The sequence below is a fragment of the Loxodonta africana genome, unplaced genomic scaffold (assembly GCF_030014295.1).
Source record: "Loxodonta africana isolate mLoxAfr1 unplaced genomic scaffold, mLoxAfr1.hap2 scaffold_29, whole genome shotgun sequence".
In the NCBI taxonomy this organism is placed as follows: Eukaryota; Metazoa; Chordata; class Mammalia; order Proboscidea; family Elephantidae; genus Loxodonta; species Loxodonta africana.
This window is the reverse complement of record NW_026975011.1, coordinates 2,162,418-2,234,506: the sequence shown is the minus strand read 5'-3', so window position 1 is coordinate 2,234,506 and position 72,089 is coordinate 2,162,418. Positions and strand designations below refer to the sequence as shown.

Genomic DNA, 72,089 nt, shown 5'->3' with positions numbered 1-72,089 from the left:
GGCAGGATGCTGACAGGCTTTCCCCATGTGTCAGTGAGTTAGGTGTGTCTCTATTCCTATAGCACCTTGGTGGGAGAGCACTGCAGTTATACCTTAGACCCCCAATGCAAGTACCTCTACTGATTGGTAGGTGTCACCCTCCTTAGACCCCTAAGGCAAGAGGTTAGGTGGTCTGGGGGGAGCTTCAACCCTCAGTTTCCTGTTGTGGGTCAGTTAGGGCTCTGTTGAGTAAGCAGAGATATCAGATCTGGGAAAATTGTTTTTCCCGAAATCTGCTAAAAAAAAAATGCAGTCAGATCCCTATCAGAAGTTCCTTTGGATTATAACCGCCACCTTGTTCCCTGTAAGGATGCAAGCCCGAGATTTGGATCATATATGCTTGGCTGTAGCTGATTCTGTGATTTTAGTCCAATTAGGGATGGATTTTTGGTCCCTGGGTTTTTTGTGGTTCCTTCTCTCAGGCCAGAAGAATGGGTTAGCAAAAGACCAAAAAAAAAAGGGGGGGAGGGAAGCAAAGCCACCGCGGAGCTGGAGCCGTTCTCCCTCTGGCTCAGGAAATTCCAATGTTAATGAAGCTGCCTGGGAAGGGTGGGGGAGGGTTCAGAGAAATAGGAGATTAGCACCTCGGAGTGTAGCCAAAGTTGCTTGTCTTGCTTGGAATGACTATTTTATCTGAGATTCCTGAGGAGCGTGTCGCCTATGTGTGCTGGTTGTGTGGAGATTGCCCCTGGGGGTCTGTCCCGCTGAAGCCCCAGTCAGATCCTCTGCTGCCAGTCCAAAGCCCAGCATCAAGGTTCCCCTGCTGGGACGCTGCACTCCCAGCTCCAAAATCAATCGCTGCCTCCCAGGAACTTCTCGTCCCGCCAGCTGCGTTGCCGCGCCGCCTCCAGGGACCAGCTGGGCCCCCTCTCGGGGTTAGTTTAGGGGAGTAGGGCTGGGCCCCGTGCTTATGCCATGATAGCCCATTCAAAAGCCCGGCTCCAAGTTTCCCCAGCTGGGACACTGCACTCCCAGCTCCAAAACCAGTCACTGCCTCCCAGGGACTTCTTCCACCGGCCGCGTCGCCACGCCACCCCCGCAGACCGGCTGGGCCCCCTCACGGGGTCAGTTCAGGGGGGTAGGGCTGCTCCCCTTGTATGTGCCGTCCCAAGATTTTTGAGTTCAGCTCCCCTGGGCCCAGACCTAAGCCCGGTGCCAAGGTTACCTGACTGGGACACTGGCTCCAGGCTCCGAAAACAGTCACTGCTTCCCCGTATTTGTTCACTCTCTGTCTCTAAATCTGTGTTTGTTGTTCAGGGTTAATAGATTGTTATGTATGTAATCGAGTCACTTGTTTTTCCGAGTCTTTGTTGCAAGAGGGATCCGAGGTAGCATCTACCTAGTCCACCATCTTGGCCCCCTCCCCTCCCCATGACATTTTTAAATGAGCTGGAGAAACAAATCACCAACTTCATATGGAAGGGAAAGAGGCCCCAAATAAGTAAAGCATTACTGAAAAAGAAGAACAAAGTGGGAGGCCACACACTACCTGATTTTATACCTATTATACCGCCACAGTAATCAAAATAGCTTGGTATTGGTACAAAAACAGACACATAGACCAAGGAACAGAACTGAGAATTCTGATATAAATTCATCCACATATGAGCAGCTAATACTTGACAAAGCCCCACGGTTCATTAAATGGGGAAAAGACAGTCTCTTTAACAAATGATACTGGCATAACTGGTTATCCATCTGAACAAAAATGAAACAAGACCCATACCTCATACCATGCTCAAAACTAACTGAAAATGGATCAAAGACCTAAATATAAAATCTAAAATGATAAAGATCATGGAAGAAAAACTAGTGGCAAAACTAGAAGCCCTAATAAATGGCATAAACAGTATATAAAAGATTACTAACAATGAAGACACCAGAATAGAAAATAGATAGCTGGAAGCTCCTAAAAATCAAACACTTTTGCTCATCCAAAGACTTCACAAAAAGAGTAAAAAAAATTATGTATAGACTGGGAAAAAATTTTGGCCATGAAAAACCTGATCAGTGTCTGATCTCTAAAATCTACATGATACTGTAAAAACTCAGGAACACAAAGACAAATAACCCAATTAAAAGATGGGCAAAGGATATGAACAGACACTTCACCAAAGGAGACTTTCGGGTGGCTAACAGATACATGAGGAAATGTTCACGATCATGAGCCATTAAAAAAAAAAAAAACAGCTAATCAAAACTACAATGTGATACCACCTCACCCCAATAAGGCCATCATTAATCCAAAAAACACAAAATAATAAATGTTGGCGTGGTTGTAGAGAGACTAGAACACTTATGTACTGCTGGCCGGAATGTAAAGTGGTATAATCACTTTGGAAATCAATTTGGTGCTTACATAAAAAGCTAAAAATAGAGGTACCATAGCAATCCTACTCCTTGGAATATATCCTAGAGGAATAAGAACCTTCACATGAACAGATATATGCACACCCATGTTTATTGCAGCTCTGTTTACAATAGCAAAGAGATGGAAGCAACCAAGGTACCCATCAACAGATGAATGGATAAATAAATTATGGTATATTCACATAATGGAATAATATACAAGGATAAAGAACAATGATGAATCCATGAAACATCTCATAACATGAAGGAATCCGGGAGGCATTATGCTGAGTGAAATTAGTCTGTTACAAAACAACAAATATTGTATGTGGCCACTAGGATAAGAACTCAAGAAAAAGTTTAAACACAGAAGAAAATATTCTTTGATGCGAAAGAGGGTGGGGAGGGATGGAGATGGGTATTCACTAATTAGATAAGTAAATGAGAGCTATTTTAGGTGAAGTGAAAGACAACACACAATACAGGGCAAGTAAGCACAACTGGACTAAACCAAAGCAAAGAAGTTTCCTGAATACAAACAAACTCTTCAAAGGCCAGAGTAGCAGGGACAGGGGTCTGGGAACCATAGTTTCAGGCAACATCTAGGTCAAATGGCATAACAAAATGTATTAAGAAGACGTTCTGCATCCCACTTTGTTGACTGGTCTTAAACCTAGCAAGCGGCCATCTAAGATGCATCGATTGGTCTCAACCTACCCGGAACAAGGAAGAATGAAGAACACCAAAGACACTAGGTAAATACGAGACCAAGAGATGGAAAGGGCCACTTAAACCAGAGACTATATCACAGCCTGTGACCAGAAGAACTAGATGGTGCCTGGCTACCACCAACGAGTACCCTGACAGTGAACAAAACAGAGACTTCCAGAGGGAGCAGGAGTACAGTGGAATGCAGATCTCAAATTCTTGTAAAAAAAAAAAAAAAAGCTTAGAATTGTCTGAATGAGACTAGAGGGACCCCAAAGGTCATGGGCCCTGACCCTCTGTTAGCACAAGACTGGAACCATTCTGGAAGGCAACCTTTCAGGCAGGGATTGGGCAGGAGTATAAGACACAAAATGATACTATTTAGGAGTGAGCTTCCTGGCTCAAGTAGACGCACGAGACTACGTGGGCAGCTGCTGTATGGAGGCAAGATGAGAAGGCAGAAGGAGACAGGAGTTGGTTGAATGGGCATGAGGAATACAGGGTGAGAGGAGGTGTACGCTGTCTCATTAGGAGGAGGGAGCTGCTAGGATTACATAGCAAGGTGCGTGTAAGTTCTTGTATGAGAGACTGACTTGATTTGTAAACTTTCACATAAAGCACAATAAATATAAATTAATAAATAAGGTTAATATACAAAAACTCTTCAACAGACCAGTACGGAGATCAGGCATAATGCAGAACAAGTCAAGCAGCACATAGTCAAAGCATTAGAGGATCTTAAGAAGATTAGACAAGAGCATAATGACAAGTTTAATAGGCTGCAAGAATCTATACAGAGACAGAAAACAGAAATCCAGTATATTAAAAATAAAATTTCAGAATTAGATGACTCAATAGACAGAGGAGAGGAACTGAGTCAATGAAAGTCAGAATTAGTGAGACTGAATATAAAGCACTTGACACCAACATATTAGAGAAAAAATCAGATAACAGAATTAAAAAAAAAAATGAATCCCTAAAAATCATGTGGGACTCTATCAAGAGGAATAACTGAGCAGGGCCAAGATGGCGGAGTAGTCAGATGCTTCCAGTGATCCCTCTTACAACAAAGACCTGAAAAAACAAGTGAAACAATAATATTTATGACAAGCTAAGAGCCCTGAACATCAAAGGCAAAGTTAGAAAACAGACTGAGTGGCAGGCAGACGACAGTTCAGAAGTGGAGAGGAGTTGCTGGACCTGAAACCCCAGGATCCCTCAGGCACCACTCCTGGGAGCGGCTGCGTTTGGCTGGATGGTAGCCTTCAGCCACAGTTTCCTCAGGGAGAAACAGCCAGCTACACAGTTTACTCACACCTCCAGAACCAGAGGTGTGAGTGCTCTCAGCAAAAGCTATGTATTTGCAAATATTTTATCCTGCTCGCAGTCCCCAAGCCAGCTTCAGTGGCTGCTGATATCCCTGGGCCTGAGATAGGCTCTGCTGAGTGTTATGAGCCATTCTCCCAGCCTTGGAGAAGGAATAAATTCACAACTGAGGGAAAAGATAATCTGCCAGTTCCACTAACCTGGGAAGCTTAGGACAGAAGTGGCTCCTGTCTAGATATAAATAGTCTGTGTACTTTGAATACCTTTCCCCCATGCATGGACCTGTGTGGGTCTATTTCAGGAGAACAGACCCTTGTTGGCAGACTGCAACTGTTTCAGCTGTGCGGTAAAGAGATGGGTGTTTGATGTTTGACACTGCTTTGCATATTAAACAGGGTCCTCAACTACCCACATCAGGGGCCTAAGGACTCATGGCTCCACTCAGGTCACCCAGGCACCGGTGACAGGGGTCCAAGGATAACTGGTACCTCCCAGTCCTTACAACCAAAAGCATTCGGTGCTCATGGTCTGTCTGCAGAACCTGCCCACCTGTACACTCTAGGGAGCAGAGATGCACTTTCTTCATAGACACTCGGGGACAGTTGTCAGCCCCCTGACTTGTTCAGAGTGTGACCCCCTGCTGCAACCAGGTACCGGTACCTACACCAGTAGCCCCTGCCCCCTGAGACTGTAGGACAGAGCCCATACCACACATTTTATGACCAACTACCTGGACACCTGAACTGAATCCATACAAGAAAAGTGAATGGACTCCTAGGCTGATATACCTGATAACAGCTCTAGCCACCTGGTGACAGGACGTTAAAGCTTCAAAGGCAAAAATAATCCATCTAGCTTACTCAAGCAATCTATCTGGGCATATCAAAACAAAAAGCTAGAAGCTAAGATACAGTAAGCAAACATAAAATAATCTAATGCAATAACATAAATGTCTCAGAGACAACAGTCGATATCAAATCACATAAAGAAGCAGACCATGATCACTTCAACAAGCTCTCAAAACAGTGAATCAGGGGATCTTCTGGTTGAAGGTGGCTTCCTGGAATTGCCAGATGTGGAATACAAAATATTAATATACAGAACTCTTCAAGACATCAGGAAAAGATTAGGAAGGAGATCAGGCAATACACAAAACAAGCCAAGGAACACACAGATAAAGCAGTTGAAGAAATTAAAAAAGTTATTCAAGAACATAATGAAAAATTCAATAAGCTGCAGGACTCCATAGGGAGACAGCAATCAGAAATTCTGAAGGTTAACAATAAAATTACAGAAGTAGACAATAGAAAGCCAGAGGAGCAAAATTGAGCCAGTGGGAGGCAGAACTGGTGAGACTGAAGATAAAGCACTTGGCACCAATATATTTGAAGAAAAATCAGATAAAAGAATTTTTAAAAATGAAGAAACCCCAAGAATCATGTGGGACTCTATCAAGAGAAATAACCTACAAGTGATTGGAGTACCAGAACAGGAAGGGATAAAAGATAATAACAGAGAGAATTGTTGAAGATTTGTTGGCAGAAAACTTCCTTGATATTGTGAAAGATGAGAAGATATCTACCCAAGATGTTCATCAAACCTCACACAAGGTAGATACCAAAAGAAAATCACCAAGGCAAATTACAATCAAACTTGCCAAAACCAAAGATAAAAAGAGAATTTTAAGAACAGCTATGGATAAATAAAAAGTCACCTACAAAGGAGAGTCAATAAGACTAACTACTCTGCAGAAACCATGCAGGCAAGAAGACAATGGGATGACATATTGAAAGCCTCAAAGGAAAAAAAAAATGCCAGCCAAGAATTATATATCCAACAATAGTGTCTCTCAAATATGAAGGTGAAATTAGGACATTTCCAGATAAACAGAATTTTAGGGAATTTGCAGAAACCAAACCAAAATTACAAGAAATACCAAAGGGAGGCCTCCTGGTAGAAAATCAATAACATCAGATAACATCCCAAGGCTAGAACACAGGACAGGGCAACCAGATATCAACCCAGATAGGGAAATCTCAAAAATAAATCAAAGTTAAAACGCTCAAAACAGAGAAACAGAGACACCATAATGTAAAAGATGACAACATTAAAACAAAAATAGGGACTAAAAAATGTATTCAAAGATCTCTCAATATGGAGAAGAAGTGAAGGCAATACAAAGAAATAAAAGATTGGTTTACACTTAGAAAAATAGGGGTAAATATTAAGGTACCATAAGGAAACTAGCAATCCCACACATCAAAATAAATAACAAGAAAAGCATAAAGACTCAGCAAATACAATAGCAACAACAATGAAAAAGAGGAAAAGACAATATATAAAGAAAAACGACTCAGCACAGAAAATTATGTGGAAAAAAGAAACTATCAACAACATACATAAACACACACAAAAGCATCAAAATGACAGCACTATCATTAAAAAAAAAATTACCTGTCAATAATTACACTGAAAGTAGATGGACTAAAGGCACCAAAAAAGAGACAGTGGCAGAATGGATTAAAAAAACATGATCAATCTATATTCTGCCTTAAGAGACACACCTTAGTCTGAAAGACACAAACTAAAACTCAAAGGATGGACAAAAAAAGAAAGAAAACCAAGCAAACAACAATCAAAAAAGAGCATAGGTGGCCATATTAATTTCTAAAAAATAGACTTTGAAGTAAAATTCATGACAAAGGACAAGGAAAGACACTATATAATGATTAAATGGTCAATATACCAGGAGGATGTAACCATAATAAATATTTATGCACCCAACAACAGGGCTCCAAAATACATAAAACAAATTCTAACAGCGTTGAACAAAGAGACAGCTCCACAATAATAGAATACTTAATTGCGCTCATGAGGAACTTGTACATAGATCAAGAGGCAGTCATTCGAACAGAACAAAGGGATACTGAGTGTTTTAAAATCAAGAAAGATGTGTATCAAGGTTGTATCCTTTCACCACACTTATTCAATTTCTATGCTGAGCAAATTACCTGAGAAGGTGGACGATATTAAGAAGAATGGAGCATCAGGATTGGGGGAAGACTCATTAACAACCTGCGACATGCAGATGACACAACCTTGTTTGTTGAATTTGAAGAGGACTTGTAGACCTTACTGATGAAAATCAAAGACCACAGCCTTCAGTATGGACTACTTCTCACCATAAAGGAAACAAAGATCCTCACAACTGGACCAATAAGCAACAAACTCTAATGGCATCGAAAAGAGAAATAGCTCCACCATAGTGGTAGGAGACTTCAACACACCACTTTCGGTGAAGGATAGAAAGTCCAGAAAGAAGATGAATAAAGATACAGAAGATCCAAATGTCACAATTAATCAACCACACAGACATATACAGAACACTCCACCCAACAGCAGCCAAGTATACTTTCTTTTCCAATGCACATGGAACATTCTCCAGAGTGGACCACATGTTAGGTCATAAAGCTAGCCTTAACAGAATGCAAAACATTCTTTGCAATGTTATCCATAATTTGTTATGATCCACACAGTCAAATGCCTTTGCATAGTCAATAAAGCACAGGTACACACGTTTATGATATTCTCTGCTTTCAGCCAGGATCCATCTGACACCAGCCATGATATCACTGGTTCAAAGCCCTCTTCTGAATCTGGCTTGAATTTCTGGCAGTTCCCTGTCAATATACTGCTGCAGCTGCTTTTGAATTATCTTCCGCAAAATATTACATCCATGAGATAATAAGGAAATTGCACAATAATTTTCTCATCCTGCTGGATCACCTTTCTAGCAAATAGGCATAAATATGGATCTCTTCCAGTCATTTGACCAGGTAGCTGTCTTCCATATTTCTTTGCATTGAAGAGTGGTCACTTCCAGCTTTTCATCCATTTGTCCAAACATCTTAATCGGTATTTTATCAATTCCTGAAGTCTTGTTTTTTGCCCATGCCTTCAGTACTTTTTTTTTTTTTCAGTACAGCTTGACCATGTTACTTCTGCACAATGGGTTCCTGACCATATGCTACTTCCTGAAATGGTTGACCATGGACTAATTCTTTCTGGTATGGTGACTTTGTATTCCTTCCATCTTCTTTTGATGCTTCCTGCATTGTTTAATATTTTCCCTGTAGAATCCTTCAATATTGCAACTCGAGGCTTGAATTTTTTCTTCAGTTCTTTCAGCTTGAGACATGCTGAGTGTGTTCCTCCCTTTTGGTTTCTATCACCAGATCTTTGTACATGTCATTTTAATACTTTGTCTTCTTGAGCTGCCCTTTGAAACCTTCTGTTCAGCTCTTTTATTTCATCATTTCTTCTATTGTCTTTAGCTATTCCACTTTCAAAAGCAATTTTCAGAGGCTCTGCTGACATCCATTTTGGTCTTTTCTTTCTTTTTAATGACCTCTTGCTTTCATCATGTGTAATGTCCTTGATGTCATTCCATAACTCGTCTGGTCTTAGGTCATTAGTGTTTAGTGCATCAAATCTTAGGTCTCTAAATTCAGGTGGGATGTACTCAAGGTCTTACTTTGGCTCTCATGGACTTATTCTAATTTTCTTCAATTTCAACTTGAACTTACATAGGAGCAATTGATTATCTGTTCTGTGGTTGGCCCTTGGCCTTGTTCTGACTGGTGATATTAAGCTTTTTCATTGTCTTCTGGTGCCTGAGGGCTCCTTCTACTGCTCTCTATTTCTTTGAATTGTAGGGATAATTCTTTAATTTTGGCCCTTTCTTCTTTTTGGATGTGTGCATTTATTGCTATAAATTGGCCTCTGAGCACTGCTTTTGCTGTGTCTCGAAAGTTCTGATAGGAAGTGTTTTCATTCTCATTTCATTCTATGAATTTCTTTATTCCATTCTTAATTACATTTATAACCCAGTAGTTTTTGAGCAATGTATTGTTGTTTCCATGTGTTTGATTTTTTCCCATGCTTTTTCAGTTATCGATTTCTACTTTTATGGCTTTATGGTCAGAAAATATACTATGCAATGAACATAGGCATGCATATATCTGTTAGTGTAAAAGCTCATATCTGTAGAATATATTTCAAGGAGTGGAATTGCCGGATTTTTTTTTTTTTATGGCAGTTCTATTTCCAGCTTTTTAAGGAAGTGCCAAATCGATTTCCCAAGTGGTTGTACCATTTTACATTCCCACCAACAGTGTATAATGTTCCAGTCTCTTCACAACCTTTCCAACATTTATTATTTTGTGTTTTTTGGATTAATGCCAGCCTTGTTGGAGTGAGATGGAATCTCACTGTAATTACAATTTGCATTTCTCTAATGGCTAACGATCATGAGCATTTCCTTGTGTATCTGTTAGCCACCTGTAAGTATGTATCTGTTAGTAAAGTGTTTATATCCTTTGCCCATCTTTTAATTGGGTTATTTTTCTTCTTGTAGTTGAGTTTTTGCAGTATCACGTAGATTTTAGAGATCAGATGCTGATCGGAAAAGTCATAGCTAAAAACTTTTTCACAGTCTTTAGGTAATCTTTCTACTCTTTTGGTAAAGTCTTTGGATGACCATAGGTGTTTGATTTTTAGGAGCTTCCATTTATCTAGTTTTTCCTCTGCATTGTTAGTAATGCTTTGTATACAGTTTATACCATGTATTAGGCCTCCTAGCATTCTCCCTATTTTTTCTTCCATGATCTTTATCATTTTAGATTTTATGTTTAGGTCTTTGATCGGTTTTGAGATCGTTTTTGTGCATGGTGTGTGGTATGGGTCTTGTTTCATTTTTTTGAAGATGGATATCCAGTTATGCCAGCACCATTTGTTAATGAGACTGCCTTTTCCACCATTTAACCAACTTTGGGCATTTGTCAAATATCAGCTGCTCATATGTGAATGGATTTATGTCTGGATTCTCAATTCTGTTCCACTGGTCTCTGTACCTGTTGTTGTACCAGTACCAGGCTGTTTTGACTATTGTGGCAGTATAATAGGTTCTAAAATTAGATAGAGCGAGGCCTCCCACTTTGTTCTTCTTTTTCTGTAATGCTTTACTTATCCTGGGACTTCTTCCCTTCCGTATGAAGTCGGTGATTTGTTTCTCCATCTCATTAAAGAATGTCATTGGAATTTGGATCAGAATTGCATGAAATCTATAGACCGCTTTTTGCAGAATAGATATTTTTATCATGTGAAGTCTTCCTATCCAAGAGCAACATACATTTTTCCCCTTATGTAGGTCTCTTTTGGTTTCTTGCAGAAGTGTTTTGTAGTTTTCTTTGTATGTCTTTTTACATCTTTGGTAATTTTTATTCCTAAGTATTTTACCTTCTTGGGGGCTACTGTAAATGGTATTGATTTGGTGATTTCCCCTTCCATGTTCTTTTTGTTAGTATAGAGGATTCTAACTGATTTTGTATGTTTATCTTGTATCCTGATACTCTGCTGAACTCTTCTATTAGTTTCAGTAGTTTTCTTAAGGATTCCGTAGGGTTTTCTGTGTATAAGATCATGTCTGCAAATAGAGGTAATTTTACTTCTTCCTTGTCAACCTTATGATGCCCTTTATTTCTTTATTTAGCCTAATTGCTCTGGCTAGGACCTCCAGCACATTGTTGAATAAGAGTGGTGATAAAGGGCATCCTTGTCTGGTTCCCAGTCTCAAGGGGAATGCTCTCAGGCTCTCTCCATTTAGGATGATGTTCTATGTAAATATCCTTTATTATGTTGAGGAATTTTCCTTCTATTCCTATTTTGCTGAGAGTTTTTATCATGAATGGGTGTTGAATTTTGTCAAATGCCTTTTCTGCATCAATTGATAAAATCATGTGATTCTTGTCTTTTGTTTTATTCATATGATGGATTATGTTAATTGTTTTTCTAATGTTGAACCATCCCTGCATACCTGCTATGAATACCACTTGGTCATGGGGAATTAATTTTTTGATATGTTGTTGAATTCTATTGTCTAGAATTTTGTTGAGGATTTTTGCATCTAAGTTCATGAGGGATATAGGCCTGTAATTTTCTTTTTTTGTGGGATCTTTACATGGTTTTGCCATCAAGGATATGCTGGCTTCATAGAATGAGTTTCAGGATATTCTATCCTTTTCCATGCTCTGAAATACGTTTAGTAGTAGTGGTGTTAACTCTTCTCTGAAAGTGTAGTAGAACTCTTCAGTGAAGCCATTGGGCTAGGGCTTTTTTTTCTTGGGAGTTTTTTGATTACCTTTTCAATCTCTTCTTATGGGTCTACTTAGTTGTTCTACCTCTGTTTTGTTAGTTTAGATAGGTAGTGTGTTTCTAGGAATTCATCCATTTCTTCTAGGTTTTAAAATTTGTTAGAGTACAATTTTTCACAGTAATCTGGTATGATTCTTTTAATTTTAGTTGGGTCTGTTGTAATATTGCCCATGTCATTTCATATTTGTGTTATTTCCTTCCTCTTCTGTTTTTCTTTTTTTCAGTTTGGCCAATGGTTTTTCAATTTTGTGGATTTTTTCAAAGAACTAGCTTTTGGTCTGGTTAATTCTTTGAATAGTTTTTTCTGTTTTCAATTTCATTCAGTTCTGCTCTAATTTTTATTTTTTGTTTTCTTCTGGTGCCTGAGGGTTTCTTTTGTTGCTCTTTCTATTTGTTCAAGTTGTAGGGATAATTCTTTGATTTTGGCCCTTTCTTCTTTTCATATGTGTGCATTTATTGATATAAATTGACCTCTGATCACCACATTCTTTGTGCCCCAAAAGTTCTGATAGGAAGTGTTTTTATTCTCATTGGATTCTATGAATTTCTTTATTCCATCCTTAATGTCTTCTATAATCTAGTCTTTTGGAGCAGGGTATTTTTCAGTTTTCGAGTGTTTGATTTCTTTTCCCTGCTTTTTCTGTTATTGATTTTTACTTTTATGGCCTTATGGTCAGAGAAGATACTTTGTAATATTTCGTTGTTTTGGATTCTGCTGAGGCTTGCTTTCTATTCTACAGAATGTTCCATGTGTGTTGGAAAAGAAAGTATACTTGGCTGCTGTTTGATGGAGTGCTCTTTATATGTCTATGAGGTCAGATCGTGCCATTTAGATCTTCCATGTCTTTATTGCGCTTCTTTCTTGACATTCAGTCCTTCACTGAAAGGTGTGTGTTGAAGTCTCCTACTATTGTTATGGAGCTGCCCATCTCACTTTTCAATGCTGTTAGAGTTTGTTATAAATATCTTGCAACCCTGTCATTGGGTGCATAAATATTTAATATGGTTATATCTTCTTGGTGTATTGTCCCTTTAATTATTATATAGTGTCCCTCCTTATCCTGTATGACGGGTTCAATTTTAAAATCTATTTTGACAGAAATTAATATTGCTACCTCTGCTCTTTTTTGATTGTTTTTTGCTTGATATATTTTTTCTATCCTTTGAGGTTTAGTTTGTTTATGTCGCTAAGTCTAAGGTATGTCTCTTGTAGGCAGCGTATAGACGGATCATGTTTTTTAATCCATTCTGCCACTATCTGTCTCTTTATTGGTGCATTTAGTCCTTTTACATTCAGAGAATTATGGATAGGTATGAATTTAGTGCTATCATTTTGATGTCTTTTTTTGTGTGTTGTTGACAGTTTCTTTTTCATACTTAATTTTACATGCTGAGTAGCTTATCTTTATACGTTGTCATTTCTTCATATTTGTTGTTATTGATTTTGTTTCTACTGAGTCTCTATTTTTTCCCTGTATTTTACTTTGATATGTAGGAAAGTTTGTCTCCTTTGTGGTTCCCTTATTATTTACCCCTGTTTTTCTAAATTTAAACCAAGGTTTTTTTTTCTTTGTATCGCCTTGTCTTCATCTACATATGGAGGATCTATAACTACATTTCTTAGTTCCTCTCCTTGGAAACTCTATGGGGCAGTTCTACTCTGTCCTATAGGGTCGCTATGAGTCCGAATCGACTGGAGGGCACTGGGTTGGCTTTATTGTTCTGATATTGTCTTCTTTTACATATTAACATCGCTGTTACCCTGTTCTGAGCATTTTTTTTTTAATCTTGATTTATTTTTTTGATTTCCCTGCCTGGGTTGACTTCTGATTGCTCTGCCCAGTGTTCTAGTCTTGGGTTGATATCTGATGTTATTGATTTTCTAACCAAAGAACTACCTTTAGTATTTCTTGTAGTTTTAGTTTGTTTTTTTACATATTCCCTAAATTTCTGTTAATCTGGAAATGTCCTAATTTCACCTTCATATTTGAGAGACAGTTTTGCCAGATACATGATCTTGGTTGGCAATTTTTTTCCTTCAATTTTTTATATAAGTCATCCCATTGCCTTCTTGCCTGCATGGTTTTGTGCTGAGTAGTCCGAGCTTATTCTTATTGGCTCTCCTTTTTAAGTGACTTTTTGTTTTTTGTTAGCTGCTCTTAAAATTCTTTATCTTTGGTTTTGGCAAGTTTGAATATAATATTTCTTGGTGACTTTCTTTTAAAATCTACCTTACTTGGAGTTCTGTGAATATCTTGGATAGATATCTTCTCATCTTTCACAATTTCAGGGAAGTTTTCTGCGAACACATCTTCAACAATTCTGGCTGTATTTTCTTTTATCCCTCCATATTCTGGTACTCCAATCACTCTTATGTTATTTCTTTTGGTAGAGTCCCACGTGATTCTTAAGGTCTTTGTGTTTTAAAATTTTTTTAACTGTTTTTTCTTCAAATATATTAGTGCCAAGTGCTTTATCTTCAAGTTCAGAAATTCTGGCTTCCACTTGCTCAATTCTGCTCCTCTGACTTTCTATTGCGTTGTCTACTTCTGTAATTTTATTGTTAATCTTCTGAATTTCTGATTGCTCTCTATCTATGGACTTTTCTAGCTTATTAAATTTTTCATTGTGTTCCTGAATAATCTTTTTTATTTCTTCTGTTGTTTTATCTGTGTGTTCCTTGGCTTGTTCTATATTGCCTCATTTCTTTCCTGATGTCTTGAAGGTTCTGTATATTAATCTTTTGTACTCTGCCTCTGGTAATTCCACAAATGCACTTTCATCTAGAAGATCCCTGGAATATTTGTTTTGAGAACTTGTGGAGACGATCATGCTCTGTTTCTTTACTTCATATTGACTGTTGTCTCTGAGCCATCTATAAGTTATTGTATTAGTTTACTGTATGTTTACTTACTTTGTCATAGCTTCTTGATTTGTTTTGTTTTGATATGCCCAAATAGGTTGTTTGAGTGAGCAAGCTTGATTATTTTCACCTTTGGAGCTCTGACATCCTGTCCCCAGATGGCTAGAGCTGTTATTAGGTATATCAGTCTAGGAGTCCATTCAGTTTTCTAGTTTGAATTCAGCTCAGATGTCCAGGTAGCTGATCATCAATTGTGTGGTTCAGGCTCTATTGTACAGTCTTAGAGGGGCAGGGGTGATTGGTGTATGTACCGGTATCTGGTTGCAGCAGAGAGTACCACTCTGAATAAGGCCAGGGCTGAGACTTGTCCCCCACGTGCCTCTGAGGAAAGCAGTTTCCTGTTCCCTAGTGTGTACATGTGAGTGGGTTCTGCAGATGGACCATGGAGACCCAAAGTTTTTGGTTGTAAGGACTGGGAGGTACCAGTTATCCTTGGACCCCTGTTGTGGGTGGCTGGGTGACCTGAGTGGAGCTACCAGGCCTTAGGCCCCTGATGTGGGTAGGTAACGACCCTGTTTAATAGGCAAAGCAATGTCAAACATCAAATACCCATGTCTCCACAGCACAGCTGAAGGGGTTGGAGTCTGCCAATAAGGGCTTATTCTCCTGAATTAGCCCCACACAGGTTCATGCATAGGGGAATGGTACTCAAAGTCCTTGGACGGTTAATGCCTGGACAGGAGCTGCTTCTGTCCTGAGCTCCCCTGGTTAGTGGAGCTGGCAAATTGTCTTCCCCCCAATTGCAAACCTATTCCTTCTTCAAGGCTGGGAGGAAGGCTCTAGGCACACAAAAGGGCCTATTTCAGGCCCAGGGAAATCAGCTACTGAAGCCGACTCGGGAGCAGTGGGGCGCGGTAAAATAAACGCAAGGGCTTAGCTTTTGCTGAGAGCACCATTCTTCTCTGATTCCAGAGGTATGAGTATGCTATGTGGCTGGCTGCTTCTCCCTGAGGAAACTGCAGCCAAACACTAGTACTATCCAGCCTCCGCTGCTCCCAGGAACGGTGCCTGAGGTGTGGCTGCAATTCAGGTCTGGTAACTCCTCTACGCTACTGAACCGTCTCTTCCTCCCCCTGCCCCTCAAGGTCATTTTATAAGCTTGTCTTTGATATCAGGGCTCCTACCTTGTCATAATTATACTCGTTTTACTTGGTTTTTTGGTCTTTGTTGTAAATAGGGCTCGCCAGAATCGTCTGTCTATTCCACCATCTTGGCTCTGCCTCCTGAATTTTTTTTTTTGATATGTTGTTGAATTCTATTGGCTAGAATTTTGTTGAGGATTTTTGCATGTAAGCTCATAAGGGATATAGGTCTGTAATTTTCTTTTTTGTAGAGTTTTTACCCAGTTTTGGTATCAGGCATATGCTGGCTTCATAAAATGAGTTTGGGAGTATTTTGTCCTTTTCTGTGCTCTGAAATATCTTTAGTAGTAGTGGTATTAATTCTTCTCTGAAAGTTTGGCAGAACTCTGAGGTAAAGCCGTCCGGGCCAGGGCTTATTTTTGTTGGGAGTTTTCCATTACCTTTTCAATCTCTTCTTTTGTTACGGGTTTATTTAGTTGTTCTACCTCTGTTCGTGTTAGTTTAGGTAGGTATTGTGTTTCTAGGAATTCACCCATTTCTTCTAGGTTTTCAAATTTGTTAGGGTACAATTTTTCATAGTAATCTGATATGATTCTTTTAATTTCAGTTGGATCTGTCCTAATATTGCCCATCTCATTTCTTATTCTGGTTATTTGCTTCCTCTCCTGTTTTTCTTTTGGCAGTTTGGCCAGTGGTTTATCAATTTTGTTAATTTTTTCAAAGAACCAACTTTTGGTCTTGTTAAGTCTTTGAATTGTTTTTCTGTTTTCTATTTCATTAAATTCTGCTCTAATTTTTATTATTTGCTTTCTTCTGGTGCCTGAGCGTTACTTTTGTTGCTCTATTTGTTTAAGTTGTAGTGGTAATTCTTTGATTTTGACCCTTTCTTCTTTTTGTATGCGTGCATTTATTGGTATAAATTGACTTCTGACCACTGCTTTCGCCGTGTCTCAAAGGTTTTGATAGGAAGTGTTTTCATTCTCATTGGATTCTATGAATTTCTTTTTTCCATCCTTGATGTCTTCTAGAACCCAGTCTTTTTTGAACAGTGTATTGTTCAGTTTCCAGGTGTGTGATTTATTTTCTCTGCTTTTTCTGTTGTTGGTTTCTACTTTTATGGCCTTATGGTCAGAGAAGATGCTTTGTAATGTTTTGCTATTTTGCATTCTGCTAAGGCTTGCTTTATGACCTAATATGTGGTCTATTCTAGAGAATGTTCCATGTGCGCTAGAAAAGAAGGTATACTTGGGTGCTGTTGAGTGGAGTGTTCTGTATATGTCTATAAGGTCGAGTTGGTTGATTTTGGCATTTAGATCTTCCATGTCTTTATCGAGCTTCTTTCTAGATGTCCTGTCCTACACTGAAGGTGGAGTGTTGAGTTCTCCTACTATAATTGTGGAGCTGTCTATCTAACTTTTCAACGCTGTTAGAGTTTTTCATGTATCTTGCAGACCTGTAATTGGGTGCATAAATATTTACTATGGTTATATCCTCTTGGTATATTGTCCCTTTAATCAATATACAGTGTCCTACCTTATTGTTTATGGTGGATTTAACTTTAAAGTTTATTTTGTCTGCAATTAATATTGCCACCACTCCTCTTTTTTGATTATTTGCTTGATATATTTTTTTCCGTCCTTTGAGTCTTAGTTGGTTTGTGTCTCTAAGCCTAAAGTGTGTCTCTTGTAGGCAGCATATAGATGGATCGTGTTTTTTTAATCCATTCTGCCACTCCCTGTCTCTTTATTGGTGCATTTATTCCATTAACATTCAGCGTAATTATGGATAGGTATGAATATAGTGCTATCATTTTGATGTCTTCTTTTGTGTGTTGTTGACGGTTTCTTTTTCCCACTTAATTTTTTGTGCTGAGTAGTTTATATGTTGTCTTTTCCACTTATTTGTTGTTATTGAATTTTTTTTTTTCCTCCTGAGTTTCTATTTTTTTTTCTTGTATTTTACTTTGATAAGTAGGTTAGTCTCCTTTGTGGTTACCTTAATATTTACCCCTATTTTTCTAAATTTAAACCTAACTTTTATTTCTTTACATCGCCTTCCCTTCCTCTCCATATGAGAGATGTATGATTAAATTTCTTAGTCCCTCTTTATTATTTTAATGTGGTCTTTTTTCCATAATGAAATCACTATTTCCCTGTTTTGAGCCTTTTTTTAAATCTTGATTTATTCATGTGATTTTCCTGTCTAGGTTAACATGTTCTAGTCTTGGGTTGATACCTGATACTATTGATTTTCTAACCAAAGAACCCGCTTTAGCATTTCTTGTAGTTTTAGTTTGGTTTTTATGAAATCCCTAAACTTCTGTTTATCTGGAAATGTCCTAATTTCACCTTCATTTTTGAGGGACACTTTTGATGGATATATGTTTCTTGGCTGGCAGTTTTTTTCCTTCAATTGTATGTATAAGTCATCCCATTTCCTTCTTGCCTGCATGGTTTCCGCCGAGTTGTCTGAGCTTATTCTTATTGACTCTCCTTTATCTCCTTTGTAGGTGATTTTCATCTATCCCTAGCTGCTCTTATAATTCTCTCTTTATCTTTGGTTTTGGCAAGTTTGATTATAATATGTTTTGGTGAATTTCTTTTATAATCTACTTTACGTGGAGTTCTGTGAGTATCTTGGATTAACACCTTCTCATCTTTCATGATATCAGGGAAGTTTTCTGCCTACAAATCTTCAACAGTTCTCTCTCTTTTTTCAGTTTTCCCTCTCTGTTCTGGTACTCTGATTACTCACAGGTTATTGATAGAATCACACATGATTCTTAAGGCTTATTCATTTTTAAAAAAATTTGTTATCTTATTTTTCTTGAAATGTATTGGTGCCAAGTGCTTTACCTTCTAGGTCCCCAATTCTGCCTTCCACTTGCTCCATTCTGCTCCTCTGACTTTCTATTGAGTTGTCTAATTCTGTAATTTTTTTGTTAATCTTCTGAGTTTCTGATTGGTGTCTCTCTATGGATTCTTGCTGCTTATTAAATTTTTCATAATGTTCTTGAAGAACCTTTTTAATTTCTTCAACTGTTTTATGTGTGTGCTTCTTGGCTTGTTCTGCGTATTGCCTGATCTCCTTCCTTATGTCTTGAAGAGTTCTGTATACTAATCTTTTTAATTCTGCATCTGGTAATTCCAGGAAGGCACCTTCATCCAGAAGATCCTTTGATTCTTTGTTTTGAGAGTTTGTTCTAGCAATCATGGCCTGATTCTTTATGTGGTTTGATATTGACTGTTGTCTCCGAGCCATCTATAAGTTATTGTATTAGTTTATTTTATGTTTTCTTACTGTATCCTAGTTTCTCACTTTTTTTTTAATATGCCCATGTGGGTTGCTTGAGTGAACTAGGTTGACTATTTTTGCCTTTGGGGCTCTGACGTCCTGTTACCAGATGGCTAGAGCTGTTATCAGGTATATGAGCTCATGAGTTCATTCACTTTTCCTGTGTGGATTCAGCTCAGGTGTCCAGGTAGCTGGTCATCAAGTGTGTGGTACAAGCTCTGCACTACAGTCTTAGAGGGGCAGGGGTGTTTGGTGCAGGTACTGGTATCTGATTGCAGCAGGAGGCCATGCTCTGAATAAGCAGAGGGCTGAAAAACATCCCCCGAGTGTCTCTGAGGAAAACTCACCCTTGTTCCCTAGAGCATGCAGGTGGGTGGGTTCTGCAGACGGACCATGAGCACCCAATGGTTTTGCTAGTAATTACTGGGAGGCCCTTGGACCCCTGTCACGGGTGGCTGGGTGACCTGGGAGGAGCCACCAGTCCTTAGGCCCCTGATATGAGTAGGCAAGGATCCTGTTTAATAGGCAAAGCTATGTCAAACATCAAACACCCACTTCTCCGCCACACGGCAGAAACAATTGTAGTCTGTCAACAAGGGCCTGTTCTCCTGAAGCAGGCCCACATGGGTCCATGCAGAAGTGAAATGTCTGCTTACCTTTTATGCCTGGACAGGAGCCACTTCTGTTCTGAACTCCCTGTGTTAGTGGAGCTGGCAAATTATCTTTTCCCCCTGTTGTGAATTATTCCTTCTCCAAATCCAGGAGCATGGCTCAGGGCACTCAAATGGGCCTATCTTAGGCCCAGAGAAATCTACAGCTACTGAAGCCAGCTTGGGGGCAGGGGCCAGGTAAAACATAGGCAACTACTTAGCTTTTGCCTTGAGCACCGTTCTTCTCTGGCTCCGGAGGTTGTGAGTAGGCTGTGCTGCTGACTGTTTCTTCCTGAGGAAACTGCAGCTCAATGCTACCACCAGCCCATCACATCCGCTTCTGGGAATGGTGCCTAAGGGATCCCAGTGATTCAGGAGTGGCAACTCCTCTCCACTTCTGAAAGTCTCACTCTCCCCCTGCCACTTAGTCAATTTTCTAACTTCACCTTTGATGTTCAGTGCTCCTAGCTTGTCATAAATGTAATCATTTCACTCGATTTTTGGGTCTTTGTTCTGAGAGGGATCTCCAGAAGCATCTGGCTATTCCACCTTGGCCCCACCTCTCTTCTCTTTCATTTTGGATGCATCATCTATTTGTACATTTTCCCTTTTAGTAAACTCTTTTTATCATTATTATTACTGTTTGGCAAATTATTTTTTATTTGTGATATTAAATTTTTTTCTTAACTTGCTCTAAGAATTTCCTTCAGGTTCCTGTTCAGATTTATAATTTGTTGCATTAGATTTTTTGTTATCAAAATTATAAAATGTAAATGATCCACACAAGATGAAATGAGTATTTCAATAGTTTGAGAATTGTTGCTAATGTTCCCATTTTTAAAAACATTTTTCATATATATATATATATATGTAGTTTCTCATTCAAAAATGTATACACAAATTGTTTTGTGGCATTGGTTGCAATCCAGCATTGTGTCAGCACTCCCACCTTTCCCTTTTCACCCCACTTTCTCAGGTTCCATTCTTCTAGTTTTCCTGTCTGTCCCTGGCTTCTCCTCTTTGTTTTGGGGCAGGTGAAGCCCATTTGGTGTCATTTACTTGATTGAACGAAGAAGCGCATTCCTTACATGTGTTACTGTTTGTTTTATAGACCTGTCTAATCTTTGGCTAAAAGGTAAACTTCTGGAGTGGCTTCTTTTCTTAGTTAGAAGTGTGTCCAGGGCCATAGTCTGCAGAGTTCTGTTCTGACTGGGATTGCAACAGAGGGTAGTGATAGAGTGGGAGAAAATGTAGAACTAATGATCAAATTCACAAAAAAAGACCAGACTTCCCTGTGTATTTTATTGAAGAAGGCCTCATTGCACAGTGGTTAAATGCCGGATTGCTAACCCAAAGGTGGGGAGTTGGAACCTATCACGTGCTTCCAGGGAGAAAGATGTGGCAGTCTGCTTCTATAAAGATTAACCCACTGCCATTGAGTAGATTCCAAATCATAGTGTAAATGTAGGACAGAGTAGAACTGCCCCATAGGGTTTTAAGCCTGTAAATCTTTAAGGGAGCAAACTGCCACAACATTCTCCTATGAAGTGCTCTGTAGGTTTGAGCCACCAAACTTTCTGGTAGCACCAAAATGCTTAATGACTGCAAACCAGGGCCCCTTTCATACAGATTACAGCATTGGAAAGCCTCTGAGGCAGTTCTACTCAGTCCTCAGGGGGTCAGTATGAATTGAAATTAACTTGATAGCAATGGGTAGTGTATATACTTCATTGATGATGTATCATCATATAATAATTTATTATATTTTGTAACTTCTATTAACCCACTGCCATGGAGTCAATCACAACTGACAGTGACCCTATAGGACAGGGTAGAACTGCCCAATAGGATTTCCAAGGTTGTGAGTCTTTACAGGAGCAGAATGCTACATCTTTCTCCTGTAGAGCTGTAGGTGAGTTCGAGCCACCTCCGACATTTTGGTTAGCAGCCCAACACTTTAATCTCTACGCTGTCATCAAAGTTCCTTATAACTTCTACAGCTATCATATTCTTAATGTCTTATTTCTCTATGTTGCCCAATTATCACACTCTTTTATTACTTTTATGTCTATAAAATCTTATATGTTGTATTTCCTCCTCTTTGTTCTCTTATCAACATATTTTTATTATTTTTATTTTTAACTTGATCGTTTTCTTTCAGGATTTTATTTAAAAAATGCAGCATGATCTGAAATATATAACTTTGAAATTTAGATTGCGTTTGCTTGAATTGTTTTACAAAGAAGGAGTTTGTAATGATATTTATTTTGTCCTTTTAGTTACATGCTCTCTTGGTGGTTGTATTTGATATTTTTAAAGCATAAGCCAGTTTTTAGTATAATCATATTTAAATAATATTTTATTATCATGGAATACTGTTATTAGTAGAGGGTCAGCAAAGAGGAGGATGACCCTCAACAAGATGGACTGACTCATTGGCTTTAACAATGGGCTCAAACTTAGCAATGGTTGTAAGGATGGCACAGGACCAAGCAGTGTTTTGTTCTGTTGTACATAGGGTCGTTATGAGTCAAAATTGACTCAAAGGCTCCTAACAACAACAATATTATTATTAGTAAAGTGAAAAATATTAAGAATATTAAAATATTATCCTAATGTATTGGAATGTTACTAATTTTGTAAATTATAATTTATAGAATCAATTTTTTTAATACATTTAGTGAGTTAAGTATTTTTCTTTTATCAGAATTGCAAAAGCAATAAGGCTTTCCCATAGATAAACTACTTTTTCTTTTTTGTGTTATTGTTATTTTATTTGTTCTATCCTATTTATGGGTGAGAACGTTGTAAACAAAATAATAATGATGTTAGAATAAATTTTTTTTGAGTTAAACAAGCATCCATCTTTATTTTATATCATTGTGTTTGCTGTTTTGTTTTTTGAGTGAGGCCTATAAGGAAGAATGCATGTTCGATAGCATCAAATACTTTTTGGAATATGTAAAATGTGTATATTATCTTTCTTATATACAGTCAAATGTGCCTTAGTTTATACCAACTTGGCTGACTATAGTGTAAAAAATAATTTTTTTCCTAGATTAAACTCACATATGAACTCATAAACCTTATTTGCAGCACTTGAATAGGCAGTTTCAGACAAGACCTTTCCAGTTAATGAAGAGCAAATACAGCTTAAAATTCATATACAAATTTAATCTTGTAGAAATTTTATTTTTTAACAGTTCTGGTGATGGGGATGGGATTAATGGAACATTTTGAACCAGGTTAAGCTCAACAGGCAAGTCCTAATTGGTTAGATGACATTTTGGCTTCTGGGAAGGTCAGGCATTGACAGAATGTACACTTTGTTAGGTTTTGATTTGCTGATGTGAGGCTTAGCTTCAGTGACTGCATCTTGCACCGAGGATATTCAGGTTAACAATAAATGTAAATTTATGATAGATCGTTGGATCATATATTCCAGAATTGTGTTAGTATTTGCATGCATATAATAAACAGTTGTTACTGTCAGTTAATTTTCTTATTTGTCAGATTTTATATTAAAGTTGGCTACCTGTTATTGAAAATATTTTCAATTCTTCAAATTTGTTCTGCAATATTTTTGTATTAAGAATTATCTAAAATTTTCAAATTTTAACAAGGCGTTCAGTAGTCTTTTGATTCCATATCTTGATTGAGGAGCAAGTGATAAACTTTTACTAACTGCCTTTTTTTCCAAGTATAGTTTAAATGTAAATTTCCCCTATTAATATAAAAGGACCAAATCAAATTCAAAATGCCCTTCTTGACTTGCTCCTTAAGTTAAACTTAGATTAATAATTGTTAACATACGTTTTAATGATTCATTCTCCAGCTCTCCGTAAGGTCTGGCATATTTTTTGTTTTTGCCTGGGTTATGTATTCCCATCTACACTTACAGGTATTATAAAAATAACCACCAATTCATTTTAAGAGCTATAATATTCCTGACATACAAATGTTAATATAACTTTTATCATAATTTATATCCAATATAATTTCAAAACCGAAAAATATTGTAAGAATATTATACCACATTTGGCCATCACTGCCATGCTAAATTATTTATATGAATGAATTGAGTGAAAGATTCTTTTTTTGTAACAATGAACATATCTCCAGCCTATCATCTCGAAGATGTTTACAAGGGGAGAAATAGCTTACTTTGACAAATCATCTAAATGTTTTATTCCCATAAAAAAAAATTTATTCTGTAACCAGTAAAAAATGAAGAAATAAATAAACCTTTTTTTTTTATTTCCAAAATGGCCATTGCTCAACAGACACAGAGTCTGTGTATAAAAATAGGGAAAGAAATAGCCTCCTAAGGTAACACAAGCAAATTCTACCGTATTTAGTAATCATTTTATTTTCTCTGGAAGGATAGTCACTGTTATTACATGGAATTTTTAGATATTGTCTGCTTTATTTTGATGTAAGCATGAAGACAGAAAATCAAAATTTAGGAGCAGAGTTTATACTTCTTGGTATTTTCCCATATGGCCAAATGAACACTGTCCTCTTTGTTGCCATTGCAGGCCTCTTCTCAGTGACTTTGATGGGGAACATCATACTGATCCACCTCATCCGACTGGACACCTGACTCCACGCTCCCATGTCCTTCCTCTTCAGCCAGCTCTCCTTCATTGGCTTGATGTACATCTCCACCATGGTACCCAAGATGGCAGCAAATTTTCTGTCAAATAGTAAATCCATTACTTTTTTAAGTTGTGAGATTCAAACCTTTGTAGTTTTGACTCTCAGTGGAACTGAAGCTCTTCTTGGTTTTATGCCTTATGATCGAAACATAGCCATCTGTCATCCCCTACATTATCCTGTTCTTATGAGCAAGATGATCTGTTTGTTCATGGTCATGTGTATATAGGCCAGTAGTTTTAGGAATTCTTAAACACATACATTGCATGTATTTCAACTTCCGTTATGTAGATCTTGGCTCATTAACCACTTTTTCTGTGAAGTTCCATCTCTAATATCTTTGGTGCACCGGGACATCTCCCAGTATGAGTATACTGTCCTATTTAGCAGTCTTATCATTCTGATACTATCATTTTTGGCCCTTTTGGCTTCCTATGGGACTGCTCTCTCCACCTATACAAGACCACACTCCTTGCATTACCCTAAGGAGGAAAAGGTGGTGGCAATATTTTACAGCATTATCACAACTCTTCTGAACCCATTTATCTACAATCTTAGGAACAAGGCGGTCATAAGGGCCATGAGAAGACTGCTGGGATAATGGATATTTGTATAGAAAATATGACTTCAGGAAGCTTTTATAGTTTGAGACTCAACAGCAAGCCTTGACTAGCCTACTGTATAAGCTCCAATAAATGTTTACAAAATAAATAAATGGAAGAATGTCTTGATTTCCCCTCTTTTGAGAAATAGTTAAAGCACGGTTATTGGAACTGGATGTATTTGCAGTGTGAAGCTAGAGAATGTTTGGAATTATCAGCTTTATTTGTCTTCTAAAGCAATAGAATTAATCCCTGTCAACACAATGCTCCTATGTCATAACAAATATTTTCAACACTTTATTCTGAAATAAAATGAATATGAAATATAATTTACCATATAATACATAGTATCAGGAAAATATATGTGACAAACAAACTATAATGTAGAGGAAAGTGCATACATCCACTTATTTATTCATTCATTAAACGAAGGCTTTAATGCTTTAACTGTGTATGTGACACTGTCATAGGCACTGGTGAAATGGGATGAAACAAGATAAAACTGACATAAATCTCTGCTGTCATGAATTTACATTTCTTTGTGTAAATTTGACAGTATACCAAAAAGTATTAATTGCTGTGAAGAAAAACTAAGTGGAAAACTGGAATAGGGAAAACAGAGAAAGAAGAACAAAGAATGAGACATTTGTCAAAAACTAAAAGGATCCAAGGAAAAGATTCAAGTAGATATCTGGGGATGAGTGTTCTTGGAAAAGCAAAGAATGAGTGAGAATTCCCTGAGATGGGGACACACCCAGCATAGTCACAAAAGTTCAAGGAGTAAATTGGTGAGTAGTATGAAATGGGTAGATGTAATGAGGCCAGAACTTGCAGTGTAAATTAGACGTGTGTGTGTGTGTGTGTGTGTGTGTGTGCTTTAAGTGGAAGTTACAGTTCAAGTTAGTTTCTCATACAAAAATTTATACACACATTGTATTATATTCTATAATTTGTTTATGCATTTGACTGTTGATGGGCACCTAGGTTGTTTCCATCTTCTTGCTATTGTGAACAGTGCTGCAATGAACATGTTGTTGCTGTTGTTGTTAGGTGCACTTGAGTTGGTTCCGACTCATAGCATCCTTATTACGTACAACAGAACAAAACACTGCCCGGTCCTGTGCCATCCTTACAATCATTGTCACGCTTGAGCCCATTGTTGCAGCCACTGTGTCAACCCATCTGTTTGAGGGTCTTCTTCTTTTCTGCTGACCCTGTATTTTACCAAGCATGATGTCCTTCTCTAGAGACTGATCCCCCCTGACAACATGTCCAAAGTGTGTAAGACGGAGTCTCGCCATCCTTACTTCTAAGGAGCATTTTGTTTGTACTTCTTTCAAGACAGATTGGTTAGTTCTTCTGGCAGTCCATGGTATATTCAATATTCTTCACCAACACCACAATTCAAAGGCGTCAACTCTTATTCAGTCTTCCTTATTCATTGTCCAGCTTTCACATGCATATGATGCCATTGAAAATATCATGGCTTGGGCCAGGCACACCTTTAGTCTTCAAAGTGACACCTTTGCTCTTCAACACTTTAAAGAGGTTCTTTGCAGCAGATTTGTCCAATGCAATGTGTCTTTTGATTTCTTGACTGCTGCTTCCATGGGTGTTGCTTGTGAATACAAGTAAAATGAAGCCCTTGACAACTTCAATCTTTTCGCCGTGCAATGCATATACCCACCACTGCCGTCGAGTCTATTCCGACTCATAGCGACCCTATAGCACAGAGTAGAACTGCCCCGTAGAGTTTCCAAGGAGCACCTGGTGGGTTCAAACTGCCGACCTTTTGGTTAGGAGCCATAGCACTTAGCCACTATGCCACCAGGGTTTCCTATGGCACCAGCGTTTTCGCAGTACATATAGGTGTGCATATATCTATTCATGTGAGAGCTCTTATTTCTCTAGGATATATTCCAAGGAGTGGGATGGCTGTATCATATGATAGTTCAATTTCTAGCTTTTTAAGGAAGTGCCCAATTGATTTCCAAAGTAGTTGTACAATTTTACATTCCCACCAGCGGTGTATAAGTATCTCAGTCTCTCAGAAACCTCTCCAACATTTGTTTTTTTGTGTGTGTGTTTTCTGGATTAATGCTAGCCTTGTTGTGGTGAGATGGTATCTCATTGTAGTTTTGATTTGCATTTCTCTAATAGCTAATGATCATGATCATTTCCTCATGTATCTGTTAGCTGTCAGAATGTCTTCTTTTGATATCTTGCAGTAGTGTCTTGTAGTTTTCTTTGTATAGGTGTTTTACATCTGTGGTTAGATATATTCCTAAGTATTTTATCTTCTCGGAGACTATTGTAAATGACAACTGATTTGGTGATTTCCTCTTTGAAGTTCTCTTTGTTGGAGTTTAGGAATCCAACTGATTTTTGTATGTTTATCTTGTATTGATACTTTGCTGAAATCTTCTATTAGTTCCAGTAGTTTTCTGGTGGATTCTTTGGGGGTTTTCTGTGTATAAGAGCACATCATCTGAAATGCAGACACTTTTATCTCTTTCTTACCAATGTGGATGCCCTTTATTTCTTTTTCTAGCCTAATTGCTAGGGCCTCCAGCACAATGTTGAATAAGAGTGGTGATAAAGGGCATCCTGTTTGGGTCCCATTCTCAAGGGGAATGCTTTCAGGCTCTCTCCATTTAAGGTGATGGTGGCTGTTGACTTTATATAAATGCCCTTTATTATGGGGAAGAATTTCACTTCTGTTTCCATATTGCTGAGAGGTCTTATCATGAATGGGTGTTAGACTTTGTCAAATGCCTTTTCTGCATCTTACTAAAGGTCACACTGTTCTTGTCTTTAGTTTTATTTATGTGATAGATTACATTGATTGTTTTTCTAATGTTAAACCATCCCTGCATAACTGGTATGAATCCCACTTGGTCATTATGAATTATTCTTTTTTGATATGTTGTTGAACTCTATTGGCCAGAATTTTGTAGAGGATTTTGTGTCTAAGTTCATGAGAGATATTGGTCTGTAATTTAATTTTTTGTGATGTCTTTACCTGGTATCATTATCAGGGTTATGCTGGGTGAGTTTTGGAGTATTTCATTCTGTTGTATGCTCTGAAATATCTTTAGTAGTAGTGGTGTTACTTCTCAGACAATTTGGTAGAATTCTCTAGTGAAACTGTCAGGGAGAGGGCTTTTTTTTTTTTTTTCTTGGGAGTTTTTAATTACCTTTTCAACCTCTTCTTTTGTTATAGGTTTATTTAGTTGTTCTACCTCTGTTTCTGTTAGTTTAGTAGGTAGTATGTTTCTAGAAATTTGTCCATTTCCTCTAGGTTTTCAAAATTGTTGAAGTACAATTTTTCATAGTATTCTGTTATGATTCTTTTAATTTCAGTTGGGTCTGTTGTGATATAGCCCATCTCATTTCTTTTACTGGTTATACAGTTCCTCGTGAGTTTTTTTGTCAATTTGGTCATTGGTTTATCAATTTTGTTGATCGTTTCAAAGAACCAGCTTTTAGTTTTGTTAACTCTTTCTATTGTTTTTCTATTCTCTATTTCATTTAATTCTGGTCCAATTTTTATCATTTACTTTCTTGTGACTGAGGGCTTCTTTTACTGCTCTCTTTCTATTTGCTAGAGTTCTTGAGTTAATTCTTTGATTTTGGACTTTTCTTTTTGGATGTGTGCATTTATTGCTATAAATGGACATCGGGGCACTGTTTTTGTTGTGTCCCAATTGTTCTGGTAAGATGTGTTTTCATTCTCATTGGATTCTGCGCATTTCTTTTTCCACACTATTTCTTCTATAAACTGGTATTTTTGAGCAAGGTGTTGTTCAGTTTCCATGTGTTTGATTTTTTTTTTTTCCTTGCTTTTTCTGTTATCGATTTCTAATTTTATGGCTTTATGGTCAGAAAGTTGCTTTGTAATATTTTAATGTTTTGTATTCTGTTACAGCTTATATGACCTAATATGTGGTCTATTCTGGAGAATGTTCCATGTGCATTGGAGAAGAAAGTATGCTTGGCTGCTATTGTGTGGAGCGTTCTGTATATGTCTATGAGATTAAGTTGGTTGATTGTGGCATTTAAATCTTCCATGTCTTTATTGAGCTTCTGTCTGAATGTTCCGTCCTTCATCGACAGTGGTGTGTTGAAGTCTCCTACTATTACTGTGGAGCTCTCTATTTCTCTTTTCAATGTGTTAGAGTTTCCTTTATATATTTTGGAGCCCTATCATAGGGTGCATAAATATTTACTGTGGTTATGTTCTCCTGGTGTATTGAGCCTTTAATCATTATATAGTGTCCTTTCTTATCCTTTGTGGTGATTTTACTTTAAAGTCTATTTTGTCAGAGATTAATATCTCCATTCCTGCTCTTTTTTGATTGTTGTTTGCTTGATACATATATGTATGTATTTTTTTCTTCCTTTGAGTTTTAGTTTGTGTCTTTAAGCCTAAGGTGTGTCTCTTGTAGGCAGCATATAGATGGATTGTGTTTTTTTTTTTTATCCATTCTACCACTCTCTGTCTCTTTATTGATGCATTTAGTCCATTTATATTCAGCATAATTTTTGATAGGTGTGAGTTTTTTTTATTGTGCTTTAAGTGAAAGCTTACAGTTCAAGTCAGTTTCTCATACAGAAACTTATACACACATTGTTATGTGACCGTAGTTGTTTTATGTATTTTGGAGCCCTGTACTTGGGTGTGTAAATATTTATTATGGCTATGTCCTCCTGGTGTATTGACCTTTTAATCATTATATAGAGTCCTTCTGTAAGCTTTGTTGTGGATTTTACTTTAAAGTCTATTTTGTCAGAAATTAAAAATTGTCGCTCCTGCTCTTTTTTGATTGTTGTTTCCTTGGTATATATATTTTTTCCATCTTTTGATATTTAGCTTGTTTGTTTCTTTAAGTCTAAGGTGTGTCTCTTGTAGACAGCATATAGATGGATTTTGGGTTTTTTTTAAATCCATTCTGCCACTCTCTGTCTCTTTATTGGTGCATTTAGTCCATTTACATTAAGGATAATCATTGATAGGTATGAGTTTAGTGCTGTCATGTTGGTGTCTTTTTTTGCGTGCATGTTGTTGACAGTTTCTTTTTTCTACTTAATTTTCTGTGGTGATGAGTCCTTTTTCTTTATATATTTTCTTTTCCTCTTTTTCATTCTTGTTGATTTGTATTTGCTGAGTCTCTTTTACTTGTTTTTTTTATTCTGATGTTTAGGATTGTTAGTTTCCTTTGTGGTTACCTTAATATTTACCCCTATTTTTCTAAGTTTAACCTTTTATTTCTTCATATTGCCTGGAATTCTTCTCCGTATAAAGATCTAGGACTACATTTTTATTCTCTTCTTTTTTTTTGGTTTTAATGTTACTTTTTACCTAATGATGTTCCTGTTTCCCTATTTTGAGTGTTTTAGATTTGATTTATTTTTGTGATTTCCTTATCTGCATTGATATCTGGTTGCTGTCCTGTGTTCTAGTCTTGGGTTGTTGTCTGATGTTACTGATTTTCTAACCACAGGACTCCGTTTAGTATTCCTTGTAATTTTGGTTCAGTTTTTACAAATTCCCTAAACTTTTGTTTATTTGGAAATGTCCTAATTTCACCATCATATATGAGAAACAGTTTTGCTGTATATATAATTCTTGGATGGCATTTTTTTTTCCTTCAAGGCTCTGTATATGTCATCCCATTGTCTTCTTGCCTGCATGGTTTCTGCCGAGTAGTTCGAGCTGAGTCTTATTGACTCTCCTTTGTAGGTGACTTTTTGTTTATCCCTAGCTGCTCTTAAAATTCTCTCTTTATCTTTGGCTTTGGCAAGTTTGATTATAATATTCTTGGTGACTTTCTTTTGGGATCTACCTTGTGTGGGGTTGGATGAGCATCTTGGACAGATATCTTCTCATCTTTCATGATATCAGAGAAGTTTTCTGGCAACAAGTCTTCAACAATTCTCTCTGTATTTCCTGTTATCCCTCCCCACCCCTCCCCCCATTCTGGTACACCAGTTATTGGTAGGTTATTCCTTTTGTTACAGTCCCACACAATTCTTAGGGTTTCTTCTTTTTTTTATTTTTTTGTCTGATTTTTCTCAAGTAAGTTGGTGTCAAGTGCTTTATCTTCAGTCTCACTAATTCTAACTTCCATTGCCTCAGTTCTGCTTCTATGACTTTCTAATGAGTTGTCTAATTCTGAAATTTTAATTTCAATCTTCTGGATTTCTGTTTGCTCTCTCTGTACGGATTCTTGCAGCCTATTAAATTTGTCATTATGCTCTTCTCTAATTTTCTTAAGTTACTGTATTGTTTGTCTTGTGCTTCGTGGCTTGTTCTGCATTTTGCCTGATCTCCTCCCTGATATCTTGAAGAGTTCTGTATATTAACCTTTTGTATTCTACCTCTGGTAATTACAAGGAGTTATCTTGATCAGGAAGGTTTCTTGATTCTTTGATTTGGGAGCTTGCTGAGGCCATCATGATCTGCCTCTTTATGTGATTTGATATTGACTGTTGTCTCTGAGTCATCAATAACTTATTGTATGTATTTATTTTATGTTTGCTTATTTTGTCCTAGATTCTTTTTTGTTTTGTTATGGTCAGATAGGCTCCTCATGTAAGGTAGCTTGATTATTGGTCCTTTTGAAGCTCTAACATCCTGTCACCAGGTGGTTAGAGCTCTTACAAAGTATGTGAGCCCAGGAATCCATTTACTTTTCTTGTATGGTTACAGGTCAGGTGTTCAGGTGGTCAGTCACCAAGTGTTGGTGCAGGTTCTCACCTGCAGTACTAGATGGGAAAGGGTGATTCATGTAGGCACAGGTATCTGGATGCAGTAGGGGGTCACACGCTGAGCAAGGCAGGTGGTCATAGCTGCCTCTGAGTGTTTGTGATGAAAGCTTGTTCCCGTTCTGCAGAGCACATAGGTGGTTGGGTTTTGCAGCTTTACTATCAGCACCTAATGCTGTTGTCTGTAAGGACTGGGAGTCACCACTTATTCTTGAATCCCTGTCATGGGTGGCTTGGTGGAGTGGGTGGAGAAACCAGTCCCCAGGCCCTTGAAGTTGGTAGTTGAGGACCCAGCTTAATGGGAAGAGCCGTGACAAATGTCATGAACCTGCCTCTCCACCCTATAGCTAAAACAGTTGAAGTTAGACTTCAGGTATATACCCTGTTATACCGTGCTAAAGAGGGCCTATGTTGTTGAAATGGGCCCACACAGGTCTATGGAGGGGTGAAAGGTAGTCAAAGTCTGTGGAACCTTATGCCTGTGCCTAGGCAAAGTAGCTGTTTCTACCCTGATTTCCTGTGTTAGGAGAGCCAGAAAATTATTTTTTTCCCTGTTTGTTAAATTGTTTTCTCTCCAATGCCTGGAAATGGATCAGAGTGTATGATAGGTCCTACTTCCAGCCCAGGGGATGTGGCAATCTCTGAAGCTGGCTTGGACCCAGTGCAGAGTGGGAAGGGGACAGGTAAGTGGGAGAAAATTTTTCCCAAAGGTTTTTTTGTTTGTTTGTTTTATCTGCACAGTAGGCTAGACGCATCTACTTATCTTTTGCTGATTGAGCACCGCTTTTCACTGATTCTGGAGGTGTGAGTGAACTCTCCACCACTTGGTCTGATGAGTAAAGCATGTCCCAAATGCCACTGCCTTCCTCACTGAGCTGGCATCAGGGGATCCTACCTGTGGGCTGCCAGTTCCTGCCAATTCATGTCTGGCAACTCCTCACTGCTTTTTAACCATCTCTCCTTCCCCCTGCCACCTAGTCCAATTTCTCAACTTTGCATTTGATGTTCATGGCTCCTAGATTGTCATATATAATCGATTCACTTGTTTTTTTGGGTCTTTGTTGTAAGAGGAAGCACAGGAAGCCTCTAACCATTCTGCTGTCTTGGCCCTGCCCTTTTTTTATTTTGATAAGATTTTTTTTAATCTTGATATGTAGGATTGTTATATTCCTTTGTGGTTATCTTAATATTTACTCCTATTTTTCTAATTTTAAACCAATCTTTTATTTCTTTATATTGCCTTGACTTCCTCTCCATACAAAAGATCTATGACTACATTATTTAGTCCCTCGTTTTGTTTTAATGTTGTCATCTTTTACTTAATGATGTCTCTGTTTTCCTATATTCAGCTTTGATTTATTTGTGATTTCCCTATATGTGTTGATATGTGGTTGTTCTTTCCTATATTCTAGTCTTCAGTTGTTATCTGACATTATTGATTTTCTAACACGAGGACTCCCCATTGTATTTCTTTTAATTTTGGTTTGATTTTTACAAATTCCCTAAACTTCTGTTTATCTACAAATGCCCTAATTTTACCATCATAGCTGAGAAACAGTTTTTCTGGATATACAATTCTTGGCTGGATTTTTTTTTTCCCTTCAAGGCTTTATATATGTCATCCCATTGCTTTCTTGTCTGCATGGTTTCTGCTGAGTAGTCTGAGCTTAGTCTTATTGACTCTCCTTTGCAAGTGACTTTTTGTTTATCCCTAGACCCTCTTAAAATTCTCAGTTTATCTTTGTTTTGGGCAAGTTTGATTATAATATGTCTTGGTGACTTTCTTTTGGGCTCTACCTTGTGTGGGGTTACATAAGCTCTTTGGATAAATATGTCCTCATCTTTCACGATATCAAGGAAGTTTTAAGTCAACAAATATTTGACAATTCTCCCTGTATTTTTTGTTCCCACCCTTCTTCTGGTACTGCAGTTAGTCGTTGGTTATTCCTCTTGATAGAGTTCCATGTAGTTCTTAGGGTTTCTTCATTTTTTGTAATTCTTTTATCTGATTTTTCCTCAAGTATGTTGGTATCAAGTGCTTTATCTTTAATCTCACTAATCTGACTTCCGTTTCCTCAGTTCCACTCCTATGACTTTCTATTGAGTTGTTTAGTTCTGAAATTTTATTGTTAATCTTTTAAATTTCTGTTTGCTGTCTCTCTATGGCTTCTTGCAGCCTGTTAAATTAGTAATTATGCTGTTGAATAACCTCCTTAAGTTCCTCTATTGATTTATCTGTGTGTTCCTTGGCTTGTTCTGCATTTTGCCTGATCGCCTCCCTGATCTGTTGAAGAGCTCTGTGTATTAATCCTTTGAATTCTATGTCTGAAGAAATCATCTTCCTCCAGATTTCTTGATTGTTTTGTGCACTTGCTGAAGCCATCATGGTCTGCTGCTTTATGTGATTTGATATTGACTGTTGTCTCCAAGCCATCAAGTTATTATATTTATTTATGTTTGCTTACCGTGTTCTAGCTTCTTGTTTTGTTTTTTGTTTTGATATGCACAAATAGGATTCTTGTGTTTGCTGGTTTGATTATTGGTGCCTTTGAAGCTCTCATGTCCTGTCACCAGGCAGTTAGAGCTGTTACTGGGTATGTGAGCCCAGGAGTCCATTTACTTTTCTTGTATGGGTGAAGCTCAGATGTCCAGGTAATTAATCACCAAGTGTGTAGTGCAGGCTCTCACCTACAGCCCTAGACAGGCAGGGTGATTGGAGTCGGCACAGGTCTCTGGCTGCAGTAGAAGGTCATGCGATGAGCAATGTAGGGGGCTGATGGCTGCCCTTAAGTATCTGAGAGGAAAGTTCCCTAGAGGGATAGATGGGTGGATTTTGCAGCTGTACTATGGCACCAAATGTTGTTTGCTGTAAGGACTGGAAGGCACCACCTATTCTTGGGCCCCTATTGCTTGTGGCTTAGTGGAATGGGTGCAGCAACCAGTCCTCAGGCCTCTGATGTGGGTAGGTGAGGACCCTGCTTAATGGACAGAGCAGTGTCAAATGTCATGAACCCGCCACTCCACCTTATAGCTGGTACTGTTGAAATTAGCCTTCAGGTATATACCCTACTGGTGGCATAGTGGTTAAGTGCTATGGCTGCTAACCAAGAGGTCGGCAGTTCAAATCCACCAGGAGCTCCTTGGAAACTCCACGGGGCAGTTCTACTCTGTCCTATAGGGTTGCTATGAGTTGGAATCGACTCGACAGCACTGGGTTTGGTTTTGGTTTCGTTTACTGTGTTAATGAGGGCTTACACTGCTGAAATGGGCCCACACAGTTTTATTCAGGAGTGAAAGGTATTCAAAGCCTGTAGACCCCTTGTGCCTGTGCCTAGGCAAAGAAGCTGTGAATGCCCTGTGTTCCTGGCTTAGGGGAGCTTGCAGATTATTTTTTCTTCTTTGTTAATTTGTTCCCTCTTCAAAGCTAGGAGAATGGTTCAAGGCACATGATGGGTTCTACTTCTGGCCCAGGGAACATGATGGGTTCTACTTCTGGCCCAGGGGACATGGCAATTGCGAAAGCCAGCCTGGACCAGGTGTATAGAAAGAAGGGGAAAATAAATGGGAGGTACATTCTTCCCATAGGTTTTTTTTTTTTTTTTAATCTGTGTGGCAGGTTTGCCAATTGAATGCCTCTTCTCTCTGGTTTTGGAGGGTTGAGTGGACCCTCTGTCACTTGGTCACTCCAAGTGTGGAAAAGGTGTCCTGAGCACCATTGCTTGCCTCACGATGCACACCAGCCTACCCAGCCTGCAGATGCCAGTTCTCACCAGGTCAGGTCTGGCAGCTCCTAGATTGTCATATATAATTGATTAACTTATTTTTTTGGTTCTTTATTTTAGGAGGGACCACAGGAAGTGTTTGATTACTCTGCCATCTTGGCCCTGGCTTTAAAGGGGATTAATGTGAGGCTGGTGGCCTTTAACCTAAAACAATGGGATACTCCCAAAATCGTTCTATGAAGCCAGCAAAACCCTGGTACCAAAACCAGTAAAGACACCACAAAAAGAAAATTACAGGTCAATATCCTTCATGAACATAGATGCAAAAATCTTTAAGAAAATTCTGGCCAATGGAATTCAAAAACACATCAAAAAAATTACCATGACCAAATGGGATTCATATCAGGTATGCAGGATGGTTTAACATTAGAAAAACAATCAACGAAATCCATCACATAAATAGAACAAAAGACAAGAACCACACGATATTATTAATTGATGCCAAAAAGGTATTTGACAAAGTTCGACATGCATTCATGATAAAAACTCTCAGTAAAATAGCAATGGAAGGGAAATTCCTCAGCATAATAAAGGGCATTTATATAAAGTCAACAGCCAACATCATCCTAAACGGAGAGAGTCTGAAGCATTCCCCTTGAGAACAGGAACCAGACAAGGATGCCCTTTATCACCACTCATACTCAACATCATGCTGAAGGTCCTAGCCAGAGCCATTAGGCTAGAAAAAGAAATAAAGGGAGTCAAAACTGGTAAGGAAGAAGTAAAATCTCTCTATTAGAGATGATATGAACTTATACACAGGAAAACCCAAAGAACCCACAAGAAAACTACTGGAACTGATAGAACATTTCAGCAAAGTATCAGAATACAAGTTAAACATACAAAAATTAGTTGGCTTCCTCTACGCCAACAGAGAGAGCTTCCAAAATGAAGTCACCAAATCAATATCATTTACGATAGCCCACAAGAAGATAAAATACTTAGCAATAAATCTAAGCAGACTTAAAAGACCTATACAAAGAAATCTACAAGACATTACTGTAAGAAACCAAAAGAGACATACATAAGCGGAAAAACATACCTTTCTCATGGATAAGAAGACTCAACTATGTAAAAATGTCAGTTCTATCCAAAGCTATCTACAGGTACAATGCATCCTCGATCCAAATTCCAATGGCATTTTTTCATGATATGAACAAGGAAATCACCAACTTCATATGGAAAGAGAAAAGACACTGTATAAGTAAAGCATTACTGAAGGAAAGAACAAAGTGGGAGGCCTCCCAACACCTGATTTTAGAACTTATGATACTTCCACAGTGGTCAAAACAGCCTAATACTGGTACAACAAGAAATACAATGACCAAGGGAACAGAATTGAGAATCCAGACATAAATTCATCCACCTAGGAGCAGCTGATATTTGACAAAGGCCCAAAGTCCATTAATTGGGGAAAAGACAGTCTCTTTAACAAATTGTGCTCGCTAACTGGATATCCATTTGCAAAAAAATTGAAACAAGGCCCATAACTCACGCTATGCACAAAAATGAACTCAAAATAGATCAGAGACCTAAATATAAAATCTAAAATGATAAAGATCATGGAAGAAAAAGTAGGAACAACTATAGAGGAACTAATATATGGCATAAACTGAATAAAAAACTTTACTAACAATGCATAAGAACCAGAAGAGAAACTAGATAATTGGAGCTCCTAAAAATCAAACATATATGTTCATCAAAAGTCTTCATCAAAAGAATAAAAAGACAACCTGGAGACTGTGAAAAAGGTTTTGGCTATGACAAATCCCATCAGTGTCTAACCTCTAGAATCTACAAGATATTGAAAAACCTCAACAACTAAAAGACAAATAACCCAATTAAAAAATGGGCAAAGGATATGAACAAGCACTTCACCAAAGAAGACATTCAGACGGCTAACAGATAAACAGAAAATGCTCACGATCTTTAGCCATTAGAGACATGCAAATCAAAACTACAATGAGACAGCATTTCACCCCAAGAAGGCTAGCATTAATTCAAAAAACACAATATAATAAGTGTTGGAGAGGTTGTGGAGAGACTGGAACACTTATACACTGCTGGAGGGAATGTAAAATGGTACAGCTACTTTGGAAATCGATTTGGCACTTCCTTAAAGCTAGATATAGAACTATCATATGATCGAGCAACCCCACTCCTTGGAATATATCCTAGAGAAATAAGAGCCCTCACTTGAATAGACACATGCACACCCATGTTCATTGCAGCACTGATCACAATAGCAAAAAGATGGAAACAGCCTACGTGCCCATCAACAGACGAATGGATAAACAAATTATGGTAAATTCACACAATGGAATACTACACAATGATAAAGAACAATGATGAATCTGTGAAACATCTCATAACATGGATGAATCTGGAAGGCATTATGCTGAGTGAAATTAGTCAATCACAAAAGGACAAATATCGTATGAAACCATTACTATAAGAACTCAAGACAAGGTTTAAACACACTAACTAGGTATTAGATAAGAATTATCTTAGGTGAAGGGAAGAACAACATACGATACAGGCGATGTCAGGACATCTGGACTAAACAAAAGCTAAGGAGTTTCCTGAATACAACCAAACACTTTGAGGGACAGAGTAGCAGGGGCGGCGGTCTGGGGACCATGGTTTCAGGGGAAATCTAGGTCAACTGGCATAACAAAGTGTATTAAGAACATATTATACATCCCACTTTGGTGACTAGCGTCTGGGGTCTTAAGAGTTATCAAGTGGCCATCTAAGATACATGAATTTGTCCCAACCCACCTGGAGCAAAGGTGAGGGAAGAACACCAAAGACACAAGGAAAATATTAGCCCAAGAGACAGAAAGGACCACATAAACCAGAGACTCCATCAGCCTGAGATCAGAAGAACAAGATGGTGCCTAGCTACCACCAATGACCACCCTAAAGGGGAACACAAGAGTCCATGAGAGTGCAGGAGAAAATTGGGGCTCAGAACTCAAATTCTAGTAAAAAGACCAGACTTAATGGTCTGACTGAGACTGGAGGGACCCTAGAAGGCATGGCCCAATAATCTCTGTTAGCCCAGAACTGAACCCCGTCCTGAAGCCAACTCTTCAGACAAAGGTTAGACTGGAGTATAAGACATAAAACGATACTCGTGAAGGAAGTACTTCTTAGCTCAAGTAGATACATGAGACTAAATGGGCAGCTCTTGTCCAGAGGTGAGATGAGAAGGCAAAAAGGGACAGGATCTGGTTGAATGGACATGGGAAACCTGGGGTGGAAAGGAGGAGTGTGCTGTCACATTATAGGGAGAGCAACTAGGGTCACATAACAATGTGTGTATAAATTTTTTTTTTATGAAAAATTAACTTGAACTGTAAACTTTCACTTAAAGACAATTAAAAAAAAAAGAAAGATCCCACAGACAATTTCTGATCAAAAGGTGAAAATGCAAAACAGAATTTCAGCTTTTCATGGACTGTTGACTTTCTAGAAACACGGAGTGTGGATGAACACCTGAAACTATTACTCTGAGATAATCTTTAAATCTTAAACCAAAATAGCCCATGAAGTCTTCTTAAAACTGAAAAATAGTTTAGCTTACATAGTATAAAAGATCTGCCTTGAGCATTATCCTATTTTAAGAATGTTCTATATGGAATCGAACTGACAAAAGCATCTCAAAAGATTAGATAGGAACCTTAGGCGGCAGTGAGGTTATATTAATGAGGGAGCATTAGCTAAAAAAGGAGGACGAGAATGGATTTAGCAAACTAAAGAATCTAATCAGTGTCACTGAATTGTATATGTAGAAACTGTTGAATTCATTTATGATTTTTTGTATATATTCTCAACAAAAACAAAATAAATAGAATTTTTTTTTAAAGTTCATTCATTGGGGTGAAAGAAATACTTGGATGTAAGTAGAAATGAAAAATAGAAAATAAAATATTTTTATTTGTCCCAAAGTTTTGCACATACACAATAAAAAAACGTACTTAAAATTTCTGTAATTCACAAACCAAGAGGTGCATTCACCAGAGTGGGAGATCAGGTCTACACGTGGTACACATCACTGAGCAGTCAATTACAGCAGACTGTTGCTGGATATGTTGTTTATATTTGTATGGCAAATCATCACAGAACAAAACCTAGCATTCTCGGTTGATGACTTCTTTCTGCCCTAAGTGGAGGAAACAAGGAACTAATTAGGGAAAACTTTGTATAGCACTTTGTATTGATTTAGAGAGCAGTCCATATAATCACAGGGCCACAACATCTAGTGTAACGGAATGAATTGTGACTATTTTCCAACTATGTGCCCTCATTCCTACTTTTAACATAAGAATATTGCACATATGACCTGGAAAAACTATACTCGTGAAAATAATATAGTGACACAGACAGACATGCTGGAAAAAAATTTGTTTTGTTTATTGTTTTTTTAACTTTATCTTAGGTTGTACCTGCCTGTTTTACCACCAAACTGTTCATACATATGTGTGCTTCTTTTTGTAAAATATTGTAAAATAAAAAGAGATTCAAGAAGAGTAGATTACTCACGATAAATAAAAATTTTTATTTCAATTTGTGGAAAAGTCTATAGTTGCTTTCAGTCTGAAAATAGATAAAATAAAGAAATAGAAAATCGATGGTTCCTAACTATGCAGATATGGACATTAATGTGATGGAAAATTTACATTGATTTACATTATGGTTAAAAACTCTTAAAATTTTTAAATGTTATTTTTATTTCTGATTGTAAAAAATATTTAAAATATTTATTTTATTCAGAATGAATTAAGTAGAAGTAAAAATTCCCTACTTTTGTATTAATGAAATAAAAAAGTGTTGAAAATACAAACTGAAAATTAATGCACTCTTGCCTAGCTATATTTGATAGATATTTTTCTAGGTTAGAAATACAAGTTTTCCTCACTTTTTCAAACTAGACATGTTCTAATGCCTGATTGATGGGTATTTACAGTCATTGGAATTCTTTCCATTTTTTTTTATTTTGCTTCAAAGAGTGCTCTTTTAAAATGTAACAAAGAAAAGTATGTAAAATCATTTATTCCCATTTTACAAATTCCTAACTTGGATTGTACCTAGCACAAATATAAATATTGAAAACAACTCCAAAATATATCACCACAAAGCCTGACAATCCATATTTCCAATGATGATTGAGAACGGTTTCTTTCCCTTCGACCGTTACCATCACTAAGTATTTTCAAATCTTCTGGTATCTGCTAAAACATTTGGAAAAATGATGAATTCCGACTGCCATTTTAATTTAAATTTTAGCAAAATTAGATAACTTTCCATGAATATATTAGTGCCTTCTTATCTTCTACTGGACATATATTTTGCTCATTTTTATACTGTTATGTTGATTTGAGGAGTTCTATATGTATTACGGAAACTCTGGTGGTGTAGTGGTTAAGTGCTACAGCTGCTAACCAAAGGGTCAGCAGTTTGAATCAGCCAGGCGCTCCTTGAAAACTCGATAGGGGCAGTTCTACAGGGTCACTATGAGTCGGAATCGACTCGACGGCACTGTGTTTGGTTTTTTGTTTCGTTATATGTATTATAGGAAACCTGGTGGTGTAAAGGTTAAAAGCTATGGCTGCTAATCAAAATGTCAGCAGTTTGAATCCACCAGGTGCTCCTTGGAAACCCTATGGGGCAGTTCTACTCTGTCTTATAGGATCACTATGAGTCAGAATCAACTTGATAGTAATGGGTTTTGGTTTATACGTATCATATAGTCAGGAAAGAAAGAAGAGACCAAAACAGATGTCAAAAAGGGACTTTGAAACTTGCTCTTGAACTTCCAGTAGCTAAAGCCAATAGAAGAAATTGAGAAGTAAAAGAGCTGAGCAGAGGATTTCAAAGGGCAGCTTGAAAAGACAAAGTAAAATATTATAAAGAAATGTGCAAAGACCTGGAGTTAGAAAGCCAAAAGGGAAGAACACGCTCAGTATTTTTCAAGCTGAAAGAACTGAAGAAAACATTCAAGCTGTGAGTTGCAATATTGAAGGATTCTGTGGACAACATATAGAGCAACTCAGGAAACATCAAAAGAAGATGGAACGAATACACAGAGTCATTACATCAAAAATAATTGGCTGATGATCAGCATTTCAGGAGGTAGCATATGATCAAGAATCAATGGTACTGAAGGAAGAAGTCCATGCTACGCTGAAAGGAATGGCAAAAAACAAGGTATCAGGAATTTGACAGAGTATCAGTTGAGATGTTTTTGCAAACAGATGCAACTCTGGAAGTGCTCACTTTTATGCCAAGAAATTTCAAAGACAGCTACCTGGCCAATAGACTGGAAGAGATCCCTATTTATGCCCATTCCTAAGAAAGTTGATCTAACCAAATGTGGAAATTTTTTAACAATATCATTAATATCACACGTAAGCAAAATTTTCCTGAAGATTATTCAAAAGTGGCTGCAGCAGTGTATCAACACAGAACGGTCAGAATTTCAAGCAGGTTTCAGAAAAGGACATGGGATGAGGGATATTATTTCTGATGTAAGATGGAATCTGACTGAAAGCACTGAATACCAGAAAGATGTTTACTTGTGTTTTATTGACTATGCAAAGACATTCGACTGTGTGGATCATAACCAATGATGGATAGCATAGCAAAGAATGGGAATTTAGAACACTTAATTGTGCTTGTGAAAACCTGGACATAGATCAAGAGATAGTTGTTTCAAAAGAAAAGTGGATACTGCATGGTTTAAAGCAAGGGAAGGTGTGCATCTGGTTTGTATCCTTTCACCATACTGATTCAATCTGTTTGCTGACGAAGTAATCTGAAAGCCAGACTATGTGAAAAAACTTGGTATCAGGGTTAGAGGAAGACATATTAACGACCTGTGATATGCAGATGATAAGACCTTACTTTCTGAAAGTGAAGAGGACTTGAAGCACTTAGTGATAAACATCAAAGGCCACAGCCATCAATATGGATTACACCTCAACATAAAGAAAACAGAAATCCTCAAACTGGACCAATAAGCAACATCACGATAGATGGAGAAAATATTATAGTTGTCCAGGATTTCATTTTAATTGGAGCCACAATCAAAGTCCATGGAAGCAGTATTCAAGAAATCAAATGACGCATTACTTTAAGCAAATCTGCTGCAAAAGACCTCCTTAAAGTGTTAAAAAGCAAAAACGTCACTTTTAGGACTAAGGTGTGCCTAATCCATGTGCATGCTAAAGCTGGACAATGAATAAGGAAGTCCAAAAAACAATTGATGCCTTTGAATTATGGTTTTGGTGAAGAATATTTAATATACCATGGACTGCCAGAAGGAGAAACAAATCTTCTTGGAAGAAGTACAGTAAGAATTCCCTACTGAGAGGATGTGGGGCCAGCATGACGGAATAGACAGAAGCTTCTGGTGAGCCCTCTTACAACAAAGACCAAAAAAACAAGTGAAATGATTATATTTATGACAAGCTAGGAGCTCTGAACATCAAAGGCAAGTTTAGAAAATGAACTGAGGAGCAGGGGGAGGAAGAGGTGGTTCAGGAGTGGAGCTGAGTTACCAGACCTGAAGCACAGGGAGCACTTAAGCACCATTCCTGGGAGCGGCTGCAGCAGGCTGATACTAGCTTTCGACCTCAGTTTTCTCAGGGAGAAGCAGCCAGCCACACAGACTACTCACACCTCCTGAACCAGAGAAGAATGTCGCTCTCAGCAAAAGCTAAGTACTTACATATATTTTATTGCCCTCCCTGACCCAAAGTTGGCTTCAGCGGCTGTTGACTACCCTGGCCCTGAGATAGGCCCTATTGAGCTCCTAGACCCATCCTCCATGCCCTGGAGAAGGAATAAATTCTCAGTTGGGGGAAAGGATAATTTGCCAGCTTCACTAACTGAGGAGCTCAGGACAAAAGCGGCTCCTGTCCAAGCACAGATGGCCCATGGACTTTGAGTACCTTTCCCCTCTACATGGACCTGTGTGGGCCTATTTCAGGAGAATAGGCCCTTGTTGACAGACTACAGCTATTTCAGCTGTGCGGTGGAGGGGGGTGTTTGATGTTTGACACCAATTTGCTTATTAAACAGGGTCTTCATCTACCCACATCAGAGGCCTAAGGACTGGCAGCTCCACTCAGGTCACCCAGCCACCTGTGACAGGGGTCCAAAGATAACTGCTACCTCCCTGTCCTTAAAAAGAAAAGCATTGGGTGCCCATGGCCTGTCTGCAGAATCCACCCATCTGTATGCTCTAGGGAACAGGGACAGGCTTTCCTCAGAGACACTAAGGGGATGATTCTCAGCCCCCTGTTTGTTCAGACACTAACCCCTGCTATCCCTGATAAGAGCTCTAGCTATCTAGGGACAGGAAGTCAGATCTCCAAAGGTGAAAATAATCAAGTTAGCTCAGCCAAGCAACCCACTTGGGCATATCAAAAGAAAACTAAGCAAGAAGCTACGATATGGTAAGCAAACATAAAATAAATTCATACAATAACTTACAGATGGTTCAGAGACAACAGTCAATATGAAGCCACATAAAGAAACAGACCGCGATCACCTCAACAAGCTCTCAAAACAAAGAATCAAGGGATCTTCTAGATGAACGTGCCTTCCTGGAATTACTGGAGGCAGAATTCAAAAGATTAATATACAAAACCCTTCAAGAAATCAGGTAATATGCAGAACAAGCCAAGGAACACACAGATAAAGCAGTTGAAGAAATTAAAAAGGTCATTCAGGAACGTAATGAAAAATTTAATAAGCTGGAAAAATCCATAGACAGACAGCAATCAGAAATTCAGAAGATTAACAACAATAAAAGTACAGAATTAGACAACACAATAGAAAGTCAGAGGAGAAGAATTGAGCAAGTGGAAGACAGAATTTGTGAACTTGAAGACAAAGAACTTGGCACCAATATATTCGAAGAAAAATCAGATAAAAGAATTTTAAAAAAAAATGAAGAAACTTTAAGAATCATGTGAGACTCTATCAAGAGAAATAACCTACAAGTGATTGGAGTTCCAGAACAGGGAACGATTACAGAAAATGCAGAAAGAATTGTGGAAGGATTGTTGGCAGAAAATTTCCCTGATATCATGAAAGATGAGAAGATATCTATTCCAGATGCTCATTGACCTCCACGGACGGTAGATGTTAAAAGAAAGTCACCAAGACATATTGTAATCAAACTCGCCAAAATCAAACATAAAAAGAGAATTTTAAGAGCAGCTAGGGATAAATGAAAAGCAGAGTCAATAAGAATAAGCTTGGACCACTTGGCAGAAACCATGTGGGCAAGAAGGCAATAGGATGACTTATATTAAAAAAATTGAAGGAAAAAAACTGCCAGCCAAGACTCATATATCCAGCAAAAATGTCTCTCAAATATGAAGGTGAAATTGTGAATTTCCAGATAAAAAGAAGTTTAGGAAATTCATGAAAACCAAACCAAAACTACAAGAAATAATAAAGGGAGTCCTTTGGTTAGAAATGCAATAATATCAGATATCAACCCGAGACTAGAACAATGGGCAGAGCAATCAGATGTTAACCAAGACAGGGAAATCACAAAAATAAATCAAGATTGAAAAAATGCTCAAAACAGAGCGGGGGGCCAAGATGGCTGACTAGGTAGACGCTACCTCGGATCCCTCTTGCAACAAAGACTTGGAAAAACAAGTGAATCGATCACATACATGTCAATCTAAGAACCCTGAACAACAAACACAGATTTAAAGGATTGACCTGAGTGACAGAGATGGAGAATGAACAACTATGGGGAAGCAGAGACTGTTTTCGGAGCCTGGAGCCAGCGTCCCAGTCAGGTAACCTTGGCTCTGGGCTTAGGACTGGGTGCAGGGGAGCTGAGCAGGACATCCTGTGAAGGTGCAAACACGGGGCACAGCCCTACCCCCCTGAACTGATCCCAGGAGGGGGCCCAGCCGGTCCATGAGGGGGGCGCGGTGACGCGGCTGGCAGGAGGAGAAGTCCCCGGGAGGCAGCGACTGGTTTTGGAGCCAGGAGTGCAGCGTCCCAGCCAGGGAACCTAGGTGCCGGGCTTTGGACTGGGCACAGGGGAGCTGAGCACGGTATCCTGTCATGGCGCAAACACAGCATGCAGCCCTACTCCCCTGAACTGACCTCGGGAGGGGGCCCAGCCTGTCATCGCGGGCAGTGCGGCGAAGCGACTGCTGGGAGGAGAAGTCCCCGGGAGGCAGCGACTGGGTTTTGGAGCTGGGAGTGCAGTGTCCCAGCCGGGGAACCTTGACGCTGGGCTTTGGACTGGCAGCTGAGGATCTGACTGCAGCTTCTGCGGGCCTGACCCTTGGGGGCAATCTCAACCCAGCCAGCACACATAGGCGACACGCCTCTCTGGAATCTCAGATAAAATAGTCAACCCAAGCAAGATAAGTAACTTTGTCTATATTCCGGGGTGCTACTCCTGTTTTTCTGAACCCTCCCCTCCCCTCCCCTTCCCAGGCGGCTTCATTAACATTGGAATTTCCTGAGCCAGAGGGAGAACTGCTCTGCAGCTTTTCTTTTCCCTTTTTTTTTTTTTTCGGTCTTTTCCTAACCCATTCTTCCGGCCTGAGAGAAGCAATCACAAAAAACCCAGGGACCAATAATTCTTCCCTAATTGAACTAAAAACACAGAACCAGCTCCAGCCAAGCATATGTGATCCATATCTCAGGCTTTCATCCCTACAGGGAACAAGGTGGCTATTATAATGCAAAGACATTTCTGATAGGGATCTGATTGCATTTTTTCTTTTAGTGGATTTACTGGAAAAACAAGTTTTCCAGGTCTGATATCTTTGCGTATTCAACGGAGCCCTAAATGACCCACAACAGGGAACTGAGGGCTGGAGCTCTCCCCCGACCACCTAGATTCCTGCCTTAGGGGTCTAAGGAGGGTGACACTTACCAATCTGTAGAGGTACTTGCATTGGGGGCCTAAGGTACAGCTGCTGAGCCCTCCCACCAAGGTGCTTTAGGAATAGAGACACACCTACCTCACTGACACTTGGGGGAAGCCTGTCAGCATCCTGCCCCCCCGAAGAGTGAACCCCAGCTGCTAATACAATCTGGTGCACACAACTATCACCACTACTTCTCAAGCTGGATAGGAGTTAGGGTGCATTACACACTTGATGACCCAAAATCAGATTCTACTCAAGAATAGTGAATGGACTCAGACTTATATATCTGGTAACAGCCCAAAACAGCTCGTAATAGATCATAAGTAAGTCAAGGGCTACAATAATCAAGACGGCACAATCTAGTAGCCCATCCACATATATAGAAAGAAAACAAAACAAGACTCAATGAGCAAATATAGCATAAATCACTACAATATCTTAGTGATGGCTCGGAGACAGCAGTCAATATCAAACCACATAAAGACACAGACCATGACAGCTTCTACAACCCCCCAAAACAAAACAATCAAAATCTTTCCCAAATGAAGATACACTCCTGGAATTATCAGATACAGAATATAAAAAACTAATTTACAGAATGCTTGAAGACATCAGGGATGACCTCAGAAATGAAATAAGGCAAACCGCAGAAAAAGCCAAGGAACACACTGATAAAACAGTTGAAGAACTCAAAAAGATTATTCAAGAACGTAGTGGAAAAATTAATAAGCTGTAAGAATCCATAGAGAGACAGCATGCAGAAATCCAAAAGATTAACAATAAAATTACAGAATTAGACAACGCAATAGGAAGTCAGAGGAGCAGACTTGAGCAATTAGAATGCAGAGTGGGAAATCTGGAGGACCAGGGAATTAACACCAACATAGCTGGAAAAAAATCGGATAAAAGAATTAAAAAAAAATGAAGAAACCCTAAGAATCATGTGGGACTCTATCAAGAAGGATAACTTGCATGTGATTGGAGTCCCAGAACAGGGAGGAAGGACAGAAAACACAGAGAAAATAGTTGAAGATCTGCTGACAGAAAACTTCCCTGACATCATGAAAGATGAAAGGATATCTATCCAAGATGCTCATCGAACCCCATTTAAGATTGATCCAAAAAGAAAAACACCAAGACATATTATCATCAAAACTTGCCAAAACCAAAGATAAAGAGAAAATTTTAAAAGCAGCCAGGGGGAAAAGAAAGGTCTCCTACAAGGGAGAATGAAGAAGAATAAGTTCAGACTACTCAGCAGAAACCATGCAGGCAAGAAGGGAATGGGATGACATATACAGAGCACTGAAGGAGAAAAACTGCCAGCCAAGGATCATATATCCAGCAAAACTCTCTCTGAAATATGAAGGCGAAATTAAGGTATTTACAGATAAACACAAGCTTAGAGAATTTGCAAAAACCAAATGAAAGCTACAAGAAATACTAAAGGAAATTGGTCAGAAAACCAATAATTTCAGATACCAACACAACACAAGGTCACAGAACAGAACATCCTGATATCAACTGAAATAGGGAAATCACAAAAACAAATTAAGATTAATTAAAAAAAATGCTCAAAACACGGAATCATTGAAGTCAATATGTAAAAGATCACAATAATCAAAAAGAGGGACTAAATACAGGTGGCATAGAATTGCCATATGGAGAGGGATACAAGGCGATATAGAACAATACAAGTTAGGTTTTTACTTAGAAAAATAGGGGTAAATATTAAGGCAACCACAAAGAGGTATAACAACTCCATAACTCAAAATAAAAACCAAGAAAAAAGTAATGACGCAGCAAACATAAAGTCAAATACTATGAAAATGAGGAACACACAATTTACAAAGAAAAACGTCTCAGCACAAAAAAGTAAGTGGAAAAATAAAATTGTCAACAACACACATAAAAAGGCATCAAAATGACAACACTAAACACTTACTTATCTACAATTACGCTGAATGTAAATAGACTAAATGCACCAATAAAGAGACAGAGAGTCTCAGACTGGATAAAGAAACATGATCCGTCTATATGCTGCCTACAAGAGACACACCTTAGACTTAGAGGCACAAACAAACTAAAACTCAAAGAATGGAAAAAAAATATATCAAGCAAACAATAAGCAAAAAAGAAGAGGAGTAGCAATATTAATTTCTGACAAAATAGACTTTAAAGTTAAATCCACCACAAAAGATAAAGAAGGACACTACATAATGATTAAAGGGACAATTGATCAGGAAGATATAACCATATAATTTATGCACCCTATGACAGGGCTGCAAAATACATAAATCAAATTTTAACTCAACTGAAAAGTGAGGTGGACACGTCCACAAATATAGTAGGAGACTTCAACACACCACTTTCGGAAAAGGACAGGACATCCAGTAAGAAGCTCAATAGAGACACGGAAGACCTAATTACAACAATCAACCAACTTGACCTCATTGACTTATACAGAACTCTCCACCCAACTGCTGCAAAATATACTTTTTTTTCTAGCGCACATGGAACATTCTCTAGAATAGACCACATATTAGGTCATAAAACAAACCTTTGCAGAATCCAAAACATTGAAATATTACGGCATCTTCTCAGACCACAAGTCCATAAAAGTGGAAATCAATAACAGAAAAATTAGGGAAAAGCAATGAAATACTTGGAAACTGAACAATACCCTCCTGAAAAAAGACTGGCTTATAGAAGACATCAAGGAGGGAATAAGGAAATTCATAGAATGCAACAAGAATGAAAATACTTCCTATCAAAACCTCTGGGACACAGCAAAAGCAGTGCTCAGAGGTCAATTTATATCGATAAATGCACACATACAAAAAGAAGAAAAAAGCGAAAATCAGAGAACTGTCCCTACAACTTGAACAAATAGAAAGTGAGCAACAAAAGAATCCATCAGGCACCAGAAGAAAACAATAAAAATTAGAGCTGAACTAAATGAATTAGAGAACAGAAAAACAATCGAAAGAATTAACAAAGCCAGAAGCTTGTTCTTTAAAAAATTAACAAAATTCATAAACCATTGGCCAGACTGACTAAAGAAATATAGGAAAGGAAACAAATAACCTGAAAAAGAAATGAGATGGGCCACATCACAACAGACCCAACTGAAATTAAAATAATCATATCAGATTATTATGAAAAATTGTACTCTAACAAATTCACAAACCTAGAAGAAATGGATGAATTCCTTGAAAAACACTACCTACCTAAACTAACACAATCAGAAGTAGAACAACTAAATAGACCCATAACAAAAAAAGAGACTGAAACGGTAATCAAAAAACTCCCAACAAAAAAAAGCCCTGACCCAGATGGCTTTGCTGCAGAGTTCTACCATACTTTCAGAGAAGAGTTAACACCACTACTACCAAAGGTATTTCAAAGCAGAGAAAATGATGGAATACTACCTAACTCATTCTATGAAGCCACCATCTCCCTGATACCAAAACCAGGTAAAGACATCACAAAAAAGAAAATTACAGACCTGTATCCCTCATGAACATAGATGCAAAAATCCTCAATAAAATTCTAGCCCATAGAACCCAACAACATATCAAAAAAATTAATCTACCATGACCAAGTGGGATTTATACCAGGTATGCAGGGCTGGTTTAACATTAGAAAAAACATTCATGTAATCCACCATATAAATAAAACAAAAGACAAAAACCACATGATCTTATCAATTGATGCAGAGAAGGCATTTGACAAAGTCCAACACTCATTTATGATAAAAACTCTCACCAAAATAGGAATTGAAGGAAAATTCTTCAACATAATAAAGGGCATCTATACAAAACCAACAGCCAACATCACTCTAAATGGAGAGAGCCTGAAAGCATTTCCCTTGAGAACAGGAACCAGACAAGGATGCCCTTTATCACCGCTCTTATTCAACATTGTGCTAGAGGTCCTAGCCAGAGCAATTAGGGTAGACAAAGAAATAAAGGGCATCCGGATTGGCAAGGAGGAAGTAAAATTATCTCTATTTGCAGATGCCATGATCTTATACACAGAAAACCCTAAGGAATCCTCCAGAAAACTACTGAAACTAATAGAAGAGTTTGGCAGAGTCTCAGGTTACAAGACAAACATACAAAAATCACTTGGATTCCTCTACATCAACAAAAAGAACATCGGAGAGGAAATAACCAAATCAATACCATTCACAGTAGCCCCCAAGAAGGTAAAATACTTAGGAATAAATCTTACCAAACATGTAAAAGACCTATACAAAGAAACATATAAAGTACTAGTGCAAGAAACTAAAAAGGACCTACATAAGTGGAAAAATATACCTTGTTCATGGATAGGAAGACAACATAGTAAAAATGTCTATTCTACCAAAAGCCATCTATACATACAATGCACTTCCAATCCAAATTCCAACGACATTTTTTAATGTGATAGACAAACAAATCATCAACTTCATATGGAAGGGAAAGAAGCCTCGGATAAGCAAAGCATTCCTGAAAAAGAAGAAGAAAGTGGGAGGCCTCACTCTACCTGATTTCAGAACCTATTATAGAGCCACAGTAGTCAAAACAGCCTGGTACTGGTACAACAACAGGCACATAGACCAATGGAACAGAATTGAGAACCCAGATATAAATCCATCCACGTATGAGCAGCTGATATTTGACAAAGGCCCAGTGTCAGTTAATTGGGGAAAAGATAGTCTTTTTAACAAATGGTGCTGGCATAGCTGGATATCCATTTGCAAAAAAAATGAAACAGCACCCATACCTCGCACCATGCACAAAAACTAACTCCAAGTGGATCAAAGACCTAAACATAAAGACTAAAATGATAAAGATCATGGAAGAAAAAATAGGGACAACCTTAGGAGCCCTAATACAAGGCATAAACAGAATACAAAACATTACCAAAAATGACGAAGAGAAACCAGATAACTGGGAGCTCCTAAAAATCAAACACCTATGCTCATCTAAAGACTTCACCAAAAGAGTAAAAAGACCACCTACAGACTGGGAAAGAATTTTCAGCTCTGACATCTCCGACCAGCGCCTGATCTCTAAAACCTACATGATTCTGTCAAAACTCAACCACAAAAAGACAAACAACCCAATCAAGAAGTGGGCAAAGGATATGAACACACACTTCACTAAAGAAGATATTCAGGCAGCTAACAGATACATGAGAAAACACTCTCGATCATTAGCCATTAGAGAAATGCAAATTAAAACTACGATGAGATTCCATCTCACTCCAACAAGGCTGGCATTAATCCAAAAAACACAAAATGATAAATGTTGGAGAGGCTGCGGAGAGATTGGAACTCTTATACGCTGCTCGTGGGAATGTAAAATGGTACAACCACTTTGGAAATCTATATGGCCTTCACTTAAACAGTTAGAAAAAGAACTACCATACAACCCAGAAATCCCACTCCTCGGAATATACCCTAGAGAAATAAGAGCCTTTACACAAACAGATATATGCACACCCATGTTTATTGCAGCTCTGTTTACAATAGCAAAAAGTTGGAAGCAACCAAGGTGTCCATCAACGGATAAATGGATAAATAAATTGTGGTATATTCACACAATGGAATACTATGCATCCATAAAGAACAGTGAAGAATCTGTGAAACATTTCATAACATAGAGGAACCTGGAAGGCATTACGCTGAGTGAAATTAGTCAGAAGCAAAAGGACAAATGTTGTATAAGACCACTATTATAAGATCTTGAGAAATAGTATAAACTGAGAAGAACACATACTTTTGTGGTTACGAGGGGTGGAGAGAGGGAGGGTGGGAGAGGGTTTTTTACTGATTAATTAGTAGATAAGAACTGCTTTAGGTGAAGGGAAGGACAATACTCAATACATGGAAGGTCAGCTCAACTGGACTGGACGAAAAGCAAAGAAGTTACCTGGATAAACTGAATGCTTCAAAGGTCAGCGGAGCAAGCGCGGGGGTTTGGGAACCATGGTTTAAGGGGACTTCTAAGTCAATTGGCAAAATAATTCTATTATGAAAACATTCTGCATCCCACTTTGAAATGTGGCATCTGGGGTCTTAAATGCTAACAAGCGGCCATCTAAGATGCATCAATTGGTCTCAACCCACCTGGATCAAAGGAGAATTAAGAACACCAAGGTCACACGACAACTAAGAGCCCAAGAGACAGAAAGGGCCACATGAACCAGAGACCTACATTATCCTGAGACCAGAAGAACTAGTTGGTGCCCGGCCACAACCGATGACTGCCCTGACAGGGAGCACAACAGAAAAACCCTGAGGGAGCAGGAGATCAGTGGGATGGAGACCCCAAATTCTCACAAAAAGACCATACTCAATGGTCTGACTGAGACTAGAGGAATCCCGGCAGTCATGGTCCCCAAACCTTCTGTTGGCCCAGGACAGGAACCATTCCCGAAGACAACTCATCAGACATGAAAGGGACTGGACAGTGGGTAGGAGAGAGATGCTGATGAAGAGGGAGCTATTTGTACCAGGTGGACATTTGAGACTGTGTTGGCATCTCCTGTCTGGAGAGGAGATAGGAGGGTAGAGAGGGTCAGAAACTGGCAAAATTGTCACGAAAGAAGAGACTGGAAGGGCTGACTCATTAGGGGGAGAGGAAGTGGGAGTACGGAGTAAGGTGTATATAAACTTATATGTGACAGTTTGACTTGATTTGTAAACGTTCACTTGAAGCTCAATAAAAGTTAATAAAAAATATATATATAACGAAACATTTGCCAATTTAACAATGTTTATATGTGTGATTCAATGACAACATAATTTTTTTTGTATTAGACTTTATAATTGAAATGACCATAAAATTCCTGATAATGTTTTTCTAATTATATTCTCTTTCAATTCATGATCATCACCACTAACAAGAAATTTTGCACCAGTAGATGATGTGAAAGGCAGCAATATCCTTCTGTTTTCCACCCTATTGTCAGAAAAGCCTTTCTTCCTTATTAAATCAGGATCCTTGGAATCTTATTTTAACAATGCAATTATTCTCTAAATCTAACAGTTGTGCATTTTCTTTCATTGACAAAAATGTAATGGTGAAATTTCTTGTAATAATATAAAGGGCTCTCAAATACAATAGTATTTTTTCATGCCAATTCTTAGTCATCTAGTGCTGCCATAACAGAAATACCACAAGTGGATGGCTTTAACAAAGAGAAATTTATTTTCTCGCAGTCTAGTAGGTTCAGGGCATCGGGTCAAGGGGAAGGCTTTCTCTCTCTCAGCTCTGGAGGAAGGTCCTTGTCCTCATATCCTCCCCTGGTCAAAGAGCTTCTCAGGCACAGGGACCCAGTATCCAAAGGACACACTCTGCTCCTGGTGCTGCTTTCTTGGTGGTACGAAGTCCCCAACTCTCTGCTTGCTTCCCTTTCCTTTTATCTCTTGAGAGAAAAAAGGTGGTGCAGGTTCCCACTTTGAAGAGTGGCATCTGGGGTCTTAAACGCTAGCAAGCAGCCATCTAAGATGCATCAATTGGTCTCAACCCACCTGGATCAAAGGAGAATGAAGAACACTAAGGACACAAGGCAATTACGAGCTCAAGAGACAGAAAGGGCCACATGAACCAGATACTACATCATCCTGAGACCAGAAGAACTAGATAGTGCCTGGCTACAACCGATGACTGCCCTGACAGGGAGCACAACAGAGAACACCTGAGGGAGCAGGAGAGCAGTGGGATGCAGACACCAAATTCTCATAAAACCAGACTTAATGGTCTGACTGAGACTGGAAGGACCCCCCTGATCGTGGTCCCCAGACATTCTGTTGGCCCAGGAGAGGAACCATTCCCAAAGCCAACTCTTCAGACAGGGATTGGACTGGACAATGGGTTGGAGAGGGATGCTGGTGAGGAGTGAGCTTCTTGGATCAGGTGGACACTTGAGACTATGTTGGCATCTCCTGCCTGGAGAGGAGATGAGAAGGTGGAGGGGGTCAGAAGCTGGCTAAATGGACACAAAAAGAGAGAGTGGAGGGAGAGAGTGGGCTGTCTCGTTAGGGGGAGAGTAATTGGGAGTGTGTAGCAAGGTGTATATGGGTTTTTCTGTGACAGAATGACTTGATTTGTAAACTTTCACTTAAAGCACAATAAAAATTATTTTAAAAAATGCTCAAAATAGGAAAACAGCAATGTCATTATGTAAAAGAAGACAACATTAAAACAATAAAGAAGGACCAAGAAATGTAGTCATAGATCTTTCATATGGAGAGGAGGACAAGGCTATACAAAGAAAAGTTAGGTTTAAATTTAGAAAATAGGGGTAAATAATAAGGTAACCACAAAGGAGACAAACTATCCCACTCATCGAAATAAAAAAAAAAAGTACTCAGCAGAAACAAAATCATCAACGAATATGAGGAAAAGACAATATGTCTACTCAGCACAAAAAATTAAGTGGGAAAAAGAAACTGTCAACAACACACAAAAAAAGACATAAAAATAATAGCACTAAGATACCTATCCATAATTACCCTGAATGTAAATGGACTGAGTGCACCAATAAAGAGACAGAGAGTGGCAGAATGGATTAAAAAAACATGATCTCTCTATATGCTGCCTACAAGAGACACACCTTAGACTTAGAGACACAAACAAACTAAAACTCAAAGGATGGAAAAAATATATCAAGCAAAGAACAATGAAAAAAGAGCAGGAGTACCAATATTAATTTCTGACAAAATAGGCTTTAAAGTTAAATCCACCACAAAAGATAAGGAAGGACACTTTCACTATGTAATGATTAAAGGGACAATACACTGGGAGGATATAACCATAATAAATATTTATGCACCCAATGACAGGGCTGCAAGATACATAAAACAAACTCTGTCAGCATTGAAAAGTGAGATAGGCAGCTCCTCAATAATAGTAGAAGACTTCTATGCACTCACTACTTTCAGTGACAGACAGGACATCCAGAAAGAAGCTCAGTAAAGACACGGAAGATCTAAATGCTACAATCAACCAACTTGACCTCATAGACATATACAGAACACTCCTCCCAACAGCAGGTGAGTGTTTTTTTTTTTTTTTTTTTCTAGTGCACATGGAACATTCTCTAGAATAGACCACATATTAGGTCGTAAAGCAAGCCTCAGCAGAATCCAAAACATTGAAATATTACAAAGCATCTTCTCTGCCAATAAGACCATAAAAGTAGAAATCATTAACAAAAAAACTGGGCAAAGGAATCAAACACTTGGAAACTGAAAAATTACCTGCTCAAAAAAAGACTGGACTATAGAATACATTAAGGATGAAGTAAACAAATTCATAGAATCCAATGAGAATGAAAACACTTCCTATCAGAACATTTGGGACACAGAGAAAGCCTGCTCAGAGGTCCATTTATATCACAGTAAATGCACATATACAAAAAGAAGAAAGGGCCAAAATTAAAGAATTATCCCTACAACTTGAATAGAAAGAGAGCAATAAAAGAAACCCTCAGGCACCAGAAGAAAAGAAATAATAATAATTACGGCAGAACTAAATGAAATAGAAAAAAAGAAAAACAATTGAAAGAATTACCAAGAGTAAAAGCTGGATCTTTGAAAAAATCAACAAAATTGATAAACCATTGGTCAAACTGACAAAAGAAAAACAGGAGAGGCAGCAAATCACCCAAAGAAGAAATGAGATGGGCAATATTACAACAGACCCAAAAGAAATTAAAAGAATCATATCAGCCTACTGTGAAAAATTGTACTCTAAGAAAATTGAAAGCCTAGAAGAAATGAAAGAATTCCTAGAAACACAAAATCTGCCTAAACTAACACAAACAGAGGTAGAACAACTAAATAGACCCACACTGAAAGAAGATATTGAAAAGGTAATCAAAAAACACAACCATAAAAAAGCCCCGGACAGGGCAGCCTCTCTGCAGTGTTCTATGAAACTCTCGGAGAAGAGTTAACAGTGCTACTACTAAAGGTATTTCAGAGGATAGAAAAAGATGGAATACTACCAAACTCATTCTATGAAGCCACCATAACCCTGATACCAAAACCAGCTAAAGACACCACAAAAAAAGAAAATTAAAGACCTATATCCCTCATGAACTTAGATGCAAAAATCCTCAACAAAATTCTAGATAATAGAATTCAAAAACACATCAAAAAATAATATCCTATGACCAAGTGGGATTCATACCAGGTATGCAGGGATGGTTCAATATTAGAAAAACAATTAATGTAATGCATCATATAAATAAAACAAAAAATGAGACACACATGATTTTATGAATTGATACAGAAAAGGTATTTGACAAAGTTCAACACTCCTTCCTGATAAAAACTCTTAGCAAAATAGGAATAGAAGGAAAATTCCTCAACATAATAAAGGGCATTTATACAAAGCCAATAGCCAACATCATCCTAAATGGAGAGAGCCTGAAAGCATTCCCCTTGAGATCGGAAACCAGACAAGGATGCCCTTTATCACCAATCTTATTCAACATTGTGCTGGAAGTCCTAGCCAGAGCAATTAGTCTAGATAAAGAAATAACGGGCATCCAGATTGGCAAGGAAAATGTAAAAGTATCTGTATTTGCAGGTGATGTGATCTTATACACAGAAAACCCTAAGGAATCCTTAAGAAAACTACTGTAACTAATAGAAGAGTTCAGCAGAGTATCAGGACAAAAGATAAACATACAAAAATCAGCTGGATTCCTCTACACCAACAACAAAAAAAAAACCTAGAGGAGGAAATCACCAAATCAATACCATTTACAGTAGGCTCCAAGAAGATAAAATACTTAGGAATAAATCTTACCAGAGAAGTAAAAGACTTATACAAACAAAACTATACAAACCACTTCTGCAAGAAACCAAAAGAGACCTACGTAAGTGGAAAAACATACCTTGCTTATGGATAGGAAGACTCAACATTGTAAAAATGTCTATTCTACCAAAAGCTATTTACAGATTTAATGCAATTTTAATCCAAATTCCAATGACATTTTTTAATGAGGTGGAGAAACAAATCACCAGTTTCATATGGAAGGGAAAGAAGCCCCAGATAAGTAAAGTATTACTGAAAAAGAAGAAGAAAGTGGGAGGCCTCACTCTACCTGATTTTAGAACCTATTATACCTCCACAGTAGTCAAAACAGCCTGGTACTGGTACAACAACAGATACGTGGACCAAAGGAACAGACTTGATACTCCAGACATAAATCCATCCACATATAGAGACGCAATCCTTTTGAAATCCTAACTTACTCTTACATTAATAACAAAATATTAACATCTATATTTATAAATTTATCACTTCAACATGACAGGTAAATTATCTATCCTAATGTATGGATTCAATAGATGAATGAATAAGTAGCACATTTATATTTTCTTACTATTTCAAATAGCTTTCCCATGCCATATGAGGCAGGCAGGGCAGGAATTATCTATATTTCAAATTCAGAAAGGTTAATTTGCATACTTAGATGCATATCCCTAATAGCATACAAACATGGGAATTCAACCTAGCATTTGTGAAGTCACAATGAAATTGACCTGGGAATAAAAGGAGATAGCATATAAAGAAAGAAGGAAAGGAGGAAAGAAGAAAGGAAGGAGGGAAACAATACTTAGCAAACTGTCTAGACATTTGGCGTGATTAAAGAAGGGAGGTAGGCAAAATATCGATATTTGTTAGCATTGACTTTGTTTCATCCATTGTCATAAGTAAGTTTCATATGTATGTACACACATACACACACATACATACATATATATATACACACACACACATATATATATATATATATATATATATATATATTCTTTCCAGATGAGGGTCATCATCCCATTTTGTGGTTGAGTAAAGCAAACAAGACTAAGGAAAGTAAAGAAGCATACCTAAAGTCATCAGCCAAAAGAGGCAGGGTGAACTTACAAACACAAGCCTGTCTAATCAAAAAGCCAACGTTGTGTCGATGATATTTCCCTTAATGATATAATGGCTCCCACTTTATTGGTACAATGTAAGCATTTCTGGACATTATATAATATCTCCTGGATTCCTGAGTTTCCTATACAAAAAATAATGATGAAAGTGGTGAGAAATTTTAAGTAATGAACACTACAAACACTCTGGGCTCTATTGTGCGTAATATGACATGAATAATTGCCTTCATTCTTCAAAAGTAAAAGATAAAAAAAAAGACGGTAAAGATAATTTATGTCTATTAGCCAGCAAAACATGTGAAAATAGTAGCCTGTTCACTCCTGACCATCTACTGTGTTAGCATCATAATGGCTATTCAGAGACTGATGCTAAGTTTCTGGCATTTACAATGGGTAAAAACAGGAGCGCCGACTGGTCTCAAAGGCCTTTAAATCCCTTGTTAGATCTTGAGCTAATCATTTATCTTACTTATCACAAGAAATATTTGGAATTTATTTTAATTTTTGATCAATTTACATTCTAAAATTTTAAACATTAGATAATGCTCTTTGACATACTTCATGTACTAAATACATAGATGGAATATAACCTTATCAATTAATCTGACTTATTACAAGAAATGACCCCTGGTGGCATAGTGGATTACAGCTTGGTGCTAACCAAAAGGCCGGCAGTTCAAATCCACCAGCTGCTCCTTGAAAACCCTATGGGGCTGCTCTACTCTGTCCTGTAGGGTCGCTATGAGTTGGGATCAACTTGATGAAACAGGTTTGGTTTGATTTTTTTATTCTAAGAAAAATCTAAAGTTAATATCGTTTATATTTTGAAATTAAAAAAGTATATTTCTAAAAAAAATAGATTGTGACCTGTTTTACAAATAGTGCAACTAAGTTTTATGGTAAGTATTACAGCTAGTCAATGAAGAAAGTAAAACCCAGGTAACTGAAACTTGATTCTAAATCCCAGTCTGTCTCCACAAAAGTGTAATTATCGATATGTTTAATGATATCTGAAATCTGTGAGTGAACAAGAAGAAATATAATAAAAGAAAACAACAATGACAAACAGAACACTGTTTTAAGTCTTAAGCTAGAGAAATAAAAAAGGCATTTAAAAACAAATAGCAAGGCTTCGACAACAGGTAAAGGGCATAATAAGTCAGTAAACATGTTAAGGGTCAACGATAGTGACCACATTGCTATAGGACATAAAAAAAAATGACTTCACGAGGACACAGAGTAATCAGTGTGGCATAAAAAGGTGGTGGGACTAGAACTTGAGTTTACAGCTTTGGGAAGATTTTCAAAGCTATCTAGGAAGTGGTAAAGGGAAAATTAATGGGTTCAGAATGGGAACAGTTGTCAGCAAAGCTATGTTTATGTAATGATTTAGGCCTTTTGTCTATAGCATTAGACTTGTAAATGATTTATTAAGTAAAAATTATACTTGATTGACATAGACTACTAGTATAATTCAATAAATCAGAAATTGCAATACCTGCTAAAGGGAAAAGCTGTTGGATGCACATTTTGAAGCATCTAGCTATTTTATTTCAGTGTCAAGATGCTCAGCTCTTTTGCATAATGCTGGTAATCCCTGCTTCACTTATTTTTCATTCTTTGTTCTCTGTTTGTATCTGTCCTGATAATAGATATCTATTGACTTATTCTGCTGTTTAATGTGTTTTTATTTGTTTTTGTCTTTTTTAGCCATCCAAATTATTACCTTAAACATTTACCTACAAGTACACCTATAGTTATAAAACACATTTGCTGTTGAAACTTTTATCTCAAAATATTTCTTGATTCAGTATTCTCTAGCCACAATAGTCCCTCCAACTCTTCAAACCATTGGAACATCACTTTATAATTTGAAATGTAATAATGTACACATTATTACACAACTGATTGTTGCTTTAAGCAGCAGAGTGGTAAAAAATTTACATTGTCGTTGTTCTTAGGTGCCATCGAGTAGGTTCCAACTCATAGCGACCCTGTGCACAACAGAATGAAACACTGCCCTGTCCTGACCCATCCTTACAATCATTGTTACGCTTGAGCTCATTGTTGCAGCCACTGTGTCAATCCACCTCCTTGAGGGTCTTCCTCTTTTCCGCTGACCGTGTTCTCTGCCAAGCAAGATATCCTTCTCCAGGGACTGATCCCTCTTGACAACATGTCCAAAGTATGTAAGATGCAGTCTCGCCATCCTTGCCTCTAAGGAGCATTCTGGTTGTACTTCTGCCAAGACAGATTTGTTCGTTCTTTTGGCAGTCCATGGCATATTCAATATTCTTCGCCAACACCACAATTCAAAGGCGTCAACTCTTCTTCAGTCTTCCTTATTCATTGTCCAGCTTTCACATGCATATGATGTGATTGAAAATACCATGGCTTGGGTCAGGCGCACCTTAGTCTTCGGGGTGACATCTCTGCTCTTCAACACTTTGAAGAGGTCCTTTGCAGCAGATTTGCCCAGTGCAATGCATCTTTTGATTTCTTGACTGCTGCTTCCGTGGCTGTTGATTGTGGATCCAAGTAAAATGAAATCCTTGACAACTTCAATCTTTTCTCCGTTTATCATGATGTTGCTCATTGTTCCAGTTGTGAGGATTTTTGTTTTCTTTATGTTGAGGTGCAGTCCACACTGAAGGCTGTGGTCTTTGATTTTCATTAGTGCTTCAAGTCCTCTTCACTTTAAGCAAGGAAGGTTGTGTCTTCTGCATAACGCAGGTTGTTAATGAGTCTTCCTCCAATCCTGATGCCTGTTCTTCATATAGTCCAGCTTCTTGTATATAAATATATATATATATAATTCATATAGAGACAATAATTTGAGTAAATAGTGGGTTTGCCTAATAATAAAAATTTAACATTTTTATAAGATTTTTCAGTTCAGTGTACTTTTCAAGGAAAGATTTGGAGCCAATTCTTGAATAATGTCCTTGGCAGGCTGAAGAATTTTTACCTTAGTAGAAGGTGAGGAGTAGTTGCAAATATTGAGACAAAGCTGTCTTTCTTCCTGTGCTGAGGTGAAGGTACATGTTGCTGTGTGGAACTGCATCAGGTAGAGACTTCTAAAGTGAACCAAGGACCCGCTATGTAACTTCTTCATCATTAGAGTTAAATAACCATAAGAATATTTCCTTTACTTCAATTTATTCTTGAATGTTGAGTGAATGGTCCAAAAAAAAAAAAAATGAATGATGCTGGGTAATATTTGTGAGAAAACTACATGTGGAATATTCATTTTATGTACACAAAACTCTGGGTATATGGAGCAAGAAAAAGACTTACAAAAATATAAATTAATTATGAGAATTAGTTTCTGGTAACCAGCACAGAACCAATATGCACTTATGCCTATAGTGATGTTCAATGTCCAATGCTTTATTTTTAATTGACTTGCTTATAGAGCTGTGTTTTGTTCTAGGGATCAGTGCTATGAAGGCAAGGGGGACTTATTGAGGCACCGCAAAGGAAGTCAGTGTGATTGTGTGTATTCAACTGGGGATCCATCCTCAAAACTGTTGGTAAACTACTAGTAAACAAGCACTTTTATTCAACCTATTTCTGACTAAAAGAGCCAGTGTCTAAAATATACTAAAAGGTGGATGTCACGGACTGTATTATGTCCCCCGCCAAAATGTGTGTATCAACTTGGTTAGGCCATGATTCCCAGTGTTCTGTAATTGTCTTCCATTTTGTGATTGTAACTTTATGTTAAAGGGGATTAGGGTGGGATTGTAACACCCTTACTAGGTCACATCCCTGATCCAATGTAAAGGGGGTTTCCCTTGGCTGTGTCCTGTACCACCTTTGATCTCTCAAGAGATAAAAGGAAAGGGAAGCCAGCAGAGAGGTTGAACCTGACACCACCAAGACAGCAGCACCAGGAGCAGAGCGCAACATTTGGACCTTAGATTCCTGTGCCAAGATGCTCACAGACCAAGGGAAAACTGATTCATTACAATGGCCTTCCTCCAGAGCCACCAGAGAAAGAGTGCCTTCCCCTAGAGCTGATGCCCTGAATTTGGACTTGTAGCCTACTCGACTGTGAGAAAATAAACTTCTTTTCTTTTTTTTTTCAGAAAGTTTTTTTTTAATTTTTATTGTGCTTTAAGTGAAAGTTTACAAATCAAGTCGGTCTCTCACACAAAAACTTATATTCACCTTGCTACATACTGCCAGTTGCTCTCCCCCTAATGAGACAAACTGCTCCCTCCCCCCACTCTCTTTTTTGTCCATTTCGCCAGCTTCAAACCTCCTCTACCCTCTCATCACCCTTCTAGGAAGGAGATGACAACCTAGTCTCAAGTGTCCACCTGATCCAGGAAGCTCACTCCTCACTAACATCCCTCTCCAACCCATTGTCCAGTCCAATCCCTGTCTGAAGAGTTGGCTTTGGGAATGGTTCCTGTCCTGGGCCAACAGAAGATCTGGGGGCCATGACCACCAGGGTACTTCTAGTCTTAGTTAGACCATTAAGTCTGGGCTTTTTACAAGAATTTGGTGTGTGCATCCCACTGCTCTCCTGCTCCCTCAGGGGTTCTCTGTTTTGTTCCCTGACAGGGCAGTCATCAGTTGTAGCCAGGCACCATCTAGCTCTTCCGGTCCCAGGCTGATGTAGTCTGTGGTTAATGTGGCCCATTCTGTCTCTGGGGCTCATAATTACCTCGTGTCTTTGGTGTTCTTCATTCTCCTTTAATCCAGGTAAGTTGAGACCAATTGATGCATCTTAGATGGCCGCTTGCTAGCATTTTAGACCCCAGACGCCTCTCTCCAAGGTGGGATGCAGAATGTTTTCTTAATAGATTTTATTATGCCAGTTGACTTAGATGTCACCTGAAACCATGGTCCCCAAAACCCTGTCCCTGCCACACTGGCCTTCGAAGTTGTTCAATTTATTCCAGACACTTCTTTGTTTTACGATTAGTCCAGTTGTGCTGACCTCGACTGTATTGTGTGTTGTCTTCCTCGTCAGCTAAAGTAGTTCTTATACACTCTCTAATTAGTGAATACCCCTCTCGCACCCTCCCTCCCTTCCCCTTCTCATAACCATCAAATAATATTTTCTAATCTGTTTAAACTATTTCTCGAGTTCTTATAATAGTGGTCTTATACAATATTTATCCTTTTTCAGCTGACTAATTTCACTCAGAATAATTCCTTCCAGATTCCTCCATGTTATGAAATGTTTCACAGATTCATCACTGTTCTTTATCGATGCACAGTATACCATTGTGTGAATATACCATAATTTATTTATCCATTCATCCGTTGATAGACACCTTGGTTGCTTCCATCTTTTTGCTATCGTAAACAGTGCTGCAGTGAACATGGGTAAGCATATATCTGTTCGTGTAAAGGCTCTTATTTCTCCAGGATATATTTCGAGGAGTGGTATTGCTGTATCATATGGTGATTCTATTTCTAGCTTTTTAAGGAAGCTCCAAATCGATTTCCAAAATGGTTGTACCATTTTACATTCAAACCAGGAGTGTATAAGTGTTCCAATCTCTCCACAGCCTCTCCAACATTTACTGTTTTGTATTTTTTGGATTATTGCCAACCTTGTTGGAGTGAGATGGAATCTCACTGTAGTTTTGATTTCATTTCTCTAATGGCTAAAGATCATGAGCATTTCCTCAAGTATCTGTTAGCTGTCTGAATGTCTTCTTTAGTGAAGTGTCTGTTCATATCTTTTGCCCATTTTTTGAGTTATTTGTCTTTTCGCAGTTGAGTTTTTGCAGTATCATGTAGATTTCAGAGATCAGGTGCTGATCGGAAATGTCATAGCTAAAAACTTTTCCCAGTCTGTAGGCAATCTTTTTACTCCTTTGATGAAGTCTTTGGATGAGCATAAGTGTTTGATTTTTATGAGCTCCCAGTTATCTAGTTTTTCTTCTGTATTGTTAGTAATGTTTTGTATACTGCTTATGCCATGTATTAGGGCTCCTAATGTTGTCCCTATTTTATCTTCCAGGACCTTTACCGTTTTATATTTTATATTTAGGTCTTTGATCCATTTTGAGCTTGTTTTTGTGCCTGGAATGAGGTATTGGTATTGTTTCATTTTTTTGCAGACGGAAATCCAGTTATGCCAGCACCATTTGTTAAAACGACTGTCTTTTCCCCATTTAACTGTTTTGGGGCCTTTGTCAAATATCAACTGCTCATATGTGGATGGATTTATGTCTGGATTCTCAATTCTGTTCTATTGGTCTATGTATCTGTTGTTGTACCAGTACCAGGTTGTTTTGACTACTGTGGTGGTATAATAGGTTCTAAAATCAGGTAGAGTAAGGCCTCCCACTTTGTTCTTCTTCTTCATTAATGCATTACTTATCTGGGGCCTCTTTCCCTTCCATATGAAGTTGGTGATTTGTTTCTTCATCTCATTAAAGAATGTTCTTGGAATCTGGATTGGAATTGGATTAAATGTATAGATCGCTTTTGGTAGAATAGACATTTTTGTAACGTTGTCTTCCTATCCATGAGCAAGGTATGTTTTTCCACTTATGTAGGTCTTTTTGGTTTCTTGCAGAAGCATATTGTAGTTTTCTTCGTATAAGAGTTTTACTTCTCTGGTAAGATTTATCTCTAAGTATTTTATCTTCTTGGGAGCTACTGTAAATAGTATTGATTTGGCGAGTTCCTCTTCGATGTTCTTCTTGTTGGTGTAGAGGAATCCAACTAATTTTTGTATGTTTATCTTGTATCCCGATACTCTCCTGAACTCTTCTATTATTTTCAGTAGTTTTCTTGAGGATTGCTTAGGGTTTTCTGTGTATAAAATCATGTCATCTTCAAATAGAGCTACTTTTACTTCTTCCTTGCCAATCTGGATGCGCTTTACTTCTCTGGCTAGGACCTGCAGAACAATGTTGAATAACAGTGGTGAAAAAGGGCATCCTTGTCTGGTCCCCAATCTTAAGGGGAATCCTTTCAGGCGCTCTCCATTTAGGATGATGTTGGCTTTGGCTTTGTATAAATGCCCTTTATTATGTTGAGGAATTTTCCTTCCATTCCTATTTTGCTGAGAGTTTTATTCATGATGAGTATAGGAATTTGTCAAATGACTCTTCTGCATTGCTTGATAAAATCATGTGATTATTGTCTTTTGTTTTATTTATGTGATGGATTACATTAATTGTTTTTTTAATGTTGAACCTTACCTGTGTAAAAAAAAACACTGTGTACCTGGTATGAATTCCACTTGGTCATGGTGAATTATTTTTTTGATATGCCATTGAATTCTCTCAGCTAGAATTTTGTTGAGGATTTTTCCATCTAAGGTCATGAGCCCAGTGGGGTCAAGTGGATTCCGACTCATAGTGCCCCTATAGGACAGAGTAGAACTGCCCCATAGAATTTTCAAGGAGCGCCTGGTGGATTCAAACTGCTGACCTCTTGGCTAGCAGCCCTAGCACTTAACCACTACGCTGCCAGGGTTTAATCTGTATGCTGAACAAATAATACTAGAAGCCAGACTATATGAAGAAGAACAGGGCATCAAGATTGGAGGAAGACTCATTAACAACCTGCATTATGCAGATGACACAACCTTGCTTGCTGAAAGTGAAGAGGACTTGAAGTACTTACTAATGAAGATCAAAGACCACAGCCTTTAGTATGGGTTGCACCTCAACATAAAGAAAACAAAAATCCTCACAACTGGAACAATGAGCAACATCATGATAAAAGGAGAAAAGATTGAAGTTGTCAAAGATTTTGTTTTACTTGGATCCACAATCAACAGCCATGGAAGCAGCAGTCAAGAAATCAAAAGGCACATTGCATTGGGCAAATCTGCTGCAAAAGACCTCTTCAAAGTGTTGAAGAGCAGAGATGTCACCCTGAAGACTAAGGTGCGCCTGACCCAAGCCATGGTATTTTCAATCACATCATATGCATGTGAAAGCTGGACAATGAATAAGGAAGACTGAAGAAGAGTTGACGCCTTTGAATTGTGGTGTTGTCAAAGAATATTGAATATACCATGGATGGCCAAAAGAATGAACAAATCTGTGTTAGAAGAAGTACAACCAGAATGCTCCTTAGAAGCAAGGATGGCGAGACTGCAACTTACATTCTTTGGACATGTTGTCAGGAGGGTTCAGTCCCTGGAGAAGGACATCATTCTTGGCAGAGTACAGGGTCAGTGGAAAAGAGGAAGACCCTCAGCGAGGTGGATTGACACAGTGGCTGCAACAATGAGCTCAAGCATAACAACGATTGTAAGGATGGCACAGGACCGGGCAGTGTTTCATTCTGTTGTGCATAGGGTTGCTATGAGTCGGAACCGACTGGACGGCACCTAGTTCTCGAGGGATATAAGTGTGCAATTTTCTTTTTTTGTGGTGTTTTACCTCGTTTTGCTAGCAACGATTGGGTGGCTTCATAGAATGAATTTCGTAGTCTTCCGTCCTTTTCTATGCTCTGAAATACCTTTAATAGTTGCGGCATTAACTCTTCTTTGATAGTTTGGTGGAACTCTGCAGTGAAGCCAGCCTTCTGGACCAGGGCTTTTTTTTTGTTGGGAGTTTTTTGATTACCTTTTCAATTTTTTTGTTATGGATGTATTTAGTTGTTCTACCTCTTTGTGTTAGTTTAGGTAGGTAGTGTTTTCTAGGAAATCATCCATTTCTTCTAGGTTTTCAAATTTGTTAGAGTACAATTTTCCATAGTAATCTGATATGATTCTTTTAATTTCATTTGGGTCTGTTGCAATACCACTCATCTCATTTCTTATTCGGGTTATTTTCTTCCTCTCCTCTATTTTGTCAGTTTGACCAATAGTTTATCAATTTTGTTTATTTTTTCAAAGAACCAGCTTTTGGCCTTGTTAATTCTTTCAATTGTTTTTCTGTTTTGTATTTCATTTTGTTCTGCTCTAATTTTTATTATTTGTTTTTTTCTGGTGCCTGAGGGTTTCTTTTGTTGCTCTCTTTCTATTGGAGTTGTAGGGATAATTCTTTGATATTCACCATTTCTTCTTTTTGAATGTGTGCACTTATTGATATAAATTGACCTCTGAGCACTGCTTTCGCTGTGTCCCAAAGGTTCTGATAGGAAGTGTTTTCATTCTCATTGGATTCTATGAATTTTTTATTCTATCCCTAATATCTTCTATAATCCAGTTCTTTTTGAGCAGGGTATTGTTCAGTTTCCAAGTGTTTGATTTCTTTGCCCTGCTTTTTCTGTTATTGATTTCCACTTTTATGGCCTTAAGGTCTGAGAAGATGCTTTGTAATATTTCAGTGTTTTATATTCTGCTAAGGGTTGCTTTGTGGCCTAATATGTGGTCTATTCTAGAGAATGTTCCATGTGCACTGGAGAAAAAATTATACTTGGTTGCTGTTGGGTGGAGTGTTCTGCATATGTCTATGAGGTCAAGTTGGTTGATTGTGGCATTTAGATCTTCCATGTCTTTATCGTGCTTCTTTCTGGATGTTCTGTCCTTCGCCAAAAGTGGAGTGTTGAAGTCTCCTACTATTATTGTGGAGCTGTCTATCTCACTTTTCAATGCTGATAGAGTTTGTTTTATGTATCTTGCAGCTCTGTCATTGGGTGCATACGTATTTAATATGGTTATATCTTCTTGGTATTTTGTCCCTTTAATCTTTATATAGTGTCCTTCCTTATCCTTTGTGATGGATTTAACTTTCAAGTCTATTTTGTCAGGAATTAATATTGCCAGTCTTGCGTTTTTTTTTTTTATTATTGTTTGTGTGATATATTTTTTTCCATCCTTTGAGTTTTAGTTTTTGTGTCTCTAAGTCTGTGGTGTGTCTCTTGTAGGCAGCATACAGACGGATTGTGTTTTTTAATCCATTCTGCCACTCTCTGTCTCTTTATTGGTTCATTTAGTCCATTTACATTGAGCATAATTATGGATAGGTATGAATTTAGTGCTATCATTTTAATATCTTTTTTTTGTATGTTGTTGAGAGTTTCTTTTTCCAGTTAATTTTATGTGCTGAGTAGATTGTCTTTATACATTGTCCTTTCCTTGTATTCAGTGTTGTTGATTTTGTTTCTGCTGAGTCTACTTTTTCCTTGTACTTTATTTTTATGAGTGGGATAGTTTGTCTACTTTGTGGTTACCTTATTATTTACCTCTATTTTTCTAAATTTAAAACTAACTTTATTTCTTTGTGTTGCTGTATCATCCTGTCCATTATTGAATGTCTGTAATTACATTTCTTAGTCCCTCTTTATTGTTTTAATGTTGTCTTCTTTTATATAATAACATCACTGTTACTTTGTTTTGAGCTTTTTTTTTTTTTTAATCTTGCTTTGTTTTTTTGATTACCCTGTCTGGCTCGAGTTCCGATTGCCTTGCCCAGTGTTCTAGTCTTGGGTTGATACCTGATATTATTGATTTTCTCACTGAAGAACTCCCTTTAGTATTTCTTATACTTTTGGTTTGGTTTTTATGAATTCCCTAAACTTCTGTTTATCTGGAAATATTCTAATTTCACCTTCATATGTAAGAGACAGCTTTGCTGGATATATGATTCCTGGCTGGCAATTTTTTTCCTTCAATTTTTTAAATAAGTTAGCCCATTGCCTTCTTGCCTGCATGGTTTCTGCCGAGTAGTCCAAGCTTATTCTTATTGGCTCTCCTCTGTAGATGACTTTTCATTTATCCCTAGCTGCTCTTAAAATTCTCTCTTTATGTTTGGTTTTGGCAAGTTTGATTATAACATGTCTTGGTGACTTTCTTTTAACATCTACCTTCTGAGGAGTTCTATAATATCTTCTCATCTTTCACGATATTAGGGAAGTTTTCTGCCAACAAATCTTCAACAATTCTGTCTGTATTTTCTGTTATCCCTCCCTGTTCTGGTACTCCAATTGCTCGTAGGTTTTTTCTCTTGATAGAGTCCCACATGATTCTTAAGGTTTCTTCATTTTTTTTTTTAATTTTTATTTGATTTTTCTTCAAATATATTAGTGCCAAGTGATTTATCTTCAAGTTCAGGAATTCCAGCTTCTGTTTGCTCAATTCTTCTCCTCTGACTTTCTATTGAGTTGTCTACTTCTGTAATTTTATTGTTAATCTTCTGAGTTTCTGATTACTGTCTATGGATTTTTCCAGTTTATTCAATTTTTCATTATGTTCCTGAGTAATCTTTCTGATTTCTTCAATTCCTTTATCTGTTTGTTCCTTGGCTTGTTTTGCTTATTGCCTCATTTCTTTCCTGATGTCTTGAAGGGTTCTGTGTATTAAACTTTTGTATTCTGCCTCTAGTTATCCCAGGAATGGACTTTCTTCTTGAAGATCCCTGGATTCTTTGTTTTGAGAGCGTGTTGAGGTGATCATGGTCTGTTTCTTTATGTGACTTGATATTGACTGTTTTCTCCGAGCCATCTATAAGTTATTGTATTAGTTTACGTTTGCTTACTGTGGCTTAGTTTCTTTCTTTTTTTTGTTTAGATATGCCCAAATGGGTTGCTTGAGTGAACTAGCTTGATTATTTTCACCTTTGGAGTTCTGAGGTCCCATCCCCAGAAGGCTAGAGCTGTTATCAGGTATATCTGTCTAGGAGTGCATTCACTTTTCCTGTATGAATTCAGCGCAGGTGTCCAGGTAGCTGATCATCATCAAGTATGTGGTACAGGCTCTTTCCTACAGCCTTAGAGGGGCAGGGGTGATTGGTGTAGGTACTAGTATCTGGTTGCAGCAAGGAGTCACACTCTGCACAAGGCAGGGGGCTGAGAAATGACCCCCTAGTGTCTCTGAGGAAACACGCCCCTGTTCCCTAGATCATGCAGGTGGTTGGGTTCTGCAGATAGACCATGGGCACCCAATGTTTTTGGTTGTAAGGACTGGGAGGTACCAGTTATCCTTGGACCCCTGTCATGGGTGGCTGGGTGACCCGAGTAGAGCTGCCAGTACTTAGGTCCCTGATGTGGGTAGGTGAGGACCCTGTTTAATAGGCAAAGCAACGTAAAACTTCCAACACCCACCTCTCCACCACACAGCTGAAACAGTTGGAGTCTGCCAACAAGGGTCTATTGTCCTGAAATAGGCCCACACATGTCCATGCAGAGGGGAAAGGTGCTGAAAGTCCACAGACCATTTCTGTCTGGACAAGAGCCACCTCTCTCCGGAGCTCCCCCTGTTAGTGGAGCTTGCAAATTATCTTTTCTCCAAATGCAAATTTTTTCCTCCTCCAAGGCCAGGAGGATGGCTGTAAGCTCTCAACAGTGCCTATCTCAGACCCTGGGAATTCAGCCGCTGAAGCCAACTTGGGGGTGGGTGGGCACGTTAAAATATACACAAGTACTTAGCTTTTGCTGAAAGCACCTTTCTTCTCTGGTTCTGGAGATGTGAGTAGGCTGTGTGGTTGGGTGCTTCTCCCTTAGGAAACTCTGGCTGAAAGCTAGCTCCACCCACTGCCTCTACTTTGGGAATGGTGTCTGAGGGCTCCCCATAATTCAGGTCCAGTAACTCTTCTCTGCTTCTGAACCCTCTCTTCCTCCCCTGCCCCTCAGTTCATTTTCTAAACTTGCCTTTGATGCTCAGGGCTCCTAGCTTGTCATAAATATACTCGTTTCACTTGTTTTTTGGGGCCTTTGTTGTAAAGAGAGCTCTACAGAAGCGTCTGTCTATTCTGCCATGTTGGCTCCACCTCCTGAACTTTTTTTTGTTAACTCCATCCACTTGTGGTATTTCTGTTATAGCAGCACTAGATGACTAAGACAGTGGGCAAAGTCAGTCTAAAAGTACTCTGCATCATGTGGCACTAAAACACACAGGACAAATATCATTTGATCAATTTATTTCTACTGGTTCCACCTTTTTTTCCCCCGAGAATTCTTTACATAATATATTAAAAAAATTTTTTTGGTGGCTTTTTTTTAACTTCCATAGACCAAAGTTAATTTTAAAAATTGTATACATACTTATGTGCATTTGCTTTTACCACAGGGGAGATACCATGAATGATGCATTTGGAGAACCACACAGTCACTGAATTTATTCTTTCAGGTCTGCTTCAATACATCCCAACTCACTTCTGTCTCTTTGCCCTTATCACCATGATGTTCCTTGTTACCCTGACTGGAAACAATCTCCTGATTGTGGTAATCCTGATAGACCCCCACCTTCACACCCATATGTAATTTTTTTCTGTGGCAGCTCTCTCTCATAGACATCTTGTTCACATCTGCCATTGTCCCCAAGATAATGACTGACTGCCTTCTGCACAGGACAGTCATCTCGGTTTTTGGATGTGGGATACAGATGTTCCTGGGATTATTCCTGGGTGGGGCTGAGTGTATCCTCTTAGGCCTCATGTCCTATGACCTCTATGTTGCCATTTGCAAGCCTCTACACTATTCTCTCCTCATGAACTGACCCCTCTGCAGGCAGATAGCTGTAAGCTCATGAGCCAGTGGCTCTCTCAATGCTTTGATACACAGTCTATACCATGAGGTTCTTCTTTTGTGGAAACAGAGAGATTAATCATTTCTATTGTAAACTTCCTGGAGCCATGAGACTCACCTGTAAGGACACCATGTCCTGTGAGACTAGGATGTCGATCAGCATCACTATTCTGCTTCTTATTCTGTTCTCAGTCATCCTTGCCTCCTACAGGCTCATTCTGATCGCTATTATTCAAATGGCTTCCACTGAGGGATGGAAGAAAGCATTCTTCACCTGCTCATCTCGTTTGACTGTGGTCAGTCTATATTATGGCACCATCTATTTTACGTACATGAGGCCGATCTCTTCCCACACTCCAGGCCAAGATAAAACAGTGTCGGTCTTCTACACCATTCTCACTCCCATGTTCAACCCCATGATCTAT

At 38.2% G+C, this 72,089-nt stretch overlaps 1 pseudogene; it reads left to right on the top strand.

The window, feature by feature from the left end:
• The first annotated feature begins 23,895 nt into the window (after positions 1 to 23,895).
• On the top strand, positions 23,896 to 35,933 carry LOC135229436 (olfactory receptor 2AK2-like; annotated as a pseudogene).
• Positions 35,934 to 72,089: the final 36,156 nt, after the last annotated feature.